Raw genomic sequence first — 72,089 nt, forward strand, 5'->3', positions numbered from 1 at the left:
GGGATTGTCACTGGGGCCAGAGAACAATAGACTCAAGGGAAACAGTAGGACAGAGGCAGGACATCCTAACTGCTACTTCATCTTCCTCTCTGTGTCACGTTCTGACCTTAGTTCCTTTTTTATGTCTTTGTGTTAGGTTGGTGAGTTGGGGTGGGTAGTCTATGTTCTTTTTTCTATGTTATATTTCTATGTGTTTGGCCTAGTATGGTTCTCAATCAGAGGCAGGTGTCGTTCGTTGTCTCTGATTGAGAATCATACTTAGGTAGCCTATTTTCCCCATTTTGGTTGTGGGTGTTTCATTTTCTGTTTTTCTGCACCATACAGGACTGTTTCGTTTTGTTTCCGTTTATTCACGTTGTTGTTTTTGTATTCCAGTGTTCAGCTAAATAAATCATGAACACGTACCACGCTGCGCTTTGGTCCACACCTTCTTCCACCTCCAACAGCCGTTACACTCTGTCTTTCTCAGCTGGCCCCCACAAAGTAACACATTACCCCCTGCCCCCAGGCCTGGAGGAACTGTCACTCTGACCCCGTGGCTAACTCCTGTACTTTATTTCTGCACCCACATATTGAATTGTTGTAAGGCTCGAATAGTGTTCAACTGAGCAGCATACAGTATTGTCCCACTCCCTTTAGACTTGGCCTCACAACCTTTCCCCCTGTCCTGTTGTCCCTCCCCCAGCTTCTCACCAGACCTCCCAGCCTTGTGGTGTGTTTGTCTGGGCACAGCCAACTACACGTACCCCAGGCTCTGACGTAGCTAATGAGGCCCAGAAGGGTAAGTCACAGACACCTGGTGCTCAAGCAATACACACACATACACATATAGGCATGCAACACACACACACACACACGCCAAGCAGAGGAAACATCTGGCCAGGATGCTAAGACAACACATACAAACATACACATATACATACCCACAAATACACGTGTGTGTGTGTGTGTGTGTGTGTGTGTGTGGTGTGTGTGTTTGGTGTGTGTGTGTGTGTGTGTGCGTGCATACTTCACTAATGTAATTTCCATACAGACAAGAGCTGCTTGTGTGTCATATAAATGGAATGTTGTTTGTCAGCATGTTGACATCCCCTAATGAACAAATATCTAGTGCACCTGCAAATGTTGCTCTAATCCATAAATTACTTTTCTTATAAAACCCTTTCATCATACATCAAGTGAACATCATTAAGAAAATCAGACTGAGTTTAAAGTATTTGTTAATTGTTCCTGTTTTTGTAGATCCATTGAATCAGTGAGTTATAACATGGTTCTGGCAACACCAGTTGTGTTTTATTCCCGCATGGGTCATATATTAATGTTTGCCTGAGTTATTAACCCTGTAAATCGCTTTGGATAAATCCACAACACTATTGATCGTTTTTTTATATATATATAAGTAAGTTGGTTATAAGGAACTTTATAAACCAAATCTATTATTCTCGTAGATTCTCATGCAGGCAGGCAGTTCAGGCAGTGCCATAAGACCTACAAAACATCCACAACAAAACACAAACATCATGTCTTGTTTTGTCATTCTCTCTCCTGTTTAAGACAGAGTTGTTATCTGTGAGCCCTGGGCTTCCCTCCTCCATCCCTGTCTGCCTGTGTGTCTGTGTGTGTGTTTATCAGCCATGGTGCCACTGACTGAGAAATATGCCTCTAAAATAGATTAGCCCCACAGCTCACTTTTACAAGAATGCACAAGGCATTAGTGTGGTTAAGAGTATTTAGTTTTGCCACAGGTTAATTTAGTAATTAGGCATTGTCCACATAGTTATCAACACACATCACTTCTCTCTGCAGTAAACGCTGTAGAGTTCACAGTGACCCTCACACACACACACACACACACACAAAAACACACACACAATGCTGAGCTTGCATCTTCTTACAATGTGTAAGAAGAAACACGAACAGAGTAAATCAGTCTGATTGTTACTTAGACTAAATGGTCACTTAAGTCTAGTGTGACCAGACACTAATAAGAGAGCGTTGAGAGAACGCTTCATCAACCCTGTCGGAACACAATAGTGAGGACCAACAGAGCCCTATGGAGAGTATCCTGTCTGCCTCTGTTTGTCTGGCCTGTCAGACTGATATGAGTGACAACCTCCATTAGTTCAGTAACATTTCTCTACTAAGTCAACAGTTAACTTGCCTCCATGCAGACCAGATATCCAGATATCACAGATTCAAAACTCTTGGAATCTCTCCATTGTCTTGCTGAAGTTAACATTCCTTCTTATCATCTTTCTTTCACCATCCCTCCAACAGTCCATTCTCTCCCACCTCTCCCCAGTGGTGTAAAGTACTTAAGTAAAAATTTGTTGAAGTACTACTTAAGTAGTTTTTTGTGGTATCTGTACTTTACTTTTGATATTTTTAACAAAGTTTACTTTTACTTCACTACATTCCTTAAAAGAAAATAATGTACTTTTTACTCCAAACATTTTTCTTGACACCCAAAAGTACTCGTTACATTTTGAATGCTGAGCAGGACAGGAAAATGGTCCAATTCACGCACTTATCAACAGAACATCCCAGGTCATCTCTACTGCCTCTGATCTGGCGGACTCACGAAACACACATGCTTAGTTTGTAAATGATGTCTGATTGTTGGAGTGTGCCTCTGGCTATCCGTAAATAAAATAAAAACAAGAAAATGGTCCCGTTTGGTTTGCTTAATATAAGACATTTTAAATTATTTATACTTTTACTTTCATATATTTTAGCAATTACATGTACTTTTGATACTTAAGTATATTTGAAACCAAATACTTTTAGACTTTTACTCAAGTAGAATTTTACTCTGTATCTTTTACTTTTACTTTAGTCATTTTATATGAAGGTATATTTACTCCTACTCAAGTATGACAATTGGATATTTTTCCACCACTGCCTCTCCCTCCCTCTCCATCACTCTTTCCATCCCTCATTCTCCGCGCTGCTGTGTCCAGTGCTAGGGCAGAGAATGACACAGTGGACAACACTTCCTGTCTATGCATTTGCCAGATGTCTCCAGACAGACGAAGTGGACACAAGCAGGGAAAGGAGCTAGAAACAGACTTGGTCCGACATTGACTTGGGGAACACACAAACACCATAGTTTACAAATATAACAACAAATTAAATCTGTTTTCCCCTATTCAAAACAATATCAGACAGCATAAATAGCTGACCATGTTTGTTTCTGCGCTGACATCACATCACTGTTTTTTTTTCTTTCCTCCTCAGAATTTGTATTTTATTTAACCTTTATTTTATCAGAGTCATAATGAGACCAAGGTCATGTTTACAAATGAGCCCTGAAATTACAGAAAATCCACACATCAAAATAGAAATACAACATGCAAGAAGAACGAAAACACGGTAATATAAAAACATTCATCAGTAACAGGATCCTCAATCAGCTTTCTGAATGACCCTAGAGGCACCAGGACTAACAACATAAAAACATTCATCAGTAACAGGGTTCTCAATCAGCTTTCTGAATTGTTCCACAAATAAGGTGCAAGAAAACTAAAAGCTGATTTACCTAACTCAGTAAAGACCAAAAGGGATTTCCAGAGTTAGCTATCTCTAAGACCGGGTGTGGTAACTCATAAGTCTTTAGTTTAATAATAATAATGATGTTAGGTACAGTTGGAGATTTTGTAAAAGGACTTTATAAATTAACATATAGAAATGTATCAACCTATGTGACATCAAAGAGGGCCAACCAACTTTCTGGTAGAGAATGCAGTGATGAGTACCCGATAGTTGCCCGATAGGATCGATAGGAACGTTGACTGAATAATCAACTTTCTACTATTTAGCGAGAGGCACGACCTATTTCTATAGAAGAAGCCCATGTTCACTCTCAGCTTAATAAACTCATCAATATGCATTTTAAAATACAGCTTTTCATTTATCCAGATGCCCAGATATTTGTAAGCAGGGACAAGATCAATATAGGCACCACCCAAAGTACATACAGTGCCTTCGGAAAGTATTCAGACCCCTTGACTTTTCATACATTCTGTTATGTTACAGGCTTATTCTAAAATCAATTCATAAAAATAAATCCTCTGCAATTTACACACAATAACCCATAATGACAAAGCGAAAAGTTTTTTAGTTTTTAAAATACCAACAAAACAAAAAAACCTTATCTACATAATCATTCAGACCCTTTTGCCAGATTCCAGTGATCATGCTTGAGATGTTTCTACAACTTGATTGGAGTCCACTTGTGGTAAATTCAATTTATTGGAAATTATTTGGAAAGGCACACGCCTGTCTAAATAAATTCCCACAGTTGACAGTGCATGTCAGAGCAAAAATCAAGCCATGAGGTCGAAGGAATTGTCTGTAGATTTCCGAGACAGGATTGTGTCGAGGCACAGATCTGAGGAAGGCTACCTGAGCAACAGGCAGTTTACTTTGGGCATGTCAGTCAGGCGGAAATTGAGAAAAAAGGACCCTAGGCTGAAGAAGTTTTAAAAAAGTTATCCTTTTTAGATAAAACTATACTAAATATATTCACCTCACCAAATAATTGACTAAAACACTGTTTTGCAATGAAGGTCTACAGTAGCCTCAACAGCACTCTGTAGGGTAGCACCATGGTGTAGCCAGAGAACAACTAGTTCAGTCCTCCTCTGGGTACATTGACTTAAATACAAAACCTAGGAGGCTTGTGGTTCTCACCCCCTTCCGTAGACTGACACAGTAATTATCTAGGGCTGTGGCATTCACAAAATCTTGTCAGTGGGTGATTGTCAAGCAAATAACTGTCGGTCTCACTGTAATTGACTGTTATTTAACATAAACACATTTAGCATCTCCTGGCTTCCACACATAGCATACAAGCCACTGATGCAGACCTTTGGAACATCTTCATTTAAAAAGTCTAATAAATCCATGTAATATAGCCTACACCTTCACACTAAACCCATTATTTATTTTAGACAGGTCTAAAGAAGCATGATATTAAGAAAATGTCATATTTCAGAAGAACAGAACAGCATACTCTGAGTTGTCCTTATGTTTGTAATGAATACTCAGGGAGAAAAAGGTGTAGATTCACACACAGAGCATGGCAGATGTTTATTACGCCTTCGCAGAAGGCAGGAATCATGGTCACAGGCAATGGTCAAACACAGGTAGGTAGTCAAAAACAAACAATACCTCACAACCATACAAACAGAAATAACTGAACTAAATAGGGAGCTGATGAGACCAGGTGAGAAACGAACACAGGTGAAATCAATGAACAAAAATGAAAGACAGACGTTCCAGAACACAAAGAAACAGAGCTACGTTCCAGAACACAAAGAAACAGGGCTACGTTCCAGAACACAAAGAAACAGAGCTACGTTCCAGAACACAAAGAAACAGGGCTACGTTCCAGAACATGAAGAAAAAGAACAAAAGGTTGACTAAGAAAATTAAAGCAGAACCTTACAATGGTAGATCCTGATCTGGCTATGCCAAATGGCTGTGTGCTACACTAGTTCATTTAGCAGTCAAGATTTTCTTAGAATTCCTTGGCATTATTTTATAGTATGAAGAATACAATTGAACAAAGCTGATTAAAATAGAAAGGATATTTTCTTAAAAACAATTTGAGGGAGTGCGGTTTAACAAAGAAACAGGTCCTCCTATATGCTTCATTTAGAGTTATTAATGCAACTTTAGTTGTTCTACAAACGTCTGGCTATATGTTTTGATTTTTAATACATGTTAAGTTGCATGATGTGACTAATGATGATTTGAAAAAAGTTGCTTGAACGGCATGAGCTCTGATTTTTGTGCAGGCTGTACACACTACATCAGTCACTCATTCACAATTTGACAAGCACTTGATAATGCCTAGAATTACACAGCGGCATCCCCTTTGTTTGGCCGTAATGCCCCCTAAAAATATCCATGCCTTTTGCCGCCAGTGGCAGTTGTGGCCTTCTCCCTTAATGCTGCTCGCTCCATCACGTGATCAGGGCCCTCATTTATCAATGTTGCGTAGAATGCTTCTAAATTAACTCGTACAAAGAAAACGTTTACAAGTACAAAAAATGTGGTATTTATCAATTGCTCGTACACCTGATTATGTCACGTGTGTTCCCTCTCCGGCCTCTAGGTCACCAGGCTGCTCGTTATGGCGCACACCTGTCACCATCCTTACGCGCAGCAGCGCATTATGACACTCACCTGTTCCGTTTATTTATTAAAACACTCACTCCCTGAATTTGCTTCCCGACTCTCAGCACCCATCGTTCACAGATTTACACACACCTGTAAGTATTTTGCCTTGATAAATCAGACACGCGCTAAAACACTGTGCTAGTGCACGTGAAGTCTCATTTACATAAATAACCGCCCTAAATTACCATTTATGGTCACAAACCTTCCCTTTAAAGCTGCAAGAAATGTTGCTAATTTCTGTCCGCCAACATGAGGAAATCAAAGAAGACAAAGAAAAACTTTTTATCATTGAAGTGGAAGCAAAACAAGCCATACTTTTTGGAGCCCTCAGCAATGGCTTGACAAATAACAGACAAAATCTTGCTTGGGAGCAGGCTTGAGCTGTAGTAAATTCTGAGTGCAGAACAGTTAATGAAATTTAACTTGTCATGCTTTATTTTCACAACCATATTCAGACATAGACCACATCTAAATACTTTTTGTTGACAAATATAAGAAATATATATAACAATAAATGTAACAAAATGAATATTACAAAAATAACAAAACATGACATCTTGACAGATGTGGGTGATTTGCCTGACACCTCATCCCCAGGCCTACCAGAAGGGTGTCCTCTGACCCCTCAGTCCCAGGCCTACCAGAAGGGTGTCCTCTGACCCCTCAGTCCCAGGCCTACCAGAAGGGTGTCCTCTGACCCCTCAGTCCCAGGCCTACCAGAAGGGTGTCCTCTGACCCCTCAGTCCCAGGCCTACCAGAAGGGTGTCCTCTGACACCTCAGTCCCAGGCCTACCAGAAGGGTGTCCTCTGACCCCTCAGTCCCAGGCCTACAAGAAGTGTGTCCTCTGACCCCTCAGTCCCAGGCCTACCAGAAGGGTGTCCTCTGATCCCTCAGTCCCAGGCCTACCAGAAGGGTGTCCTCTGACCCCTCAGTCCCAGGCCTACCAGAAGGGTGTCCTCTGACCCCTCAGTCCCAGGCCTACCAAAAGGGTGTCCTCTGACCCCTCAGTCCCAGGCCTACCAGAAGGGTGTCCTCTGACCCCTCAGTCCCAGGCCTACCAGAAGGGTGTCCTCTGACCCCTCAGTCCCAGGCCTACCAAAAGGGTGTCCTCTGACACCTCAGTCCCAGGCCTACCAGAAGGGTGTCCTCTGACACCTCAGTCCCAGGCCTACCAGAAGGGTGTCCTCTGACACCTCAGTCCCAGGCCTACCAGAAGGGTGTCCTCTGACACCTCAGTCCCAGGCCTACCAGAAGTGTGTCCTCTGACCCCTCAGTCCCAGGCCTACCAGAAGGGTGTCCTCTGACCCCTCAGTCCCAGGCCTACCAGAAGTGTGTCCTCTGACCCCTCAGTCCCAGGCCTACCAGAAGGGTGTCCTCTGACCCCTCAGTCCCAGGCCTACCAGAAGGGTGTCCTCTGACCCCTCAGTCCCAGGCCTACCAGAAGGGTGTCCTCTGACACCTCAGTCCCAGGCCTACCAGAAGTGTGTCCTCTGACCCCTCAGTCCCAGGCCTACCAGAAGGGTGTTCTCTGACCCCTCAGTCCCAGGCCTACCATTAGGGTGTCCTCTGACCCCTCAGTCCCAGGCCTACCAGAAGGATGTCCTCTGACCCCTCAGTCCCAGGCCTACCAGAAGGGTGTCCTCTTTGTGGAGCGATTCAGCTGCGCCGCATGTTTTGACTGACGCAGTCCTGAAACAAGAGATCAACACATAAATTCTTGGACTCAAACAGCAGCTGGAAGACGTATGCAGCTGGAGGACGTATGCAGCTGGAGGACGTATGCTGCTGGAGGACATATGCAGCTGGAGGACGTATGCAACGGCCTGAGAGAGAAATCAATCATTGAAATAACTTGTTGATTGTGTCAAACATGTGAGACAATAAATTCTGGTGCAATGTAAATGTGTTTTCCTTGTTGATTTGATTACAATATATGGAAGAACAGATATCTAAAAGCGTTGTATGATATTGACTCTTGTCCTCAGTGCCAGAGCTATGGGTGGTGGGAAAAACTCCCTGTCAGGCATGGGCTCATCGGGTCTGGGTAGATCATTCAGTGGAATGCCATTTTTGATTGCAATGTTGTGGAGCACACTGCAAGCCTTGACAATGTAACAAACCTAAAAAGGAATTTGCACATTGTATTACATTCACGTAATGGGATTTGAAGGAATGTCATTTCAGAGGCAAACCTTGCTAGGCTAGTATTGCAGTGTGCCTCCTGTCCCAGACAAGCACAATGCCCTTCTAGAAGGCCTATGGTGCGCTCCACTGTTGTTCTTGTGTGTGCGTGGGCTTGGTTGTACCTTGACTCTTGTTGGTTTGAGGGGTTTGTGAGGGGAGTCAACAGCCATGTTTTTAATGGGTAGCCCTGGTCTCCTGCAGTTATGAAACACACCATTCAGATATTGTTTCCCAGTAGAGGTCTAACATGGCAAATAAAACCTTGAAAATAAAAACATAAGTCACTTACCAATAAGCCATCCATCCTCAACAGCTCCTTCCTGGAGGCCAACTGAACTGTTCCGCACAATGAATGAATCGTGTCCCACCTGGCCATTTGGCCACTACATTCAACAAAGCCAAATGTGAATCACAGATGACCTGCACATTGACAGAATGGAAACCTTATCTTTTGACGAAGTTGAATTAATTCATTGATGGTGCTTTTATTGAGATGTGGGTGCAGTCAACTGCTGAAATGACATTAGGAAATCCAGCTATGGTATGGAAATCCCTTTTCACTCTGGCCTGTTGCACAGCAGTGTACGGAAACTGCAAGTATTATGGGGGTCAATGAAATAATGCCATGAAGGACTGCAGGCAATATTCGACTCATGGTTGGTTGTGAAATGCCAGACCGATCCGCAATCTCCCGTTGGAATGTTCCAGTGGCCAAAAATCCCAGGGTGGAGCAGACTTGGGTATGCACTGGAATGGTATTGGTGCATTTCATCTCCCTTTCTAATACTGGAGAGAGTTGGTTGCAGAGATACAATAAAATATGCCTTGGAAAACAAAATCTACTAATAAGCCAAGCGTCGCTCTCAGCAAAAACATCTGCACGCTCATTGAAAACACGCTCCCTGCGTAATGCAGCTTGTGCCAGATCCTCCAGTAATGCAAGATTTGCTATTTTGGACAAGTCACAATGCCTCAGTATTGCCTTTTATATTATTTAACTGGTTTAACTAAATTGCCTCCAACCTTACATTCCACTCTATTTCTAATTGATTTTATTATTAAATTATTATTCAATTCGACTTAAATGGTTTCATGTTTATGAATTCGATAGCACCCTGAGAAAAATATTAGTAGCTTACGTGTCTATAAAAGAAATACGAAATAAACGATTAATGTATTGTCTTTTTTCTTCATATTTTTATGATTTGGTCCAGTATGTCAACCCTTTCTCCATTTGGTGGATGGTATTTCATTAGGGTGCTGTGGGTGCAAGGTGATGTGGGTACGCATGGTTAGAGGTGTGCTTCAATTTACAAACAATCTCAAGTATAAGTACAAATTGATCAATTCCACACATTCTCAAGTATGAGTAAGAATTGATCAATCCCACACATTCTCAAGTATAAGTACAAATTGATAAATCCCATACATTGCTTAGAAATGATTGCACACATGGTTTACGAACCTTTCTGTTCATTTGCAACATTGATAAATGAGGGCCCAGGTCTTTCTCACAGGCTACAAGTGAAGACAGACACATCAGGGACGCAACTGCATGCATCCTTATCCAATTCCGAGGTGCATATTGCAGATATTGGAAGAACTGTCCACACTTACTTTTTATCAGCCAACAAGATGAGTAGGCCTAACGAACAGCAAAAGCACTAGCCTATGTAAATCTACTATGCCCCATAGTACAAAAGTCTAACTATTCAGTTCTGTGCGAGAAATAAATATTCCAAACATAGTCTGGGACAGTGGTGTGATGCAATAGATCCCTATGTGGCTGACACAACAGATCAGAACGTTTAGCTTAAAATGTTGATCAACTATTAGGCTATTCACATTATAAGTGCAACAATGCGCACATGGTAGAAGCATTAAGAGCAAATGTTCCATGAGCAGAAAACACCATTATCAAAAGTTATCGCAAATGCAATTATTCATGTAATGCTTTATTATAAAGGTGCATTTTTATGGTGAAAATGATCTTCCCCAAACTTGAAACTCACACGCTGCTTATGTATGCCAGTTAGACTCTACACCCCTTGTAAAGCAGATAGTTGTGATACAAACCTTATTAAAACATATAGGCCTATGGGTGTGCAACTATGATTAGAAAAAGTCGCACAAAACGCATTGTTTCTTATGTTGGGCATCATTCACAAGTGATAATATATAATTCACAAGTGATAGGCTATTATTGTTACCCATCAAACAGTTCTTGATTTAATCTTGTCTTTACATACACTAAATAATATATGTGTGAAATTTGTTTTGATATAGAATGGACCATTATCATGCACCTGTATTGAAACAGGAGCAGTGGGGGAAAAAATATGTCATCTATGCACTTAGAAATAGCAAATGGAGGATGCTTTTCCCCGTGGTTTATTTTCATGCCAGCCAGATAGGTTATACTCCTGTTGTATATACAGTGGGGCAAAAAAGTATTTAGTCAGCCACCAATTGTGCAAGTTCTCCCACTTAAAAAGATGAGAGAGGCCTGTAAATTTCATCATAGGTACACTTCAACTATGACAGACAAAATGAGAAAAAAAAATCCAGAAAATCACATTGTAGGATTTTTAATGAATTTATTTGCAAATGATGGTGGAAAATAAGTATTTGGTCAATAACAAAAGTTTATCTCAATACTTTGTTATATACCCTTTGTTGGCAATGACAGAGGTCAAACATATTCTGTAAGTCTTCACAAGACTTACACAAGACACACTGTTGCTGGTATTTTGGCCCATTCCTCCATGCAGATTTCCTCTAGAGCAGTGATGTTTTGGGGCTGTTACTGGGCAACACGGACTTTCAACTCCCTTCAAAGATTTTCCATGGGGTTGAGATCTGGAGACTGGCTAGGCCACTCCAGGACCTTGAAATGCTTCTTACGAAGCAACTCCTTCGTTGCCCGGGCGGTGTGTTTGGGATCATTGTCATGCTGAAAGACCCAGCCACGTTTCATCTTCAATGCCCTTGCTGATGGAAGGAGGTTTTCACTCAAAATCTCACAATACATGGCCCTATTCATTCTTTCCTTTACACGGATCAGTCGTCCTGGTCCCTTTGCAGAAAAACAGCCCCAAAGCATGATGTTTCCACCCCCATGCTTCACAGTAGGTATGGTGTTCTTTGGATGCAACTCAGCATTCTTTGTCCTCCAAACACGACGAGTTGAGTTTTTACCAAAAAGTTATATTTTGGTTTCATCTGACCATATGACATTCTCCCAATCTTCTTCTGGATCATCCAAATGCTCTCTAGCAAACTTCAGACGGGTCTGGACATGTACTGGCTTAAGCAGGGGGACACGTCTGGCACTGCAGGATTTGAGTCCATGGCGGCGTAGTGTGTTACTTATGGTAGGCTTTGTTACTTTGGTCCCAGCTCCCTGCAGGTCATTCACTAGGTCCCCCAGTGTGGTTCTGGGATTTTTGCTCACCGTTCTTGTAATCATTTTGACCCCACGGGGTGAGATCTTGCGTGGAGCCCCAGATCGCGGGAGATTATTAGTGGTCTTGTATGTCTTCCATTTCCTAATAATTGCTCCCACAGTTGATTTCTTCAAACCAAGCTGCTTACCTATTGCAGATTCAGTCTTCCCAGCCTGATGCAGGTCTACAATTTTGTTTCTGGTGTCCTTTGACAGCTCTTTGGTCTTGGCCATAGTGGAGTTTGGAGTGTGACTGTTTGAGGTTGTGGACAGGTGTCTTTTATACTGATAACAAGTTCAAACAGGAGCCATTAATACAGGTAGCGAGTGGAGGACAGAGGAGTCTCTTAAAGAAGAAGTTACAGGTCTGTGAGAGCCAGAAATCTTGCTTGTTTGTAGGTGACCAAATACTTATTTTCCACCATAATTTGCAAATAAATTCATTAAAAATCCTACAATGTGATTTTCTGGATTTTTTTTCTCTCATTTTGTCTGTCATAGTTGAAGTGTACCTATGATGAAAATTACAGGCCTCTCTCATCTTTTTAAGTGGGAGAACTTTCACAATTGGTGGCGGACTAAATACTTTTTTTGCCCCACTGTATAAGCAATGTGCTTAATATTAGGAAAGTTGAGAAATAAATATTGTAGGCCTAATCTATAGAAAGCTGATCCTCATCTTTTTAGTAGAGGCCATCACTCTTTTTTTAATTGTTCAATTGCATAGCCTATATAAATATTGTGCAACATCTCATGGGCTCTCATGAAATGTTTGAATAGATTTTTGGATACATTTGCATTGATGTCAGAAGGTTAGAGGGACAATAGATTGCTGATTACCAGGCAGTTAGTAAATTTGTTAGGCTACCAATGAACAGCAGCAGCATCAGTGCTTGGAGAAGCCTAATTACTGTGGTTAAACAGTCACATGGAATTTGACTGCCTTCATGACTCTTGACCGCCGGTGTGGCAATAATATCGTCACACCTTGGCCAAGGACGTGAGGGTTTATGCTTCCTCCTGCTTGGTGTGCGCCCAGTGCAAGGCTCCCAGGCACCTGCCCAAAGGGAAATTACAACCCCTACCCGTAACGCAACGGCCGTGGTCGCACCTGTCGATGGACTTCCTGACAGATCTTCCTCCGTCACAAGGGAACCACGATCCTGGTTGTTGTGGATCGGTTTTCTAAGTCCTGCCGTCTCCTCCCTTCGCCCTGTGGCTCTATGGCTCTACAGACTGCGGAGGCCCTGTTCACACACTTCTTCCGGCACTACGGGGTGCCTGAGGACATAGTTTCTGATCGGGGTCCTCAGTTCACGTCCAGGGTCTGGAGAGCGTTCGTGGAATGTCTGGGGGTCTCGGTCAGCCTCACCTCAGGTTTTCACCCCGAGAGTAACGGGCAGGTGGAGAGAGTAAACCAGGATGTAGGTAGGTTTCTGCGGTCATATTGTCAGGACCGGCCAGGGGAGTGGGCGGCGTTCATCCCCTGGGCAGAGATGGCCCAAAACTCACTCCGCCACTAACCTCTCTCCTTACCAGTGTGTACTGGGGTATGAGCCGGTTCTGGCACCTTGGCATCAGAGCCAGATCGAAGCTCCTGCGGTGGACGAATGGTTTAAGCGCTCGGAGGAGACCTGCCCATGTGCACCTACAATGGGACGTGAGGTGGCAAAAGGCTAGCGCCGACCGCCGCCTGAACAAGGAGAGGCGCGTCAAGGGGGGGGTACTGTAACGACTTCCACCAAAGTAGGTGCCTCTCCTTGTTCAGGCGGCGCTCGGCGGTCGGTGTCGCCGGTCTACTAGCCATTGCCGATCCACTTTTTTTCCCCCTTTGGTTTTGTCTTTGTTTTCGCACACCTGTTTTCCATTTCACAATAATTTGTTCCTGTATTTAAACCCTCTGTTTCCCCCATGGTTTTGTGCGGGATTATCACATGTTCAGTTAGGTTTATTTTGATGGCTGGTTTTTGACAGGTGCTGTGTTCACCCATGCTTTATCTTTACCGTCTTGTTTTGGTCAAATGTAATTGTTACCTTGTGCCTTGTTGAGTAAAGTACGTTGCTCACTCATTCTGCTCTCCAGCGCCTGACTTCATGCACCAGCTACACTCACCTTCTGACACAGGGGTGTATTCATTCCGCCGATTCTGTTGAAAAACATTTCTAAACAGAACGAAACGGGGATAAATATACCTTAATTTGTCCAAAAGAAACTATTTTTTGCAACTGTTGGACTAATGATTGTACCCTAGATCAGCTAGATGCGGGCACAAGTGTGCAAGGCGGTATTGAATGTGTCAGTGTCTGTCAACATGATTACTCAAATTTCTCTCAACCTGTGCACCTACGTTGTAAATAATAATTCTTAGGGTAGGTTGTAGCAACCTCATGATAGGTGTAGGGAACATTTGAGTATCATGTAGTAGCCTAAACTTACCGATGTTACATTGAGCTGGGTGAATGGATGATGAATGACAGTCATCCAATATGCTGTAATAGAAATAAGGCCATGCTCAACTAAATGTCACTGTCTGCCACTGCACAATAAACATAAAGTTTAAATGCAGAGACTCCGAAATCATTGAGTGCTTTTGAAATCTATAGCCTATCTCTGCTGCACTCTATCAGCACAATGGACAGCGCCCTTCAACAAGGCCATTTGGTAAAGAATATAGGCTACTAGATAGATTAGATTAGATTAGATTAGATTAGGTAGATAGATAGATAGATAGATAGATAGATAGATAGATAGATAGATAGATAGATAGATAGATAGATAGATAGATAGATAGATAGATAGATAGATAGATAGATAGATAGATAGATAGATAGATAGATAGATAGATAGATAGATAGATAGATAGATAGATAGATAGATAGATAGATAGATAGATAGATAGATAGATAGATAGATAGATAGAGCAAATCCCCTATTACAAACAGCCTAAGTGAATGCAGCCGTACACACAGCTTTCTTACCAAAATAATTTAAACTAAATGCTGAAAGTAGTAGCGTAGTTATTCATGCATGCAAACAAAAATACTGAATACCAGTTTGGCTTAGAATAGCCACAATTTGAACAAATGAATGTGACTAGAACAAAACAGAGATACAAGGTAGTAGGCCTCGTAAAACAAAAGGTGATTGGATTCGGGTTTGGCCGGGGTAGGCAGTCATTGTAAATAATAATTTATTCTTAACTAACTTGCCTTGTTAAATAAAGGTTAAATAAAAAAAGTTAATATTTAATAAAAAATTCAAAAGTGGTCCGAAACCTGAATACCGACACGAGGGTCAAACAAATTCCCCTCTAAGACAATCACTGGTACAGCTGATTAGCTGTCTTGAGTCAAATATCTAGAAAAACAAATCTAAGTGAGACTGTCCTACTACGCTCATCATCAATGGGAACCATCGAGATAGCTGGCTAGCTATCTTCCAGAAAAAAAACAACAGTAGAAGATGGGAAAGGGGAGACCGCTTTTGGACAATCAGAGCCATACAAGCTTGCCACTGAAAGGCCAACAACCTTCCTAAGGAGGGCTGGTTCCTTAGGCATTCACACGTAAATACATTCATGATTTTTTATTCCAAACGGGCAGCGGTTCATGTGTAAACTATATGATTACTTTGAGAATAGTTCTGAAATGTATCGAAGATAAGTGTATTTTTTTTATCTCTCTTTCTCCATGTGGTTGAGTAAGAGCACCATATTGTGTCAGTCCGCTAGGGACCTTTGTCTCATGTATTATGGGTGTATGTTTATTCTGTGTAATTATTTAGTTAGCTAGTAAAAAAATAATTAAACCAATTTGTGTACTACTGAATCACGAGTAAGGCTGGGTTTTTTGCAGATGGATGAGGTTACAACTGTTCAGAATGATATGATAAGAGGTAATGATTAATAAGATGACAGTTTATAAGGTCTATATCTATTATATCGATAGAGTTTAATTTGGGAGATGGTGAATATTTAAACAACCTCTTCCGTGGAGCCCCAAATTCCTAATGAGTTAATTGTTACATGATTAATTTAATCGGGTAACAGTTAAACATAGTTAGTGGATTAAATAAATAACAGTCATCAGATCAATAAAAGTAAAGTCACAACACTAGCTAACCAACAACTGTAATGATGTATTTGAGAGACAACAAGTGCTCATTGTGCAAATGTATTTATGTTTTCAATAAACATTGGAAATTAAATATAGCTTCTGTCAACAATCTAAGCCAACCCCGTTTGTTTTGCCTTATAGTTGCACACCTGTCGGATTTGTTGCAAAACAACCAACCTGTCTATGGCATGAAATATCCACTGCGCCCTATCAGCACCATGGACAGCGTCCCACATATTAAAGCAGGATTTTTGATAAAACAAGCAGCTAGATTGTTTCAATCTTACCTTTTCAAAAGACTTGCAGCCACATTGATGCTCTGTGGAACTTCCTGAGTAATCAATCAATCCATTCTCCCCTAAATCTTATTGTAAGAGCCCTCTCAAATGTCAGTTGGATTAGTTGAGCTTTCCTCGAGTGTAGCATGCTTTTTCTGTGCTGACTGAAAAAGTTTGTCAAAGTGGAAAATGAGTTCTCGCATGTAGCTGTGGACGCCCCAAAAGTCAGTTCATGTTTCAGTGCAGTAAACATTGTCGGCATAGCAGAGAGCGGCCCAGAGAATCGTTGCAGGATATCAAGTAGGGTCCATTTGTCCACATTGGAGCCAGAGCGGGCGATTTCAGCGAAAACTGGCGAGTGACACTAAACTCAGCTTTCACCAAATCTGTTTTGCTTTGATCAGCAGTGGTTTCACCTTTTTCACATCTAGAAAGTGGCTCTCTGGGTCAAGGGCACACAGGGCCTCCTCAGCTGGCTGTTGCGTTTGCTGAATTGTTCTGACATTTCACCAACGACAGCATCCAACATGCTGAAGAACAGTCTTTTACACTCAGTCTCTTCTCCTCTGTCCTGCTGGCCTACTGTACTGTCCACCATGTATTGCTGGAGATTTGTACTTATATAATGTCATAATTTGATTGGAGCTGGTGGTGGTGTGTAAGTAGCACTGCACTGTGCCCCAATGGCTTCAAAGGAACTCGCTGTCGCACCTCAGTTTCTCAACGTACTCCAATGCACAGCTGGCCACTTTGACTCCAGTGTAAAGATCCATTGCTTTTGCCTGGAGTAGTTTGTTTGGAGGATGGAGAAGACTGAAAATGTTGTGCACCATGGTGGTTGTAAACTTAAAGCTGGGATCCGTCACCACCTTCAGCAGCCCTGTAGCCTCGAGTCTTACTTCTGTGTTGTAGGAACACATACATTCGATGTCAGAGAGGAACTTCACACTGCCATCACAACTTTTAACAACTTTTAACAACAACACAGTAGCCAGGATTCCAGTCCACCTTTGATCCAGTAGTCTTTTCGAGGTTTCTCTAGTGTACAGGGTAGCGATTGTTGGTTTATTTAAGAACCTGTAGAGTGAGTCACAGACATTATAAAAGTCCTCCAGTGCTATTTCAGATTACATGGTGTAATCGACCACTAAGTGAAGCTGGTGGTTTTAACAATGAACATATGGCACTTCTCTGTTTACTTTGTCCTGCAATATTCTCTGCATACCCCCCTTTTTACCTGACATCACACTCACGCCGTCATAACATTGACTAAGTATGTTTTCTGTGTCAATGCCTACCTTTGTTAGCTCGGTAAGAACAAGGTTTGTAAGTGATAAAGCATCACAGTATTTTGAAGTTGCCATTCATTTTCATTAGATTATAGTCATTTAGCAGACGCTCTTGTCCAGAATGACTTACAGTACAGTCGGAAAGTATTCACACCCCTTGACTTTTTCCACATTTTACTATGTTACAGCCTTATTCTAAAATGGATTGAATAAAACAATCTATCCTCATCAATCTACACACCACAATACCCCATAATGACAAAGCAAAAACAAAATATTGGAAATCTTTGCTAATTTATTAGAAATAAAAAACATAAATACCTTATTTACATAAGCATTCAGACCCTTTTCTCTGAGACTTGAGCTCAGATGCATCCTGTTTCCATTGATCATCCTTGAGATGTTTCGACAACTTGATTGGAGTCCACCTGTGGTAAATTCAATTGATTGGAAATGATTTGGAAAGGCCCACACCTGTCTATATAAGGTCCCACAGTTGACAGAGCATGTCAGAGCAGAAACAAAGCCATGAGGTTGAAGGAATTCTCCGTATAGCTCCGAGACAGAATTGTGTTGAGGCACAGATCTGGGGAGGGGTACCAAAACATGATCAATGGAAACGTGATGCACCTGAGCTCAATTTCGAGTCTTATAGTAAACGGTCTGAATCGTTATGTAAGTAAGGTATTTCTGTTTTTTGTTTTTTTAATAAATTAGCAAACATTTCTAAAAACCTGTTTTCGCGTTGTCATTATGGGGTATTATGTGTAGATTGATGAGGGATTTTTTTTAATATACATTTTAGAATAAGGCTATAACATAACAAAATGTGGAAAAAGTCAAGCGGTCTGAATACTTTCCGAATGCACGTGGGGATATTTGTGTTGACACCGATGTTTCCATAGCACTTTGAACTAGTTTGTCTTTCCACAGTGCAGTGCATTTCAAATGCTTTTTGTATGATAACTGCCTAGCAAATCCAAAATCTTTGGTACAATCAATAGCATTCATCCAGTTCAAATACTCAGCTTGAGCGAAGATCTTGTCTGTGTTAGCATTGGATCCAACAGAGAACTTTCGACATGGGAAACAAAATGCTGCATCTGCATCAAGCAAGTATTCCGGGCACTCTCTTCCTATGAACCAGTTGCTATTAAATTAATGTTTTTGGACAGAAAACCTGCGGCAAGGGTAGGATTTTAGGATTTTAGGCTAACCTGGGCTGGCTCCTCCAATACTGCTGGGCTTGGCCATCACCTCGGTGGTATGATGCTGCTGCTACTGCTCATCACTCTCCTTCTCCATTGTTTGGGTACTTTGACAAAGCCAATTTCTGATATACATCGTGGCAGATTAGCTGGTTTGAGCTAGCTAAATAGGCTAAAGCTAACTCTTACACTTTGTACAGCTAGCTAAGAAGCAAACTAACTTGGTAATGGTGTGGTGTGAGGCAGAGTTGAGTGAACCAGCATCAACAGTAAACTTATAAATCGTAATCAAATATTACATGAGGAAGCGTATCATGTTTATCCCCCAATTTTCATGGAAACCCAAAGGAGTCATAGCTAACCGCCCAGTGGCTGTCCATACCCCTGCTACACACACACTGTGGTGCAATCTGTCCATTGTGATGTCGCATTGGAGATTAAGATTTTAATCTTAAAAAATAAAAAAAATAAAAATGTGCGTGTGAATTTTACCCCTTTTTCTCCCCAATTTCGTAGTATCCAATCGTTTAGTAGCTACTATCTTGTCTCATCGCTACAACTCCCATACGGGCTCGGGAGAGACGAAGGTTGAAAGTCATGCGTCCTCCGATACACAACCCAACCAAGCCGCACTGCTTCTTAACACAGCGCCATCCAACCCGGAAGCCAGCCGCACCAATGTGTCGGAGGAAACACCGTGCACCTGGCAACCTTGGTTAGCGCGCACTAGAGATGAACGTACTTTGGTGCGAAAAGTGCAAATACATCCCAGAACAACAGCAAAGGACCTTGTGAAGATGCTGGAGAAAACAGGTACAAAATAATCTATATCCACAGTAAAATGCGTCCAATATCGACATAACCTGAAAGGCTGCTCAGCAAGGAAGAAGCCACTGCTCCAAAACCGCCACAAAAAAGCCAGACTACAGTTTGCAACTGCACATGGGGACAAAGACTGTACTTTTTGGAGAAATGTCCTCTGGTCTGATGAAACAATAATAGAACTGTTTGGCCATAATGACCATTATTATGTTTGGAAGAAAAAGGGGGAGGCTTGCAAGCCGAAGAACACCATCCCAACCGTGAAGCATGGGGGTGGCAGCATTATGTTGTGGGGGTGCTTTCCTGCAGGAGGGACTGGTGCACTTCATAAAATAGATGGCACCATGAGGAAGAAAATGATGTGGATATATTGAAGCAACATCTCAAGACATCAGCCAGGAAGTTAAAGCTTGGTCACAAATGGGTCTTCCAAATGGACAATGACCCCAAGCATACTTCCAAAGTTGTGGCAAAATGGCTTAAGGACAACAAAGTCAAGGTATTGGAGTGGCCATCACAAAGCCCTGCCCTCAATCCCATAGAAAATGTGTTGGCAGAACTGAAAAAGCGTGTGCGAGCAAGGAGGCCTACAAACTTAACAAAATTCACCCAACTTATTGTGGAAAGCTTGTGGAAGGATACCCGAAACGTTTGACCCAAGTTAAACATTTTAAAGGTAATGCTACCAAATACTAATTGAGTGTATGTAAACTTCTGACTCATTGGGAATGTGATGAAAGAAAGAAAAGCTTAAATAAATCCTTCTCTCTACTATTATTCGGACATTTAACATTCTTAAAATAAAGTGGTGGTCCTAACTGACCTAAGACGAGGAACTCTTACTAGGATTAAATGTCAAGAATTGTGAAACACTGAGTTTAAATGTATTTGGCTAAGGTGTATGTAAACTTCCGACTTCAACTGTACTTAGTTTTACCTGCATTCAATACTAATTGCAATACTAATTTCTGTAATACAATGAAGGTAGACTGTAGTTCATATAGAGCCTGGTCAATCATGGGGCAACCTGCACATCTGTTGTTGTTTTTCTTCTGTTACTGCCACACACACACCACCTCTCCTCACGAAACTCTCGTCTCCCTGGATGCAACTTCTGCCTGCTCATTGGCTGAAGCGGAGAATGCCCTTGCCGCCGGTTGGCTCAAAGTCTGTCCACTTTGTTTTGACATATAAGTGTAACTGTTGATCTGAACTGTGGCGTACGAATAGCCGTCCCACAAATGACAAACCCCGCACCCCATCCTGCACAGAGTGGATTCAGACAGCGATGTACATAGATCCTGTCCTGCTAGAGACCCTATATACCTTACTAAACAGGTTAATATCCTAACATATCTTAGTTCATATATTATAAGCCTAACATTTCTACAGCGAATAGGAGAAGATATTTTTCTGATATTCTAGTGGATATTAAATGACATTTTTGTTCAATCTCCTCTTTGTATTTGAAGAAGAAAAAGGCTCACCATGCTCTCTGCTTGTCTGGAGTTCCTGGGGATGGGGTTGTGCCTACTGGGCTCGCTCCTGGTCATGATCGCGTGCGGGCTGCCCATGTGGAAGGTGACGGCGTTCATCGATATGAATATCGTGGTCGCGCAGACCAACTGGGACGGGCTCTGGATGTCATGCGTGGTGCAGAGCACCGGCCAGATGCAGTGCAAGATGCACGACTCGGTGCTGGCGCTCAGCCATGACCTGCAGACAGCGCGCGCCCTCACGGTGATCGCGGCGGTTCTTGGGGTGGCGGGGCTGGTGGTGACTATTGCTGGGGCGCAGTGCACTAACTGTATCAAGACCGAATTGGTGAAAGCAAAAGTGGTGCACGCCGGCGGGGTGGTCTACATAATCAGCGGTCTATTGGTATTGGTTCCCCTCTGTTGGATGGCCAATAACATCATAGTAGACTTTTACAACCCAGATGTGTCCTCGTCCAAGAAGAGGGAGATAGGAGCGGCCATCTATATCGGCTGGGCCGCCACAGCCCTGCTCCTTCTGGGGGGAACCATGCTGTGCTGCTCCTGTCCCCAGCGAGGCAAGAGTGCCTATCCCACCAAGACCATCTCCGCCAACGGAGACTTCGACAAGAGACATTATGTGTAGGTGATGAAAAGAGAGTTTTGCGCACATCCAAACTTGCCACAGGAGCCGGACAGACAAGTTAATGTCTACCCTTCCTGTTTGATGCCCATCACATACGTTATCTTTATTGTGGTCACCTAGAACGGAGGCTTTGATAAGGGAAATTATGTGTAGGCTAGACGATATCAGGATACTTTTTTTCATTTGGTTTGATTGTCTGTTATGCATGCCGACTTCACCAAACTTTAACTTCCTCAGTTTGAAATCAGTGTATATTTTTTCCGAACATATATTTCTGTGTGTTGTAGGCTACACCGTTGTATAGGGGTCTGGCGACCAGAAAATAAAAACAAAAATGTTGCCAATGAAGCCATACACACCTAGAGCGCAGCTAACGACCAAAACATTGAAACAGTGATCAATCAACTAAGGGAATTTCGTATTTTTCACCCAACTTGTAACCCAAATCCAATGACAAGGTTACATTTTTGGTTCATCTCAAGTTAAATTCACGTTAGTTGACAAATCAACCACATGTAAATGAAAACGAGACATTGAACGATGTCTGTGCCCAGTGGGACCTACTTGTTATAAACTCTTGTATTTGCATATGACTATTTCATCAGTATTATATAGGCTAAAGGTAAAGATGTTTTAAATGTTGATGTTATCATTTGACACTAGGCTATTGTCTGGCCAGAGTGGTCTGTTAAGTCTGTGTGCTCTGTGAATAAAGCCTATTGTTCTCAACTGGCTTTAGTGTCTGCATGTAAGTTATAAATAGCTACATACATAGAAGCAGGGACTGGTTTTCAACATAGTTAATAACTTTAGGTTCCCACATTGCACGTGTCCTTTGTAAGCAGTGAATGCTACTCAGAACAATGTGCCCTCATATGATGATCAAATGAGCTTATTTGCATTTGAATGCTGTTGTATTGTACTGTATAACTAGCTGATTGTGGACCTATCTGTTTTCCTGGCCCTCTTTAAACTATTGGGCAATTGAAGTTTTATAATAAAAATGAAATCACAAACCCACTTGTGTTTCTGTGTAGTATTATTGTCTGTTACATGTGCATTAGGCTATTGTTATTCTAATAGTATGTACTATTGACTGTTTATTAAGCACAGTTCACAATACAGTTTCAGTTGCATTACTGAGGTTTCTCTACATTGACCTTCTACCACACACACAAACATACAATATATAGTGCATTCAGAAAGTATTCAGACCCTTTCACTTTTTCCACATGTTGTTACATTACAGCCTTATTCTGAAATTGATTAAATAAAAAATGATCCTCATCAAACTACACACGATACCCCATAATGATGAAGTGAAAAACGTTTTTAAGAACTTCTTGCACATTTATTGAAAACAAAAAACACAAATTCCTTATTTACATAAGTATTCAGTCTCTTTGCAAAGACTCAAAATTGAGCTTAGGTGCATCCTGTTTCCATTGATCATCCTTGAGATGTTTCTACAGCTGTGGTAAATCAATTGATTGGACATAATTTGGAAAGGCACACACCTGTCTATATAATGTCCCACAGTTGACAGTGCATGTCAGAGCAAAAAACAAGCCATGAGGTCGAAGGAATTGCCCGTAGAGCTCCGAGACAGGATTGTATTGAGGCACAGATCAGAGATGTTCGATCGGGTTCAAGTCCATTCTCTGGCTGGGCCACTCAAGGACATTCAGAGACTTGTCCCAAAGCCACTCTTGCAGTGTCTTGGCTGTGTGCTCAGGGTCATTGTCCTGTTGGAAGGTGAACCTTTGCCCCAGTCTGAGGTCCTGAGCGCTCTGGAGCAGGTTTTCATCAAGGATCTCTCTGTACTTTGTGCCATTCATCTTTCCCTTCATCCTGGCTCCACATCCAACCTGACAGAGCTTGAGAGGATCTGCAGAGAAGAATGGGAGAAATTCCCCAAATACAGGTGTGCCAAGCTTGTAGCGTCATACCCAAGAAGATTTGAGGCTGTAATTGCTGCCAAAGGTGCTTCAACAAAGTACTGAATAAAAGATCTGAATACTTATGTAAATATGATATTTCAGATTTTTATATTTAATACATTTGCAAAAATGTCTAAAAAACAGTTTTTGTTTTGTCATTGTGGGGTATTGTGTGTAGATTGATAAGGGGGGGAAATAATTTAATACATTTTAGAATAAGTCTAACAAAATGTGGAAAAAGTGAAGGGGTCTGAATATTTTCCGAATGCACCGTGAATACATAAACGTAGGGCTGTGTGTAATCGTAGCCTCTGCTAACTCAGCACACCCCAACTTTCACCTTCTGGTTTAGAATGATATAAACAAGGACTGATGAATGTATTACTGGTTGTTAAACTTGAATCAAAGTGACTGAAAAACACAAACTAATAACACAGTGGTCCACAAACATTTATTACCCTGTGGCCTAAACGTTTGGCAAATGTTATTTGGAAAGCAGCAAATGTGAGTCTAACAGAAAGGGAGAACTACAGGACTGTTCTCTGAACACAGTACAGCACATCTCAAATAGCAATGTATAATTAAAGGAGGAAATGGAAAAGCAAACAAAACAAACAACCTGACATAAAATGGTTCATATTTTAGCTGTTCTTTAAACCAGATATTTACTAGAGGGCAGGGGCTAGCTAGAGAGTAGGAGCTAGAGGTTTGGAGCTAAGTGTATGAGCTCGGGGTAGAGGGTATAGGGCAGGGATGTCAACTCAATATCTGGTGGGTCGAGTGTCTGCCGGTTGTCGCTTCTCCCTTGAACTTGATTAGGAACTCCCCTCACCTGGTTGTCTAGGTGTTAATTGGACACAAATGTAAAGGAAATAATAAAAACCACTAGACCCTCCAGGAATGAGTTTGCCACCCCCTGGTATAGGGGCTAGGAGGTAGGAGCTAGGAGGGTAGTGGCTGAGGGTGGATTTGGGACTGGTGTGCCTCTCCTGAAGCCTGTCTGTGCCTGCTGTCCTCTTCAGGTCAGAGGTCAGGGTGGTGTCTTATCTGGTGTCGTTTCCGGTCGCCATCTTGGGAGAACCTCTTCCCACACTCAGAACAAATGTATGGTTTCTCTCCAGTGTGAATCCTCATATGTATGATCAGAGCACTCCGTCGGAAGCAGCGTTTCCCACAGCAGGGACACTCATGAGGTCTCTCTCCTGTGTGAACCATCTGGTGTCTCCTCACACTGTTAGAGCGAGAGAAAGTCTTCCCACAGACAGGGCAGGAGTAGCTGGCCCTCTCCCCAGCGTGCCACTGGAGGTGGATCCGGAGTGTGGTGGACTGGACAAAACTCTTCCCACACTCTGAGCAGCTGTATGGTTTTTCTCCTGTGTGAGATCTCTGGTGCACCTTAAATGTGCTTGGCTTGTTGAAAGTCATTCCACAGTCACTGCAAAGGTAAGACCTCTTTTTTACAGTTTTTCGCTGATGTCTTTTCTGGTGGATCTCAAATTGTCTTTTGTCTGAGAACGCCTTTCCACAGTCAGAGCAATGGTGAGGTAGCTCTCCAACATGTACCTGCAGGTGACTATTTAACATTGCCTGTGTAGAGAACTTCTCCTCACACATAGAGCAGTGGTAACGTGTCTTTTCCTTGTGTTTCCGCTGGTGTCTTTTTAGATGTTCCAATCGAGTGAAGCTCTTACCACAATCAGAGCAGTAATTAGACTTCTCTTTATGTGTATTCTGGTGTCTTCTCAAGTGATAGGCTCTGGTAAAAACTTTACCACAGTCTGAGCATTGGTGAAGAATCTTTCCAGCATGTTTCTGCTGGTGTCTTTCAAACGCGTGTAACGACTGGAATAGTTTCCCACAATCGGTGCAGAGGTGAGGCTTTTCCCCGGCATGCACTTTCATGTGACTTCTTAGTTGTGCTGCTTTAGAGAAACACTCATCACAGTTAGTGCAATGGTATGATTTGTCAGTCATATGGCTTCGCTGGTGTTTTTTCAAATGTTCCGGTCGAGTGAAGCTTTTACCACAATCAGAGCATTGGTGAAATTTTTCTTTGTTATGTGTTTGCTTGTGTCTTTTTAAATGATAGACTCGGGTAAAACTCTTACCACAGTCTAAGCAGTGGTAGGGCTTGTCTCTGGTTTTAGAACTGTTGTCACAGGCATCATCATCACCATCTTTATCACTACTGTCACCAGCATCATAATGATCATTAACATTATTATCATCATCACCATTATCATCGTTATAATCATAATCGTCATCAACACCATCATAATCATCATCACCACCATCATCATCAGAGATTGTGGCCATTTCCTTTCCTTTCTCCAACGTTCTCTGACGCAATTGTCTATCTGTATGTGAACTGATGTCCTTGCTCTCAAACATTGTGTCCTTTAGTGCCACCCCCTCTACCTCAGGTGTCACACAGATTATTTTGCTATCTGTCTCTTTAAGAGAGAAAAGTTCAAGACATGACATGTCTTCTTCATCAGAGTCATTTGAATCAGTTTCAGTAACCTGATGCACTTCTCCTTCTCTCTTTCCTGTTTTGGGTGACTTTTTATCACTCTGCTTCGATTTGCACATTTTCTGTATGTGTCCTCTTTTGTTACATTGTCTACAGTCTTTGTCTTTAAACCAGCAATCGATAGGGTCATGTGACTTTTTACCACATCGAAAGCATGCCTGTGATTTCTCTTTACCTCGGGTGTTCAACTTGTTCACTGTGCATTCCACTGTATTTTTCCTCTGTAACTCTCCTGCATCTTTTTCGGCAGTTTCCATTGATATGGCTATGTCCAGTGCGCGCGCCAATGTCAGATCTATTTCTGATAGGAGCAGTTTCTGTGTGCTCTCGTTGTGTAACCCGAATACCAGCCTGTCTCTGAGCGCATCCGACCATCCCTGTCCGAACTGACAATACTGCGAGAGCTGGCGGAGCTCCGCAATGTACTCCGGTATTGACTCTGTCTTTTGCTGATTCCGCTTGTGAAATCGGAAACGTTCGGCTATGACCAGCGGCTTTGGATTTAGATGGGTCTGTAACGCGTTTACAATCTCTTTGAAAGTCTTCTCTTCTGGCTTTGTCGGTGCTGTAAGGGTACATAGCAAGTTATATGTTTTAGCTCCCATTACACCCAGAAGTACCCCCACTTTCCTTTCAGCTTCTACATCGTTAGCAAAGCAATACTGCTCAAGTCTCTCGATATATGTAGCCCAATCCTCTATGGTGCTATCGAAATTGTCCATTTGCAGCAGCAGGTCCATTTTTGGGGTAGAGCTATCAACGAGATATCCTCAATATCAAGCAAATAAAGTATGTTTTAGTCTATTTTTCTCCCCGATGTTGGTGTTCATTACACGGTAGGAATTGTACTTCAAGCAGAGATAACGTTTACATGACTTCTTTCTTCTTATGAGTTTCCGGTAGACTAAGACGCTGTGTTGCGTATTGCTGCCTTTCACAGGTCGGAGTGTGAATTGCACATTTTGTCACAAAAAAAAGGCGAGTTTACATAACTTCATCTTGTACGATCTTTTGGCTCATTCGACAGTGCAGACGATTTTAAAGGCGAGTCGAGACGGACTAATCTACAAATCACCTTGAATCATAAATAACTACTCAATGTTATTTGTAGATCAGTCAGTCGTTCACAATGTACCCATGATACATAGCGGTGTTGGTGCTCCTGAACATGGCCTATGACCTAATTGTTCAAATTCAAGCACAGAATGCGCAGTACTTGAATACGTATCACTGCTCTAGTAGCAACATACATTAGTGCCTAGGATACATGCTATATAATGGTATCACATTATTTCATACATAACACATTGTCTATGGAGATGCCTTTTATTCTGTATCCATTGGACGCTTTTGATTTAGGAGGATTTATCCTTCAGTTAAGTAAAGATAGTCCAATAAAGGACTAAAGGAGTCTAACGTTACTCTTTAAAGTCCAAGAACCTACATGTTCTGTTCGAAGGCGAAATGGATTGGAAGCCAAAACATGTGACCAGATTCTCAATTGATGTATGGTTCTCGAAACATAAATCCCTCTACTTTCATTTCACATCAAAATTATTCCATAAATGCAAAATACAGATTTACTGTACACCAGTGGAGGCTGTTGAGGGGAGGATGATGCATAATAATGTCTGGAACAGAGCAAATTGAATGGAATCAAACAATGCGTTTGATGTACTGGATACCATTCCACTGATTCCTCTCCAGACATTACCACGAGCCTGTCCTCCCCAATTTAAGGTACCACAATGAAAGTAGAGGGATTTATGTTTCGAGAACCTCCTGTGCTGTACTCTGGTTTAACCGGTTTTGGCACAGTTGCAACCAACAGTATTTTTCAGTGATAACACTTGAGGAGTATGTCTTCTGTTTACACACAGGTGTTAGGAGACACATATAGCTAATTAGCACAGGTAGTCAACTCTGTCTTCCGTCTGTTTTCCGTAAACTCTCGCTGTAACATGGAGATATGGCCATGTGGGAACACTAACCTTATAAAGGTGTGTATAAATTTAACCTTTTGTTTTTAGAAAATAATTTATTGCTGATATGATATAAGGTATTTATACTTCCAAACCCGTACCGCAATTAATGCGTATTAATATTCAAACCGAGATTCGTGGCTCTTAACAAAACTCTCCCATACAGAAGCCTTCATCCAATGTTTCTTATCTGTAATGTAATGGAACTGAGAGTCATGATCAAGCTGGGCTAGGAGAATCCCAGCTAGCTAGTTAGCTGTCCCGCTACTGCTGTGTTGCCTTTTAACTGGTGATTAAATCTAAACTTTTCTCAATTAGTCGATCTAAGATTCGGACCGGGAAAGGAAAACTTGTAGTTAGCTTACAAAAAAAATATTGTTATCAAAAATAGCTAGGGAACTATCTACACTTTAAAAACATGCTAGCTAGCTACGGAGGTAAGATGTAAACAGAGCAACGTCATCAGCTTCTTCTTGTGCATTTTCGGCAGCCTGTACGCTTTTGAGCATATGAACATCATCAGCTTTGCCTCTCTCACGGTTTTCTATTGGTCGTCACTAGTTACTACAGTCACAAAGTCAGAGGGCCCGCCTAGTCGACCAATTAGATGAGGGAGTGTGATGATGCGTATGCCAGTTTACGCCTCGATCACACCGAGAGTTTGGGGCATTTTGGTACACCAGAAGTACATTCATTTCCAATGGAACGCTGTGTTTGCCTTGCAGCATTGCGTTGCAGTGAGTTCTGTGTGGTGCATACGTTGGACTTATCGAATGTATGTGTCAAACTGCATGAGTAGACGGCTTGACAGAAATGGTAGCAGAATGTGAATGTTGATCTTTTGTTGCACACATATCCAGATGATGCTGCGTGCCAATTTGCGCCTCACTGTAGGTGTGATCGAGGCGTTATGGTTCGTGGGAAATGCTGCATTTTCTAAACATCACATCTGAGCAGCATGGTGATGAAGAAGATTTCTGTCCATACTGAGGTCCATCTGGAAGAGGACAGAAGAGGACCTCTAAGAAGGTGTTGTGGGTCAATGTACAGGCCATCATAAAGAGATCACAGACCTCACTTATCATCTTCAAAATGAGCAGTGCATGATGGACCTGTCTTCACATCTGCAAAGCCTATTGTTGGATACACTTCCGGCGCCGACAGAGATGGCCGCCTCGCTTCGCGTTCCTAGGAAACTATGCAGTTTTTTGTTTTTTACGTGTTATTTCTTACACTAGTACCCCAGGTCATCTTAGGTTTCTTTACATACAGCCGACAAGAACTACTGAATATAAGATCAGCGTCAACTCACCATCAGTACGACCAAGAATATGTTTTTCGCGATGCGGATCCTGAGTTCTGCCTTACAACCAGTGTAACCGAGTGGATCACATGCAGCGACAAAAAAAAAAAAAACGACTCAGAAAAAGAGGGAAACGAAGCGGTCTTCTGGTCAGACTCCGGAGACGGGCACATCGTGCACCACTCCCCAGCATTCTTCTTGCCAATGTCCAGTCTCTTGACAACAAGGTTGATGAAATCCGAGCAAGGGTAGCATTCCAGAGGGACATCAGAGACTGTAACGTTCTTTGCTTCACGGAAACATGGCTCACTGGAGAGACGCAATCCGAAGCGGTGCAGCCAGCGGGTTTCTCCACGCATCGCGCCGACAGAAACAAACATCTCTCTGGTAAGAAGACGGGCGGGGGCGTATGCCTTATGGCCAACGTGACATGGTGTGATGAAGGAAACATACAGGAACTCAAATCCTTCTGTTCACCTGATTTAGAATTCCTCACAATCAAATGTAGACCGCATTATCTACCAAGAGAATTCTCTTCGATTATAATCACAGCCGTATATATCCCCCCCAAGCAGACACATCGATGGCTCTGAACGAACTTTATTTAACTCTCTGCAAACTGGAAACGATTTATCCGGAGGCTGCATTCATTGTAGCTGGGGATTTTAACAAGGCTAATCTGAAAACAAGACTCCCTAAATTTTATCAGCATATTGATTGCGCAACCAGGGGTGGAAAGACCCTGGATCATTGTTACTCTAACTTCCGCAACGCATATAAGGCCCTGCCCCGCCCCCTTTCGGAAAAGCTGACCACGACTCCATTTTGTTGATCCCTGCCTACAGACAGAAACTAAAACAAGAAGCTCCCACGCTGAGGTCTGTCCAACGCTGGTCCGACCAAGCTGACTCCACACTCCAAGACTGCTTCCATCACGTGGACTGGGAGATGTTTCGTATTGCGTCAGACAACAACATTGACGAATACGCTGATTCGGTGTGCGAGTTCATTAGAACGTGCGTTGAAGATGTCGTTCCCATAGCAACGATTAAAACATTCCCTAACCAGAAACCATGGATTGATGGCAGCATTCGTGTGAAACTGAAGGCACGAACCACTGCTTTTAATCAGGGCAAGGTGTCTGGTAACATGACTGAATACAAACAGTGCAGCTATTCCCTCCGCAAGGCTATCAAACAAGCTAAGCGCCAGTACAGAGACAAAGTAGAATCTCAATTCAACGGCTCAGACACAAGAGGTATGTGGCAGGGTCTACAGTCAATCACGGACTACAGGAAGAAACCCAGCCCAGTCACGGACCAGGATGTCTTGCTCCCAGGCAGACTAAATAACTTTTTGCCCGCTTTGAGGACAATACAGTGCCACTGACACGGCCTGCAACGGAACCATGCGGTCTCTCCTTCACTGCAGCCGAAGTGAGTAAGACATTTAAACGTGTTAACCCTCGCAAGGCTGCAGGCCCAGACGGCATCCCCAGCCGCGCCCTCAGAGCATGCGCAGACCAGCTGGCCGGTGTGTTTACGGACATATTCAACCAATCCCTATACCAGTCTGCTGTTCCCATATGCTTCAAGAGGGCCACCATTGTTCCTGTTCCCAAGAAAGCTAAGGTAACTGAGCTAAACGACTACCGCCCGTAGCACTCACATCCGTCATCATGAAGTGCTTTGAGAGACTAGTCAAGGACCATATCACCTCCACCCTACCTGACACCCTTGACCCACTCCAATTTGCTTACCGCCCAAATAGGTCCACAGACGATGCAATCTCAACCACACTGCACACTGCCCTAACCCATCTGGACAAGAGGAATACCTATGTGAGAATGCTGTTCATCGACTACAGCTCGGCATTCAACACCATAGTACCCTCCAAGCTCGTCATCAAGCTCGAGACCCTGGGTCTCGACCCCGCCCTGTGCAACTGGGTACTGGACTTCCTGACGGGCCGCCCCCAGGTGGTGAGGGTAGGCAACAACATCTCCTCCCCGCTGATCCTCAACACTGGGGCCCCACAAGGGTGCGTTCTGAGCCCCCTCCTGTACTCCCTGTTCACCCACGACTGCGTGGCCATGCACGCCTCCAACTCAATCATCAAGTTTGCGGACGACACAACAGTGGTAGGCTTGATTACCAACAACGACGAGACGGCCTACAGGGAGGAGGTGAGGGCCCTCGGAGTGTGGTGTCAGGAAAATAACCTCACACTCAACGTCAACAAAACTAAGGAGATGATTGTGGACTTCAGGAAACAGCAGAGGGAACACCCCCATCCACATCGATGGAACAGTAGTGGAGAGGGTAGCAAGTTTTAAGTTCCTCGGCATACACATCACAGACAAACTGAATTGGTCCACTCACACAGACAGCATCGTGAGGAAGGCGCAGCAGCGCCTCTTCAACCTCAGGAGGCTGAAGAAATTCGGCTTGTCACCAAAAGCACTCACAAACTTCTACAGATGCACAATCGAGAGCATCCTGGCGGGCTGTATCACCGCCTGGTATGGCAACTGCACCGCCCTCAACCGTAAGGCTCTCCAGAGGGTAGTGAGGTCTGCACAACGCATCACCGGGGGCAAACTACCTGCCCTCCAGGACACCTACACCACCCGATGCTACAGGAAGGCCATAAAGATCATCAAGGACATCAACCACCCGAGCCACTGCCTGTTCACCCCGCTGTCATCCAGAAGGCGAGGTCAGTACAGGTGCATCAAAGCTGGGACCGAGAGACTGAAAAACAGCTTCTATCTCAAGGCCATCAGACTGTTAAACAGCCACCACTAACATTGAGTGGCTACTGCCAACACACTGTCAATGACACTGACTCTACTCCAGCCACTTTAATCATGGGAATTGATGGGAAATTATGTAAATATATCACTAGCCACTTTAAACAATGCTACCTTATATAATGTTACTTACCCTACATTGTTCATCTCATATGCATACGTTGATACTGTACTCTATATCATCGACTGCATCCTTATGTAATACATGTATCACTAGCCACTTTAACTATGCCACTTGGTTTACATACTTATCTCATATGTATATACTGTACTCGATATCATCTACTGTATCTTGCCTATGCTGCTCTGTACCATCACTCATTCATATATCCTTATGTACATATTCTTTATCCCCTTACACTGTGTATAAGACAGTAGTTTTTTTTTTTGGAATTGTTAGTTAGATTACTTGCTCGTTATTACTGCATTGTCGGAACTAGAAGCACAAGCATTTCGCTACACTCGCATTAACATCTGCTAACCATGTGTATGTGACAAATAAAATTTGATTTGATTTGATTTTGATTTGATATGAAGGCTCATGTTCCACAGCATAAATACATTTGCCTTTGGTTTAAATGTTTCACACCGGACATCTAAAAACTGGTAGGACAGAGTGAGTGGAACATTCTACCAATTGAGTACATTTTGAATAGGGCAACTTTTATTTCAACTAATTTTAACATTCTATCAAAAAGTGGTAAACTTAATTTTAAAAAATTCTCATATCAAGATGTTAAATAAATGACCATAGTGAGTGCCCAAGTGCCAAATAATGTAACAGGATTGAAGCTTATCTTAAATCAGCCAATTTAACTGTGTACGTTTTACTTGAGGATTACTTGTGGATTTTGGGGAAAAAAATTAAAATCAAAGTGTACATTTTTGTCTACATGCAATTTTAAAAACAATACAGATATTGGAGTAAATAGAGATATATATATAGATAGATAGATCTACATTTTTAAGTCCTCAATTTTTCTTCTTCCAACAGGGGTGGGGAGACATTTTTTCAGTTTCAAAGTTAAGTTCCTGCAATTCTACACATTTTTCCATTACTTATGCCATGTTAATATGATATCTGGTGAGCGTGACAAACAAAATCAGTAGGGCCCTCTCGGGGTCCGGTTGGCAATTCAGATAGCTGGCTAGACTAACTAGACTAAATTACCAATCTTAATTTTTTTACTGACATGGAATAATTGAGTGACTTTCAATGAGTGACATATAACAAGAGGAACATTTCTGATGCACAACTAAGTTTTGAAACTGCCCCTTTTGTAATTCTACTATTCTAACTCAACCGTAATTTGACACGCATACTTAGTAACAAAATGTAAAAAATATCAAATGAACTGCTGTCTTCAATCAACTCAGTGTCCAGTTCAATTGAAGTGCATATTAAGTTCAACTAGTTATACTGCAGTAGGACTGTAGCATGCAGTTTATATTGTAGTTTATTTGCATTATAACTGTGCCGCTACTGTTTTTTTTAATTTTTTTTTTTTAATTTGAGGTCCGGACCTTGGTGTCCTCATATGTAGGGTTAAGACAAGTAACTATGAGTAAGGGCAAACATCATGATAAAGCCTGCAAGCGGAGTTTGAATAAGACTTCCGATTTGCATTTAGAAATGTTGGTTTTTATTATGGATAATAAATAACCAAATCATTGATGGATCACTAGACAAAACAAATGCATGTCTCTCGTCTGCCCCTGCATGCCGGTCGGCATACGGTCATCACACTCCCTCATCTGATTGGTCGTTGCCTGCAAACTGTAAGCCAGCATACACGTTCAACATTCATCTGATTGGTCAAGTAGGCAGACCTTACTTTGTGGCTAACTAGTGACCTTTTCGGTGATCAGAAGCCTATCACGTGGTTTCTGTGCATAATGTAGGCTACTGGGATAAATAACTATAGTTGTAGCTAGTATCCTGCTTTGCTAAATCATTTTTTGTTGTTTTCCATCTATTGAATGCACCATGAATACTGTACACAATGATGAATGGATAGAAATATAGTTACAAAAACAATTATGAATGTGGTTCCTCTGTAGGTTTCTTCCTAGGTTCCTGCCTTTCTAGGGAGTTTTTCCAAGCAACGGTGCTTCAACATCTGCATAGAGGGGTTGGTTGTTTAGCAACAAAACAGATGCGTGCGCAACTATGGGGCAAAACAAATGGAGTTTGCTTAGATTGTTGACAACATGTAAGCTATATTTCATCTCCAATGTTGATTGAAAACAAATACATTTGTACAATGAGCACTTGTCTCTCAAATACATCATTACAATTCTTGGTTAGCTAGCTAGCAGATTTTAGCCATAATATGGGAAATAGTAAAAACCACTAGACCCCCCAGGAATGACTTTGCGACCCCCTGGTATAGGGGCTAAGGGGTATGAGCTAGTAGGGTAGGGGCTGAGGGTGGATTTGGGTGCCTGTCTGCCTGTACTGAAGCCTGCCTGTGCCTGCTGTCCTCTTCAGGTCAGAGGTCAGGGTGGTGTCTTATTTGGTGTCGTTTCTGGTCACCGTCTTGGGAGAACCTCTTCCCGCACTCAGAACAAACATATGGTTTCTCTCCAGTGTGACTCCTCATATGTATGATCAGAGCACTCCGTCGGAAGCAGCGTTTCCCACAGCAGTGGCACTCATGAGGTCTCTCTCCTGTGTGAACCATCTGGTGTCTCCTCACACTGTCAGCTCGAGAGAAAGTCTTCCCACAGACAGGGCAGGAGTAGCTGGCCCTCTCCCCAGCGTGCCACTGGAGGTGGATCCGGAGTGTGGTGGACTGGACAAAACTCTTCCCACACTCTGAGCAGCTGTATGGTTTTTCTCCTGTGTGAGATCTCTGGTGCACCTTAAATGTGCTTGGCTTGTTGAAAGTCATTCCACAGTCACTGCAAAGGTAAGACCTCTTTTTTACAGTTTTTCGCTGATGTCTTTTCTGGTGGATCTCAAATTGTCTTTTGTCTGAGAACGCCTTTCCACAGTCAGAGCAATGGTGAGGTAGCTCTCCAACATGTACCTGCAGGTGACTATTTAACATTGCCTGTGTAGAGAACTTCTCCTCACACATAGAGCAGTGGTAACGTGTCTTTTCCTTGTGTTTCCGCTGGTGTCGTTTTAGATTTTCCGGACGAGTGAAGCTCTTACCACAATCAGAGCAGTAATTAGACTTCTCTTTATGTGTATTCTGGTGTCTTCTCAAGTGATAGGCTCTGGTAAAACCTTTACCACAGTCTGAGCATTGGTGAAGCATCTTTCCAGCATGTTTCTGTTGGTGTCTTTCAAACGCGTGTAACGACTGGAATAGTTTCCCACAATCGGTGCAGAGGTGAGGCTTTTCCCCGGCATGCACTTTCATGTGACTTCTTAGTTGTGCTGCTTTAGAGAAACACTCATCACAGTTAGTGCAATGGTATGATTTGTCAGTCATATGGCTTCGCTGGTGTTTTTTCAAATGTTCCGGTCGAGTGAAGCTTTTACCACAATCAGAGCATTGGTGAAATTTTTCTTTGTTATGTGTTTGCTTGTGTCTTTTTAAATGATAGACTCGGGTAAAACTCTTACCACAGTCTAAGCAGTGGTAGGGCTTGTCTCTGGTTTTAGAACTGTTGTCACAGGCATCATCATCATCACCATCTTTATCACTACTGTCACCAGCATCATAATGATCATTACCATTATTATCATCATAATCGTCGTCACCATTATCATCATTATAATCATAATCATCATCATCAATACCATCATAACCATCATCACCATCATCAGAGATTGTGGCCATTTCCTTCCCTTTCTCCAACGTTCTCTGACGCAATTGTCTATCTGTATGTGAACTGATGTCCTTGCTGTCAAACATTGTGTCCTTTAGTGCCACCCCCTCTACCTCAGGTGTCACACAGATTATTTTGCGATCTGTCTCTTTAAGAGAGAAAAGTTCAAGACATGACATGTCTTCTTCATCAGAGTCATTTGAATCAGTTTCAGTAACCTGATGCACTTCTCCTTCTCTCTTTCCTGTTTTGGGTGACTTTTTATCACTCTGCTTCGATTTGCACATTTTCTGTATGTGTCCTCTTTTGTTACATTGTCTACAGTCTTTGTCTTTAAACCAGCAATCGACAGGGTCATGTGACTTTTTACCACACCGAAAGCATGCCTGTGATTTCTCTTTACCTCGGGTGTTCAACTTGTTCACTGTGCATTCCACTGTATTTTTCCTCTGTAACTCTCCTGTATCTTTTTCGGCAGTTTCCATTGATATGGCTATGTCCAATGCGCGCGCCAATGTCAGATCTATTTCTGATAAGAGCCGTTTCTGTGTGCTCTCGTTGTGTAACCCGAATACCAGCCTGTCTCTGAGCGCATCCGACCATCCCTGTCCGAACTGACAATACTGCGAGAGCTGGCGGAGCTCCGCAATGTACTCCGGTATTGACTCTGTCTTTTGCTGATTCCGCTTGTGAAATCGGAAACGTTCGGCTATGACCAGCGGCTTTGGATTTAGATGGGTCTGTAACGCGTTTACAATCTCTTTGAAAGTCTTCTCTTCTGGCTTTGTCGGTGCTGTAAGGGTACATAGCAAGTTATATGTTTTAGCTCCCATTACACCCAGAAGTACCCCCACTTTCCTTTCAGCTTCTACATCGTTAGCAAAGCAATACTGCTCAAGTCTCTCGATATATGTAGCCCAATCCTCTATGGTGCTATCGAAATTGTCCATTTGCAGCAGCAGGTCCATTTTGGGGTAGAGCTATCAACGAGATATCCTCAATATCAAGCAAATAAAGTCGATGTTTCACCCAAATTGCGGTGCCCATTGCATGGTAGGAATTATACTTCAAGCAGAGAACATTTACATTACTTCTTCTTGGTAGTTTCCGGCAGCAATACGCTGTGTTGCGTATTGCTGCCTTTCACAGGTCGGAGTGCGAATTTCACATTTTGTCACAACTTCTTCTTGTACGGTCTTTGGGCGCATTCGACATTGATTTTAAATGCGAGTCTAAATAACAAATGTTATTTGTAGGTCAGTCAGTCATTCAAAGGTTAAATAGTATTTTATTTTTTAAAATTATAAATACCGGTTTTGATGCCCTCGAACACAGCCTTTGAATTTGTTATTCAAACTCAAGCGCAGTGCATTGTTGCGCATGCGCGGTACTTGAATACGTATAACTGCTCTCGTAGCAACATACATTAGTACCTAGGATACATGCTATATAATGGTATCACATTATTTCATACATAACACATTGTCTATGGAGATGCCTTTTATTCTGTATCCATTGGACGCTTTGGATTTGGGAGGATTTAGCCTTCAGTTAAGTAAAGATACAGTAGGAGAGTCCTAGCCCAAAAAATCCACTAAAGGAGCCTAACGTTACTCCTTACAGTCCAAGGGCCTACATGTTCTGTTTAAAGGTGAATTGGCTTTGGAAGCCTAAACAGCCAAATACTCCATCTAAATGTGAACAGAATCTCAATTGCTGTATGGTTCTGGAAACATAAATCCCTCTACTTTCATTGTCAGGTCGCAATTGTAAATGAGAACTTGTTCTCAACTTGCCTACCTGGTTAAATAAAGGTAAAATAAATTAAAATGAAATAAAATTTCACATCAAAATTATCCCATAAATGCAAAATACAGACTTTTCTGTACATTGGTTTAATCGATTTTCTCAGTTGCAGCAGACAGTATTTTTCAGTGCCAACATTTTTGTCTTCCGTTTACACACAGGTGTTAGGAGACACATATAGCTAATTAGCACAAGTCGTCAACACTGTCTTCCATTTGTTTTCTGTAAACATGCGCTGTAACATAGAGAAATGGCCGTGTGGGAACACTAACCCTATAAAAGGTGTGTATCAATTTACCCTTTTTGTTTTTAGAAAATGATTTCTTACTGATATAAAGGTCCCTTCACTTCCAAACCCATACCGCAAGTGATGGAGCTCTTAACTCCCTCATACAGAAAACTCCCACCCAATGTTCCCTCAAAAACTTTTGGGCGCTGAGCAAATTTCAGGTCTGCTGAGGGCAAACTGTCAAGCAAAGACACACTGAGTTTGAAGGTAGGCCTTGAAATCCATCCACAGGTACATCTCAAATTATGTCAATTAGCCTATCAGAAGCTTCTAAAGCCATGACATAATATTCTGGAATTTTACCAAGCTGTTTAAAGGTAAGGTCAATTTAGTGTATATAAACTTCTGACCCACTGGAATTGTAATACAGTGAATTATAAGTGAAATAATCTGTCTGCAAACAATTGTGTCATGCACAAAGTAGACGTCCTAACAGACTTGCCAAAACTATAGCTTGTTAACAAGAAATTTGTGGAGTGATTGAAACACTTAGGTTGGAGTCATTAAAACTTGTTTATGTAAACTTCCGACTTCAACTGTATATGTCCGTTACGTTTATGGGGGGTCAATTAAGGGATAAATCCTCTTCTGCAAACCACTGGAAACTAGGACAACATGAGAGGATATTTTTAAAGTACTGGACAGCTTTGTGACATCAAATGGACTTTGGTGGTCAAGATGTTTTTATATCTATAAAAGCCATGACAGCAGTTGCTCCCGACGTCACTTGGGTACACTGCAGCATCCACCGAGAGGCTCTTGCTGCCAAGGGAATGCCTGACAGCTTGAAAGATGTTTTGGACACTACAGTGAAAATGGTTAACTTTGTTAAAGCAAGGCCCCTGAACTTGTGTATTTTCTGCATTATGCAATGATATGGGTAGCGACCATGTAACGCTTTTACAACATACAAAAGTGCGCTGGTTATCAAGGGGCAAAATATTGACGTTTTTTTGATTGGGAGATGAGATTAAAGTTCTTTTTACTGACCATAATTTTCACTTGTCTGACCGCTCACACGACTGGCCTATCTGGGTGATGTTTTTTCTCGCTGAACAGCACACAGGTCTTTCCATCATTGTATGATTCTTTTGTGTGCAAATGAACTCAAGCGTAAGGACAATGTCAACTATGATATAGCAAAGCACCTGAGTGAGTTGAGTCTGCAATTACTTTCCCGAAACAGATGACACAAACAACTGGATTCGTTATCCCTTTCATGCCCTGCCTCCAGTCTACTTACCGATATCTTTGCAACAAGCGGTTCTGTGAAAATTGAATTGAATCAGAAGTCACTGCCAGATTTCGGGATAGGGTTGCGTTCAGAGTTTCTTGCCTTGGCAAATTGCTCTGTTATGACACTGATGCCCTTTGTAACCACCTATCTATGTGAGAGTGGATTCTCGGCCCTCACTAACATTAAAACTAATTACAGGCACAGACTGTGTGTGGAAAATTATTTAAGACTGAGACTTTCTCCAATACAACCCAACACTGCAGAGTTATGTGCATCCTTTCAAGCACACCCTTTTCATTAACCTGTGTGAGTTTTTCACAATTTTTGATGTACAAATAAGGTTGTATATGTAAGATGGATAAATAAAGAACAAAATGGTTTATTATTATTATTATTTGTGCCCTGGTACTATAAGAGCTCTTTGTCACAACCCGGCTCATGGGAAGTGACACACTCACTCATTCTTAAGCGACTCCCAAACCCGCATGCGGGAGCGTAATCATCGCCTGAAACTAATTAGCATAACGCAGCGGACATAAATATCCCTAGAAAATATTCCTATTCATGAAAATCACAAATGAAATATATTGAGAGACAGCTTAGCGTTTTGTTAATCACCCTGTCATCTCAGATTTTCAAAATATGCTTTACAGCCAACACTAGACAAGCATTTGTGTAAGTTTATCATAGCATTATGCCTTGCTAGCAGCAGGCAACCTTGTCACGGAAATCAGAAAAGCAATGAAATTTAATCGTTTACCTTTGATGAACTTCGGATGTTTTCACTCACGAGACTCCCAGGTAGATAGCCAAAGTTAATTTTTTCCCAAAATATTATTTTTGTAGGCAAAACAGCTCCGTTTGTTCTTCACGTTTGGCTGAGAAATCACAGTCACTACAACTGCCAAAAAATATTCCAAATTAGCTCCATAATATCGACAGAAACATGGCAAACGTTGTTTAGAATCCACCCTCAAGGTGTTTTTCTAATATCTATTCGATAATATATCCGTCGGGACAATTCCTTTTCTCTAGGACCGATTGGAGGAATGGCTACCTCTGTACTTTACACGAGAATCTCTCTCGGAGCCACCTTGTGACCACTTACGCAATGTGTCCGCATACGGCTATTCTTAAACAGAAATGCGTAAAACTACCTCACAATGCTGCAGACACCTTGGGGAATACGTAGAAAGCGTAAGCTTGTTGATGGTACATTCACAGCCAAATAGGGAGTCATTGGAACGCAGCGCTTTCAAAACCTGGGGTACTTCCGGATTGGATCTTTCTCAGGCTTTCGCTTGCAACATCAGTTCTGTTATACTCACAGACAATATCTTTACAGTTTTGGAAACGTTAGTGTTTTCTATCGAAAGCTGTCAATTATATGCATATTCTAGCATCTTTTCCTGACAAAATATCCTGTTTAAAACGGGAACGTTTTTTTCCCAAAAATGAAAATACTGCCCCTAGAGTTCCAAAAAATGTATTGTATGTGTGTGTGTGTGGCAGGCTTACAATGATGGCAAAAAAACATTTGAGAGTGCGCTGACCCTGGTGCACATTGCTGGAGGTTTAATGTTTGAAGGGGTACAGGACTATAAAAAGTTTGGGAACCACTGAATTAGAAAAACCAAAAGCTTACCTTGATGTGGAAGAGTTCCAGTGTTGGAAGCCATAGCCAGCTAGCTAACATAGCAGCCCTCTGTTTGAGCCGGGTGTTTAAGTAGGCTAAACTAGCTAGCTGCATTTGCTAGCTGTGAAAGTGAAACAAAAATACACTAAATATAGCTAGCTCCCGCTTGAGTCCTTCGTTTTTAAAGAAATTAATTTAACTGTTCAACTTTTGTATTTCTCGCTCTTTGAGTCAACTACTCACCACATTTTATGCACTGCAGTGCTAGCTAGCTGTAGCTTATGTTTTCAGCACTAGATTCATTCTCTGATCCTTTAATTTGGTGGACAACATGTCAGTTCATGCTGCAAGAGCTCTGATAGGTTAGAGGACGTCCTCCGGAAGTTGTCATAATCACTGAGTAAGTAATTGGAAGGGAAATATGAACCTCCTAGATTTTATATTGAAGTCAATGTACCCAGAGGAGGACTGAAACTAGTTGTTCTCTGGCTACACCATGGTGCTACCCTACAGAGTGCAGTTGAGGCTACTGTAGACCTTCATTGCAAAACCGTGTGTTTTAATCATGTTTTTGGTGACAGGAATATATTTAGTATAGTTTTATCTCAAAAGGATCACTTAATTAAAAAAATGTTTCACTATTAACCTTTTTATGAAGGGAGCCTCCACTGACCCCTATGTTCTACCACAGCGACCATCTTATTTTGGGGAAGCCTACTTGATTCGGAATTCGGACATATAACGTTTGTATGTGAAAATTATGCATACTTTAAGCTTTTCCGAACTTACTTCACTCGTGCATAAGCATATGGAGAAGCTTACGCTGCTGTTTCTGGCACATGCGCAGATCAAATAAACAGCTACAGTTAATGTAGTTTGTCGGCTGACGTAGACTCAAGCCAATCGCAGAATGTGACGACAGAACTGAATTAATGTTATTGGTTCAGAGTGTGTTTTGATATTTTAACTTGCATGTCCCGATCGCATTTGGTGTGGGGGGCAAAATAAATGTATGCATGATGGCGCATGCGAGCAGCCGGTTTGGGTTTCGTGTCAGGATCAAACTAAACTCTTCACACTGCTAAAGCGTCTGGCGCCGGAAGATGAGGATGATTCCCGAGCTGTTCAATGCCCTCGTGCTGATGGCTGGGTTGGGCTAGACGGGCAAGATATCAAACAACATCATAGCCCTATACAACCACTTCAGGTATCGTATTTAAATACACGTGCACAAACACACACAGTGTTAGGTCTGGATTATTTGAAGTGTTGAGTGACAAAGTGCTGACAAAAGTTCGACACAGATAATATTGGGTTGATAGATTGAGGGATGGATTGTTTCTCTGCTCCCTGCTCCAGTCACCTCCACCTCAGACCTGCATGGTCTGTTGTTTACAGTGTCGTATGGCGGAAGGACTCACCATGTACACAAATCAGATCTCTCCCCCACTCCTACCCATCTTCCTCTTCCACCACCTATAGTTGAAGTCAGAAGTTTACATACACTTACGTGGAGTCATTAAAACTAGTTTGTCAATCACTCAACAAATTTCTTGTTAACAAACTATAGTTTTGGCACTTCCTTTAGGACATCTACTTTGTGCATGACAAGTAATTTTTCCAACAATTGTTTACAGACAGATTATTTCACCTATAATTCACTGTATCACAATTCCAGTGGGTCAGAAGCCTCCTATCCCTACACCAGCTCCTCTCCCTACACCCAGCTCCTCTCCCTATACCTCCTATCCCTACACCCAGCTCCTCTCCCTATCCCGCCTATCCCTACACCAGCTCCTCTCCCTATCCCTCCTCTCCCTACACCAGCTCCTCTCCCTACACCAGCTCCTCTCCCTATCCCGCCTATCCCTACACCAGCTCCTCTCCCTACACCAGCTCCTCTCCCTACACCAGCTCCTCTCCCTACACCAGCTCCTCTCCCTACACCAGCTCCTCTCCCTACACCAGCTCCTCTCCCTATCCCTATACCAGCTCCTCTCCCTACACCAGCTCCTCTCCCTATCCCTACACCAGCTCCTCTCCCTATCCCAGCTCCTCTCCCTATACCTCCTATCCCTACACCAGCTCCTCTCGCAGCACGGCCAGGTGGACTGGGAAAAGCAAGGAGTCATCATGTCAGGTAGTCCTGGGGCATGGTCCTAGGGCTCAGGTCCTCCGAGAGAGAGAAAGAAAGAGAGAAGGAGAGAATTAGAGAACGCACACTTAGATTCACACAGGACACCGAATAGGACAGGAGAAGTACACCAGATATAACAAACTGACCCTAGCCCCCCGACACAAACTACTGCAGCATAAATACTGGAGGATGAGACAGGAGGGGTCAGGAGACACCAGCTCCTCTCCCTATACCACCTATCCCTGCACCAGCTCCTCTCCCTATACCTCCTATCCCTGCACCAGCTCCTCTCCCTATACCTCCTATCCCTGCACCAGCTCCTCTCCCTATACCACCTATCCCTGCACCAGCTCCTCTCCCTATACCTCCTATCCCTGCACCAGCTCCTCTCCCTATACCTCCTATCCCTGCACCAGCTCCTCTCCCTATAACACCTATCCCTGCACCAGCTCCTCTCCCTATACCACCTATCCCTGCACCAGCTCCTCTCCCTATACCACCTATCCCTGCACCAGCTCCTCTCCCTGACCCTACACCAGCTCCTCTCCCTATACCTCCTATCCCTGCACCTTCTCCTCTCCCTATACCTCCTATCCCTACACCAGCTCCTCTCCCTGACCCTACACCAGCTCCTCTCCCTATACCACCTATCCCTGCACCAGCTCCTATACCTCCTATCCCTACACCAACTCCTCTCCCTATACCTCCTATCCCTACACCATCTCCTCTCCCTATACCTCCTATCCCTACACCATCTCCTCTCCCTATACCACCTATCCCTGCACCAGCTCCTCTCCCTATACATCCTATCCCTACACCATCTCCTCTCCCTATACCTCCTATCCCTGCACCAGCTCCTCTCCCTGTAACACCTATCCCTGCACCAGCTCCTCTCCCTATACCACCTATCCCTGCACCAGCTCCTCTCCCTATACCACCTATCCCTGCACCAGCTCCTCTCCCTGACCCTACACCAGCTCCTCTCCCTATACCTCCTATCCCTGCACCAGCTCCTCTCCCTATACCTCCTATCCCTGCACCAGCTCCTCTCCCTATACCTCCTATCCCTGCACCTTCTCCTCTCCCTATACCTCCTATCCCTACACCAGCTCCTCTCCCTGACCCTACACCAGCTCCTCTCCCTATACCACCTATCCCTGCACCAGCTCCTATACCTCCTATCCCTACACCAACTCCTCTCCCTATACCTCCTATCCCTACACCAGCTCCTCTCCCTATACCTCCTATCCCTACACCAGCTCCTCTCCCTATACCTCCTATCCCTACACCAGCTCCTCTCCCTATCCCTCCTATCCCTACACCAGCTCCTCTCCCTATCCCTCCTATCCCTACACCAGCTCCTCTCCCTATCCCTCCTATCCCTACACCAGCTCCTCTCCCTATCCCTACACCAGCTCCTCTCCCTATCCCTACACCAGCTCCTCTCCCTATCCCTACACCAGCTCCTCTCCCTATCCCTACACCAGCTCCTCTCCCTATCCCTACACCAGCTCCTCTCCCTATCCCTACACCAGCTCCTCTCCCTATCCATCCTATCCCTACACCAGCTCCTCTCCCTATCCCTACACCAGCTCCTCTCCCTATACCACCTATCCCTGCACCAGCTCCTATACCTCATATCCCTACACCAACTCCTCTCCCTATACCTCCTATCCCTACACCAGCTCCTCTCCCTATACCTCCTATCCCTACACCAGCTCCTCTCCCTATACCTCCTATCCCTACACCAGCTCCTCTCCCTATACCTCCTATCCCTACACCAGCTCCTCTCCCTATCCCTCCTATCCCTACACCAGCTCCTCTCCCTATCCCTACACCAGCTCCTCTCCCTATCCCTACACCAGCTCCTCTCCCTATCCATCCTATCCCTACACCAGCTCCTCTCCCTATCCCTACACCAGCTCCTCTCCCTATCCCTGCACCAGCTCCTCTCCCTATACCACCTATCCCTGCACCAGCTCCTCTCCCTGACCCTACACCAGCTCCTCTCCCTATACCTCCTATCCCTGCACCAGCTCCTCTCCCTATACCTCCTATCCCTGCACCAGCTCCTCTCCCTATACCTCCTATCCCTGCACCTTCTCCTCTCCCTATACCTCCTATCCCTACACCAGCTCCTCTCCCTGACCCTACACCAGCTCCTCTCCCTATACCACCTATCCCTGCACCAGCTCCTATACCTCCTATCCCTACACCAACTCCTCTCCCTATACCTCCTATCCCTACACCAGCTCCTCTCCCTATACCTCCTATCCCTACACCAGCTCCTCTCCCTATACCTCCTATCCCTACACCAGCTCCTCTCCCTATCCCTCCTATCCCTACACCAGCTCCTCTCCCTATCCCTCCTATCCCTACACCAGCTCCTCTCCCTATCCCTCCTATCCCTACACCAGCTCCTCTCCTATCCCTACACCAGCTCCTCTCCCTATCCCTACACCAGCTCCTCTCCCTATCCCTACACCAGCTCCTCTCCCTATCCCTACACCAGCTCCTCTCCCTATCCCTACACCAGCTCCTCTCCCTATCCCTACACCAGCTCCTCTCCCTATCCCTACACCAGCTCCTCTCCCTATCCCTACACCAGCTCCTCTCCCTATCCATCCTATCCCTACACCAGCTCCTCTCCCTATCCCTACACCAGCTCCTCTCCCTATACCACCTATCCCTGCACCAGCTCCTATACCTCATATCCCTACACCAACTCCTCTCCCTATACCTCCTATCCCTACACCAGCTCCTCTCCCTATACCTCCTATCCCTACACCAGCTCCTCTCCCTATACCTCCTATCCCTACACCAGCTCCTCTCCCTATCCCTCCTATCCCTACACCAGCTCCTCTCCCTATCCCTACACCAGCTCCTCTCCCTATCCCTACACCAGCTCCTCTCCCTATCCCTACACCAGCTCCTCTCCCTATCCCTACACCAGCTCCTCTCCCTATCCATCCTATCCCTACACCAGCTCCTCTCCCTATACCACCTATCTCTACACCAGCTCCTCTCCCTCTGCTCTGAATGTGTTTGCGTTACATAGCCGAGGAGAGAAATGCTTTCTTGGAACCTATTACTGGACAGATATGATGGGAAGGACCGCCACTCCATCGATCTTTCAGCACCACCCCTGGGCCAGCATGTGTGAGAGGTGGGACCATCAGGGTCAGGAAGAGGGTGTTTGGCCAGGTAAGAGGAGATGGGCCTAATCCCAAATGTTTGCCAAAACCCTATCCACTGGTAGAGATCTGAGAAGATTTAATTGGTACAAGTAATAGGGTTAAACTTCCACTCAGCCTATTACCAAATCTTCTCAGGTCTCATTTGGGATTGGGACTGAGAGTGGGGGCAACAGATGAAGAGGGAGAGACTGGGGCGAGGAAGAGGGAGAGACTGGGGCGAGGAAGAGGGGGAGACCGGGGAGAGGATAGTGGGGGAGCAGGGGGACAATTGGTGAGAGAGAGGGCAACATAAGTGCAGCTTGAGGTAGTTGTGTAACGCAGAAGACAAATGTCAATATCTCTCAAAAAGGACAAAACAATGCAGCATAACATTGCTAATGAGTGTATATTTACTATAGGTGTACAGTTATGTATTATGATTATACAAAGTATTTGTCTTTGTGTGTGTGTGCGCGTAAGTGTTTGTAGGAGACCAGTGGGCCACCTGTCTTTTCAGTCTAAATCCAGAACAAATTCAAGAAAGCATACAGTATTATATAGAGCCATTATTGCATGGAACTCGCCTCCATTTCATATTGTGCAAATTAACAGCAAACCTGGTTTAAAAAAACAGATAAAGCAACATCATTGCACAATGCATCTCTCCTATTTGACCTATATATTGTATGTATTGATATGTAGGCTGTATGACATTTAAATGTTCTGTTCTTGTCTATTAATGTTCTGTATTATGTCATGTTTTGTATGGACTCCAGGAAGAGTAGCTGCTGCTTTCGCAACAGCTAATGGGGATCCTAATATAATAACCAATACCAAAGTGTATCAGTTTGAAGGCCTGGTAACTGATGTGGTGTAGGACCGAGTCCTCTCCCCAACCTCAAAACTTAACTACAGTTGAAGTCGGAAATTTACTCCAACTTAGGTTGGAGTCATTAACTCGTTTTTCAACCACTCCACACATTTCTTGTTAACAAACTATAGTTTTGGCAAGTCGGTTAGGACATCTACTTTGCATGACACAAGTCATTTTTCCAACAATTGTTTACAGATTTTTTCACTCACACTTCCAGTGGGTCAGAAGTTTACATACACTAAGTTGACGGTGCCTTTAAACAGCTTGGAAAATTCCAGAAAATTACGTCATGGCTTGAGAAGCTTCTGATAGGCTAATTGATGTCATTTGAGTCAATTGGAGGTGTACCTGTGGATGTATTTCAAGACCTACCTTCAACCTCAGTGCCTCTTTGCTTGACATCATGGGAAAATCAAAAGAAATCCCATTATTAAAATGTTTACATACCCTACATTATCCATTTCATATGTATATGTATATACTGTACTCTATATCATCTACTGCATCTTTATGTAATACATGTATCACTAGCCACTAACTATGCCACTTTGTTTACATACTCATCTCATATGTATATACTGCACTCAATACCATCTACTGTATCTTGCCTATGCCGCTCTGTACCATCATTCATTCATATATCTTTATGTACATATTCTTTATCCCCTTACACTTGTGTCTATAAGGTAATAGTTTTGGAATTGTTAGTTAGATTACTCGTTGGTTATTACTGCATTGTCGGAACTAGAAGCACAAGCATTTCGCTACACTCGCATTAACATCTGCTAACCATGTGTATGTGACAAATAAAATTTGATTTGATTTGAAGATGCTGGAGGAAACAGGTACAAAAGTATATGTATCCACAGTAATACTAGTCCTATATCTATTTGGAAGGACTGCCACTCCATCGATCCCAGTCCTTCAGCACTACCCCTGGAACAGCACGTCCATAGCCATGAAGTGCTTTGAAATGCTGGTCATGGTTCACATCAACACCATTATCCCAGAAACCCTAGACCCACTCCAAATTTGCATACCGCCCAAACAGATACACAGAGGATGCAATCTCCATTGCACTCCACACTGCCCTTTCCTACCTGGACAAAAGGAACACCTATGTGGGAATGCTATTCGTTGACTACAGCTCAGCGTTCAACAACATAGTACCCTCAAAGCTCATCACTAAGCTAAGGAACCTGGTACTAAACACCTCCCTCTGCAACTGGATCCTGGACTTCCTGACGGGCCTCCCCCAGGTGGTGAGGGTAGGTAGCAACACATCTGCCTCGCTGATCCTCAACACTGGAGCTCCCCAGGGGTGCTCAGTCCCCTCCTATACTCCCTGTTCACCCACGACTGCATGGCCAGGCACAACTCCAACACCAAGTTTGCTGACGACACAACAGTGGTAGGCCTGATCACCGACAACGACGAGACAGCCTATAGGGAGGAGGTCAGAGACCTGGCCGGGTGGTGCCAGAATAACAACCTATCCCTCAACGTAACCAAGACTAAGGAGATTATTGTGAACTACAGGAAAAGGAGTTCTCATCGACGGGGCTGTAGTGGATTAGGTTGAGAGCTTCAAATTCCTTGGTGTCCACATCACCAACAAACTGGAATGATCCAAACACACCAAGACAGTCGTGAAGAGGGCACGACAAAGCCTATTCCCCCCCAGGAAACTAAAAAGATTAGGCATGGGTCCTGAGATCCTCAAAAGATTGCATCACAGCCTGGTACGGCAATTGCTCAGCCTCCAACCGCAAGGCACTACAGAGGGTAGTGTGTACGGCCCAGTACATCACTGGGGCAAAGCTGCCTGCCATCCAGGACCTCTACACCAGGCGGTGTCAGAGGAAGGCCCTGAAAATGGTCAAAGACCCCAGCCACAGACTGTTCTCTCTACTACCGCATGGCAAGTGGTACCGGAGTGCCAAGTCTAGGACAAAAAGGGTTCAACAGTTTTTACCCCCAAGCCATAAGACTCCTGAACAGGTAACCAAATGGTTACCTGGACTATTTGTATTATGCCCCCCCCAACCCCTCTTCTACTCCCTGTTTATCTTATATGCATAGTCACTTTAACTATACATTCATGTACATACTACCTCAATTGGCCCGATCAACCAGTGCCCAAGCACATTGGCTAACCAGGCTTTCTGCATTGTGTCCCACCACCCGCCAACCCCTCTTTTACGCTACTGCTACTCTGTTCATCATATGCATAGTCATTTTAACCATACCCATGTGTACATACTACCTCAATAAGCCTGACTAACCGGTGTCTGTATATAGCCTTGCTACTGTTATTTTCAAATGTATTTTTACTGTTGTTTTATTTCTTTACTTACCTGCACACACACACACTTTTCTTTCGCACTATTGGTTAGCGCCTGTAAGTAAGCATTTCACTATAAGGTCTACACCTGTTGTATTCCGCGCACGAGACAAACTTTGATTTGATTTATATCGACAGGATAAGAAAGGCCGCTCAGCAAGGAAGAAGCCACTGCTCCAAAACCGCCATAAAAAAGCCAGACTATGGTTTGCAACTGCACATGGGGAAGAAGACCATACTTTTTGGAGAAATGTCCTCTGGCCTGATGAAAGAAAAATAGAACTGTTTGGCCATAATGACCATCATTATGTTTGGAGGAAAAAGGGGGAGGCTTGCAAGCTGAAGAACACCATCCCAACCGTGAAGCGCAGGGGTGGCAGCATCATGTTGTGGGGGTGCTCTGCTGCAGGAGGGACTGGTGCACTTCACAAAATAGATGGCTTCATGAGGAAGGAAAATTGTGGATATATTGAAGCAACATCAAGACATCAGTCAGGAAGATAAAACTTGGTCGCAAATGGGTCTTCCAAATGGACAATGACCCCAAGCATACTTCCAAAGTTGTGGCAAAATGGCTTAAGGACAACAAAGTCAAGGTATTGGAGTGGCCATCACAAACCCTGACCTCAATCCCATAGAACATTTGTGGGCAGAACTGAAAAATCGTGTGTAAGCAAGGAGGCCTACAAACCTGTCTCCGTTACACCAGTACTTTCAGGAGGAATGGGCCAAAATTCACCCAACTTATTGTGGCAGGCTACCTGAAACATTTGACCCAATTTAAACAATTTAAAGGCAATGCTACCAAATACTAATTGAGTGTATGTAAACTTCTGACCCTCTGGGAATCTGATGAAAGAAATAAAAGTTGAAATAAATCACTCTACTATTATTCTGACATTTCACATTCTTAAAATAAGGTGGTGATCCTAACTGACCTAAGGCAGGGAATTTTTACTGGGATTAAATGTCAGGAATTGTGAAACTGAGTTTAAATGTATTTGGTTATGGTGTACGTAAACGTCCGACTTCAGCTGTACATGTCTGGGTTGCAATACCCTGGCCCAGGCTACTACAACAATACCCCTCATAATGTGCTGACCTGGTCCAAGGCCATCTACTCCACCCTGGAGATGTCCTCCTGGAGGAAAACACCTTGAACTCCTCCAATGCCTATCAGAGGCCATTACCAATGAGAGGAAAGAGGAAGTATTTGAAAGGAGGGCGCAGAGAGAGGGTGTGGCTATAGGGAAGAGTAGTGAATGAGGGGGTTTGTTTATCTGGGTCGAGTTACCCCGGTGGTTGTTTGAAAAGGGTGAAAAGTAATTGCATTTGTTTTGGATCCATGCCATCTCCTGGGTGTGAACCTTGTGCCCCACTCTGGCTGACGGCGAAGTCAGCTAAGAACAAAAGTGACGTAGATTAAGCACGTGAAGCGATAAGTAGGATTCCTTGTTCACATGAAGAAGTGATTGCTTTTGATAAAAACGCTTTCTGCCTGTTGTATGTTTCTGGATGATGCACCTAGCTGCCTTTTTGACAACATGACCGAGCAGCGCAGATTGAGTTGAGAAGGGCGCTCCTCCCTCCCCGCTTTCGCCCGATGATGTGACGTTCCTCGGTTCAACCCGGGCCAGCGTAATAGAACTCCCTCATTGCTACTAAACCTTACTTTAGATTAGAAGGCGTATGTCCTAGCGATGCTCCTTGAATGAATTTACTTCTGAGTCACTGGACCAATTGACTAAGTTCTGATTCTAATAGTTTTCCTGTTTCCTGATGGGTCCCAAATCAAATGAAGTTGTACTCTGGATGATGATTTTGATACATGAACTTGGCATATTAAAAGCAATTGCTGAGAAAAAAAGAGTGATTTTTCTATGAGTAGGCTTAACCTAGGTCTGTGAAACCAGCCCTTTGGGCAAGATTAATACTGAAATGTTGCCATGTCACTAAACAGCCACAGAGCATAACTATTTAACATTAAAAGACTCAAGGGAATAATCATGTGATCTTGTGTTTTTAATTTCATTATGTACCATAAAATTACAATAAAACATGTACAACAGCAGTTTGAGGCACAAGCTTGATGGGCTTTGTAGCGAATCCTCATAAAAAATTGCTACACAACCCATCATTTAGACTTCTGAAACCCAAGAGCTCCTGTATAGCTGCGTCATTCAGTTTCATCTGAACAGATCACACAACTGATATTAAACATTCAATGCAACAGTCCTAATAACTAACAGCCATAGAGACAAACATGTTAAACCACTTCCCAGTTCCATAACAGTCTCAAAATATCATATTGTCAATGTACAGCCTAGAGAGCAGGATCAGAACAGGCACAGCAGGAAGGTTCTGTGGTGTGTGTCTGTGTTTAAAAACTCAAATGCATTTCTCCCCCCTGCTTGAAGTAATCATTGATTATTTTCCAACATGGTGATAACTAACTACTAGTCTCACCCACCAGCCTAGCCTGAGGATGAGGTTAGACCACAGCAGTAGAATCCTTGTTTAAAACTACCCAATTTGGTGAATAAATATTTCCAAGAAAGAGAACAGGGAGGAATGCACGTTACAAGTGTTCAAAGGGCCATTGATTTCCCTCATAGCAGGTGAAGGCAAGACAGTCCAGACACTGCACTGCCCTCGTGTGGCTTGAATTAGCACTGCACCTCACACAGACAACAGGGTCACTCACGCTCAGGAGGACGCAACCGCATACTGGACATTGTAGATAGAAATGGCATGAACGGAACTGAAATGATTCCTCACTATGCATGTCTAAGAGACATGTCAGTTCTACGCAATACATTTCTATCTGATCACCACCCAGGAGAGCACCTTTCTTTTTGTCTGATTTGGACAGAGCTAGTCATCTTCACCCTGGTTATCCATAATGAGGACATGAGTCCACTAACTTCTATTATGTTACCAGATAACATCAGTTTAAGGCAGATACATGTTTTAAGGCAGGAAGGAAGATGCATATCTTCATGTTGATTTCAAAAGTAACAAATTGCTTGGATTGGGACACCAGTAATTGTTGCAGTAATATGAGTCAGAGGTGGGGTGCAAGTTGTCCTGAACCCTGGCCTGATGGTGTCCCATTGGAGTGGTAGGTAGGTGTCACTCCCCATTGGCCCAGGGAAAGATGTTCTCTCCATAACAGTTGAAGTTAGAATTTGGGCATTGGGCAATCTGGTCCAAGATCTGTGGTTAAGGGCAACTTCTACCCAGAGCTGTGTGAGCCTGTCTCCATGCCTGGCATTCCTTCCAGTTCAGTAGCTGACCGGCGCTGATGAGACTGTGCAACACTACACTGCAGTCCTGAACACAGCCCTGGGTGTAGTAGCTGTTATGAGCCAATCTGAAATGGCACCCTATTCCCTATATAGTATACCATTTTTGGCCACTGGACTCTATCCAGAAGTAGTGCACTATGTAGGGAATATATACGGCCACCATTTGGGTCTAAATCACAAGTCTCTATGACGCGTACTCCTTCAGCAGCTGGCCGGCTATCACCAGTCTCTGGATCTCACTGGTGCCTTCATAGATCTCAGTGATTCGCGCGTCACGGTAGTGCCTCTCCGCTGGCATGTCTGTCACGTAACCCATTCCCCCAAGAACCTGGATTGACTTTTAGTTCCACAGATAGAGAAAAAGGGGTAAATATTTTTAAGGGTTTAGCATCTGAGAAATGTCAATGAATTCCATATTGATTATTGATTGATTCAGTCACTAGTTGTAGAAATAAGGACATGACAGGTTCTCTGATGCGTACCTGGTGGCCGCAGAAGGTAGCAGCCTCAGACGCTGCTAGTTTGGCCATCGCTGCTTCCTGTGGGGACAGGAAGGACAAAGTACAACGTTATGTAATATGACAGAGAGGATGGTGTGTGTGGTGTGGTGTGGTGGGATGTGTACCTTGGTGAAGGGTTTCTTGGCATCTTTTAGCATTGCAGCCTTCCAGGTGAGGAGACGAGCACTTTCAACAGCTACAGCCATGTCTGCCAGCTTGAACTGAAGCATAGAGATACACACCCTTCAAGTGGAGCTGACAGTATTTTAGCATATACACCCCCAGTAAGAACATGACACTGAACTGTGCGTTTCCAGGCAGTAGCAACAGAGACTTTAGACCATTAGAACACATTCGCCAAAAGCCACCTGAATGGATTTCTGCTAATATGTAAATACCACAGGAGTCCTCTTACATTAGTGACCTTTACAGTCCTTGATCAAACAACCATGAAAAGGTAGGCTCTCTCCTTCAGTTATGCACATCAACAAGATCAACAACTAATGCTAGCCAGAGCAAGATGTTATGACTGACTTGTGATCATTGACCTTGCTAGTTTGATTGTATTGACATTCCCAGCCTTCGTTACATTAAATGTGTTTTTGTCCAAAATATTGAGTCATTGAAACTGAAACAGTGCTTCCCGAACGGAGGCAGCAAACAATGTATCAAGCCCACTGGGATTTACAATCTGATAGCAATATTTTTTGGACTACCAAGAACTATTGGTGAATTATATGAATCATGCATTGACCTACATCCAACTATTCTACCAACAGTGCCTTAGTGTACGTCATGGAATGTTGAGTCAAATAGAAACTATTTTGAAACGTCTTATAAAGTTGGTTTTGTAGCATAAACTGAGAATTAGATTTTTTTGACTGATATGATTTGTTTGTTTGTCTGTTTCATATCTGAAAAGTAGTACAAACGTGGTCAGTTCCACTTTAATATAAGACACCTTAACATTTAAACAAACTTTTACATACACACACACACCTGTACAGCCTGCAGCTTGCCAATGGGCGCGCCGAAGGCGGTGCGTTTGTGAGCGTAGTCCGCAGCACAGTCCAGAGCAGCCTGAGCAATACCCAGGGCCTGGGAAGCTATACCTATACGCCCACTGTCCAGGGTTTGCTGTGGGACAAGCACATAATCACTCACATCGACTATGCACACACACAACCAACACCCCACCCCCACCTATAAACCGACCATGGCTATCTTGAAGCCTGATCCTCGTGACCCCAGCATGTTGCCCAGGGGTATCTTACAGTCCTCCAGGATGAGGTTGGCTGTGGAGGTTGCTCTGATGCCCAGCTTGTCCTCCTTCTTCCCCAGGGACAGGCCAGGATGGGGCATGGGCACCAGGAATGCACTGATACCCTATGGGGGGGGGGGCAACACACTGAAATGCATGTATAAGTTACATTTATTATAATATCAAAATACTGAGAAACAGAGAGAGTGAGCGAGTGAGAGAAGAAGAAGGAATATAGGGGGTTTCACTATGATTCGACTCCAACAACGGTGTATCTAACCTTGTGTTTGAGTGACTTGTCAGTGGTAGCGAATATAACAGTAGCCGAAGCATCCCAGCTGTTGGTAATCCAGGCTTTAGTCCCGTTCAACACCCACTCCTCTCCCTCCTGTCTGGCTAACGTAGACGCTGCCCCTGCATCACTACCATTACCTACACAGATGGGGGAGAGAAAGAGAGAGAATCAACAACCACTCATCTTCCCTAGTTGGAGTGTAGAAGTAAATGGAGGGCCCTGGGGCACAGTGTGTGTTGTGTGCGTCTGTGGTGTACCTGGTTCACTCAGAGCGAAGCAGCCAACTTTCTCTCCAGTCGTGAAGGGAGTGATCCACTGTTCCTTCTGCTTCTGTGTTCCAAACTTCAATATTGGCCCTATGTACAAAGACTACACACACATACCCTTTAGTATCAGTGTTAGATACAGCGACAACATAAAACACACACACCCTTACGTACGTTGTTGACCGAGACCACACATCCAGTGCTGCCGCAGCCCCTACTGATCTCCTCCACGGCCAGAGAGTAGGCCAGGTAGTCCATTCCTGCTCCTCCCAGCGCCTCAGGAACCTCTACAGCCATCACCCCCATAGCACCCAGCTCTCGCACCTGTAGAAACACACATGGATGCATTAGAGAAACATGCAGCTTCTCATCTGTCATTACTGCCCTAGAAGACTAAATAAGCCTTTGCTTACCAGAATGTAGAAAGTAAATATAATATAAATACATAATATAACCTTTGTCAAGATAAACCATCCACCTGACAGGTATATCAAGAAGCCGCTTAAACAGCATGATCATTACACAGGTGCACCTTGTGCTGGAGACAATAGGCCACTCTAAAATGTGTTGTTTTGTCACGCAACACAATGCCACAGATGTCTCATATTTTGAGGGAACGTGCAATTGACATGCTTAGTGCAGGAATGTCCACCAGAGCGGTTTCCAGAGAATTTGTCAATTTCTCTACCATAAGCTGCCTCAGAAAGGGGTGCTCAGGAGTATTTCTGTCTGTAATCAAGCCTATTCTGATTGGCCGGGCATGGCTCCCAAGTGGGTGGGCCTGTGCCCTCCCAGGCCCACCTATGTCTGCGCCCCTGCCGAGTCATGTGAATAGGGCCTAATGAATTTATTTCAATTGACTGATTTCCTTATTTAACTAGGCAAGTCAGTTAAGAACAAATTCTTATTTACAATGACGGCCTACCAAAAGGCTTCTTGCGGGGACGGTGGCTTCGATTAAAATTTTAAAATAAATAAAATAGGACAAAAACACACATCACAACAAGAGAGACAACACTACATAAAGAGACTTAGGACAACATAGCAAGGCAGCAACACATACAACACAGCATGGTACAAACATTATTGGGCACAGACAACAGCACAAAGGGCAAGAAGGTCAAGACAACAATATATCACACAAAGCAGCCACAACTGTCAGTAAGTGTCCATGATTGAGTCTTTGAATGAAGAGATGGAGATAAAACTGTCCAGTTTGAGTGTTTGTTGCAGCTCGTTCCAGTCGCTAGCTGCAGCAAACTGAAAAGAGTGTGTGACTTGGGGACCTTTAACAGAATGTGACTGGCAGAATGGGTGTTGTATGTGGAGGATGAGGGCTGCAGTAAATATCTCAGATAGGGGGGAGTGAGGCCTAAGAGGGTTTTATAAATAAGCATCAACCAGTGGGTCTTGCGACAGGTATACAGAGATGACCAGTTTACAGAGGAGTATAGAGTGCAGTGATGTGTCCTATAAGGAGCATTGGTGGCAAATCTGATGGCAGAATGGTAAAGAACATCTAGCAACTCGAGAGAACCCTTACCTGCCGGTCTATGAATTATGTCTCAGTAATCTAGCATGGGTAGGATGGTAATCTGAATCAGGGGTAGTTTGGCAGCTGGGGTGAAAGAGGAGCGATTACAATAGAGGAAACCATGTCTAGATTTAACTTTAGCCTGCAGCTTTGATATGTGCTGAGAGAAGAACAGTGAACCATCTAGCCATACTTCCAAGTACTGGAATGAGGTTACTACCTCAGGATTTAGAGCTTAAGGTAGTCATCCCACCTGTGGGAAGAGGGGCATTCTTCTTACCAAACCACATGACCTTTGTTTTGGAGGTGTTCAGAACAAGGTTAAGGGCAGAGAAAGCTTGTTGGATACTAAGAAAGCTTTGCTATAGAGCATTTAACACAAAATCCAGGGAGGGGCCAGCTGAGTATAAGTCTATCATCTGCATATACAGTGGGGCAAAAAAGTATTTAGTCAGCCACCAATTGTGCAAGATCTCCCACTTAAAAAGATGAGAGAGACCTGTAATTTTCATCATAGGTACACTTCAACTATGACAGACAAAATTAGAAGAAAAAAAAATCCAGAAAATCACATTGTAGGATTTTTAATGAATTTATTTGCAAATTATGGTGGAAAATAAGTATGTGGTCACCTACAAACAAGCAAGATTTCTGGCTCTCACAGACCTATAACTTCTTCTTTAATAGGCTCCTCTGTCCTCCACTCATTACCTGTAATAATGGCACCTGTTTGAACTTGTTATCAGTATAAAACACACCTGTCCACTACCTCAAACAGTCACACTCCAAACTCCACTATGACCAAGACCAAAGAGCTGTCAAAATTTTAGACCTGCACCAGGCTGGGAAGACTGAATCTGCAATAGGTAAGCAGCTTGGTTTGAAGAAATCAACTGTGGGAACAATTATTAGGAAATGGAAGACATACAAGACCACTGATAATCTCCCTCGATCTGGGGCTCCACGCAAGATCTCACGCCGTGGGGTCAAAATGATCACAAGAACGGTGAGCAAAAATCCCAGAACCACACGGGGGGACCTAGTGAATGACCTGCATCTGTAACACACTACGCTGCCAGGGACTCAAATCCTGCAGTGCCAGACGTGTCCCCCTGCTTAAGCCAGTGCATGTCCAGGCCCGTCTGAAGTTTGCTAGAGAGCATTTGGATGATCCAGAAGAAGATTGGGAGAATGTCATATGGTCAGATGAAACCAAAATATAACTTTTTGGTAAAAACTCAACTCGTCGTGTTTGGAGGACAAAGAATGCTGAGTTGCATCCAAAGAACACCATACCTACTGTGAAGCATGGGGGTGGAAACATCAAGCTTTGGGGCTGTTTTTCTGCAAAGGGACCAAGACGACTGATCCGTGTAAAGGAAAGAATCAATTGGGCCATGTATCGTGAGATTTTGAATGAAAACCTCCTTCCATCAGCAAGGGCATTGAAGATGAAACGTGGCTGGGTCTTTCAGCATGACAATGATCCCAAACACACCGCCCGGGCAACGAAGGAGTGGCTTCGTAAGAAGCATTTCAAGGTCCTGGAGTGGCCTAGCCAGTCTCCAGATCTCAACCCCATAGAAAATCTTTGAAGGGAGCTGAAAGTCCGTGTTGCCGAGCAACAGCCCCAAAACATCACTGCTCCAGAGGAGATCTGCATGGAGGAATGGGCCAAAATACCAGCAACAGTGTGTGAAAACCTTTGCTAACAAAGGGTATATAACAAAGTATTGAGAAACCTTTGTTATTGACCAAATACGTATTTTCCAAATAAATGAATTAAAAATCCTACAATGTGATTTTCTGGATTTTTTTTCTCATTTTGTCTGTCATAGTTGAAGTGTACCTATGATGAAAATTACAGGCCTCTCATCTTTTTAAGTGGGAGAACTTGCACAATTGGTGGCTGACTAAATACTTTTTTACCCCACTGTAAATGGATGAGAGAGCCTCCTACTGCCTGAGCTATGTTGTTGATGTAAATTGAGAAGAGCGTGGGGCCTAGGACCGAGCCTTGGGGTACTCCCTTGGTGACAGGCAGTGGCTGAGACAGCAGATTGTCTGACTTTATACACTGCACTCTTTGAGGTAGTTAGCAAACTAGGCCAAAGACCCCTCAGAGACACTAATACTCCTTAGCCGGCCTACAAGAATGGAATGGTCTTCTGTATCAAAAGTTTTGGCCAAGTCAATGACCAGACTGACCACCTCCCTATAGGCTGAGTCCTGGCCGTGTGGTGTCAACCTATCCCTCAACGTAACCAAGACTAAGGTGATGATTGTGGACTACAGGAAAAGGAGGACCAAGCACGCCCCCAATCTCATCGACAGAGCTGTAGTGGAGCAGGTTGAGAGCTTCAAGTTCCTCGGTGTCCACATCAACAAAACTAGAATGGTCCAAACACACAAAGACAGTCATGAAGAGGGCACGACAAAGCCTATTCCCCCTCAGGAAACTAAAAAGATTTGGCATGAGTCCTGAGATCCTCAAAAGGTTATTTAGCTGCAACATTGAGAGCATCCTGCCTGACTGGTTGCATCATTACTGGTACGGCAATTGCTCGGCCTCTGACCGGTCATTTCACTGAGTAGCCATTACAAACACAGGCTGTAAAACAGTGTATTTCATATACCTTTGACGATTGGATGTTCTTATTGGCACTATAGTATTGCCAGTGTAACAGTATAGCTTCCGTCCCTCTCCTCGCTCCTACCTGGGCTCGAACCAGGAACACAGACAACAGCCACGCTCGAAGCAGCGTTACCCATCGCTCCACTAAAGCCGCAGCCCTTGCAGAGCAAGGGGAACAACCACTCCAAGTCTCAGAGCGAGTGACGTTTGAAACGCTATTAGTGCGCACCCCGCTAACTAGCTAGCCATTTCACATCGGTTACACCAGCCTAATCTCGGGAGTTGATAGGCTTGACGTCATAAACAGCGCAATGCTTGAAGCACAACGAAGAGCTGCTGGCAAAACGCACGAAAGTGCTGTTTGAATGAATGCTTACGAGCCTGCTGCTGCCTACCACCGCTCAGACTGCTCTATCAAATCATAGACTTAGTTATAAGCTTCGAGTGTTATCATGCAGAAAACCCAGGCTTTTACGAGAGCAGAAATCAGTGAATCAGATATCAGAGCACAAGTCAAAATTGGGGCTAGCAACTGTAGATGGGCCAATGTGTACATGCACATTTCCAGATAACATCAGCAGTAATACAATCAGGGCACGGCAGAGGGCAGGGAGAGCTCTGCAGTGCTGATTTTATACATCTGAATGTGCATCAGATGGCAACAAGACCATATTGTACAGCAATTTCATTAGGTAACATGAATACAAAGCCAGCGAGAGGTTGTTAGAATAGGATGGGAAGCCAAAAGTCTGTGAAACCAATACAAAGTCAGAGTCCCGAGTGTGGGAACAAACAGTCTTTCCCACGGTTGGGTAAAGAAACATTGTAGTCAACAAAGCACAGGAGTCATGAGGCAAATAGCAAAATGCACAAGAAAAAAATGACTTGGGGCTAGCAATTTTAAATTCAGAGTCACTCGCCCCAACAGTGCGTGTGTGCTGGAGGCGAGCGAAAGCTCGGGAGATGTGGGTACCTGTGCCAGACGGGGAGGGGGTACCTGTACCAGACAGGGGGAGACAGGCCAGGGAAGACGGTGAACAGATCGCCAGGTGGAATCCAAGCAGCAGTGCAGCAGGCAACAGGAGTAGGTATCACTCCCACTTGGGAGAAATGTTGATTTCTGGAGGCAGATTTCTTGTAGAAAATGCCAGTGAATGGTCTTTGAACAGCAGGAGGGAGCTTCAGAGGACACTTCAAAGACTCCTGCCACTTGTTGGGTCCTAAGGCTTCAACACCTTTTACTTCACACCTCAGTGCTAATTGAAGTTGTATCTGGTCTGTCCTTGCAAGCCTGGCAGCCTTAACTCAGCATTCAGTCCCATAAAGTTAAATATATCAGTGTAATGTACTTTATATTTAATTTTCTTCTTGGCTTTCAAAATAGCATCAGACCTTATATGAACTGTAATGCAGCAAAATCTTAAATTGTTGCATGGAGCTTTTATATTTTTGTTAAGTATAGTTGACATCGGTAAAGTTCTAGGAACACAATTTTATTCGATTTTTATCATCTATGCTTCTCTCCCACAGCAGACGTTTAGGCATTGGGGAGGAAATGCAACAACCCCCAAAAACAGGAAAGATTTACTGTGCAAAATTACCAAATGACATCGGTTTTACCAGTTTTAAGGAAATTAAAAGCTGTGAAAACGACCCAACATGTTTCTGATAAGATTTCAGTTTGGCTTGGATGCATGCATACTATGTGGTTTAAATACTAATACTAATATCACCCATATTTTTTTTAAAAACTTTTTAACTTAAAAAAAAAAAAAACTTTCTTCCATGGCTAACTACCAGGAAGTTTGAAAAGACAGGCTGAGTGGGCAGGAAGCTTATATCTATTAGCTTGCCTTGACTGACAGATGTTTGAAAGGCCTATGTCAAGAAACTTGGATGAAATGAGCAATGTGGCAACAAAATTATCTTAAGTAAATTTGGTGATACACAAAGCAACTCGAACAACATTGAAATTGCATCAATTGCGTCACTTTTTCTTTTATACATCTCCCATTTGGCATGTCACTTATGATACAGTTCACAGGAGCACTGACGGATGTGTTGACATGACAACTGTGTCAGTTTTGAACGACCCTTCCCCCCTTTATTCAATGCTGGCTGAAGACCTAGCGAGCCAGTAACTAGCTAAAACCAGACACAGATGAAAGAAGACAAGTGTCTCTGCCATAGATAAATAGTGTAAACCTTTAATTATATTTGCTGGCACCCTACAGTCAAATTTTGGCATCTGTAGAGTAGCTACCTAGCTATATAAACCATGGCACTCGTCAAATACACCTTCTCCAGTGTTGGTTACAAGGCGGTACTACTTATTTAAATTAGGTAAGAGAATATGATCTTACCATAGGTGTATTAAAATGAGTTAGGGTGATGTCACCCTATCCCCTTAATAATCCGCCTCAGTAACTTTATGATCAATGTAAAAGCAACTGTCATTTTTCATACTTTGGTCAGCATATTTTTATCTGGTTTCATCCAAATATTACCCAAACATAATTGACTGTCATGACTTTTAAGATCCTGAAATAAATTATTCATTTTTCTCCACTCCTGTTGTAGATTTCTCTATGTAGATTTGGTGTATCAGTAATGCAATAGTGTTTCATTCTGCAGGAGTTAATAAACAACAAAAATATAAATGCAACAATTAAGATTTTACTGAGTTACAGTATATAAGGAAATCAGTCAATCGGAATAAATTCATTAGGCCCTAATCTATGGATTTCAAATGACTGGGAAATGGTCACAGATACCTTAAAAAAACGTAGGGGAGTGAATCAGTCAGTATCTGGTGTGATCACCATTTGCCTCATGCAGCACGACACATCTCCTTCGCATCTAGTTGATCAGCCTGTTGATTGTGGTCTGTAGAATGTTGACCGTCTCCTCTTCAATGGATGTTTGAAGTTGCTGGATATTGGCAGGAACTGGAACATGCTTTCGTACATGTTGATCCAGAGCATCCCAAACATGCTCAATGGGTGACATGTCTGGTGAGTATGCAATTGTGTTTGTTGCCCGTAGTTTATGCCTGCCTGCCTATACCATAACCCCACCATGGGGCACTCTGTTCACAACATTAACATCAGCAAACCGCTTGCCCACAAACGATGTCTGCCATCTGTCCGGTACAGTTGAAACCAGCTGTCAATCGTGAAGAGCACACTTCTCCAGCGTCCCAGTGGCCATCGAAGGTGAGCATTTGCCCACTGAAGCCTGTTACGACGCCAAACTGCAGTCAGGTCAAGACCCTGGATATGATGAGCACGCAGATGAGCTTCCCTGCGCAAGTTTCAAAAAGCATTTGGCGAATGGCATGTATTTGGCGCTCGTACAGTCAGGCTCTGAAGCTTAGGCTTACGCACTAATGACATACGAATAATGAAAAACTTCAATTTAGCCTATAGATATGAACTGCACAAGAATTATGCATTTGTAACGCATTTTTCCCATTTTTCAACCTGCCTGCCACCCACACAATATTTCATGACCCTAAACCCACCATTCCGGCGGATATAACCAAGAGTAGCGATGGGCTTTTGACATTTGACTGTTCGAGTACTAGCATAACAATTCCTCATTGAACACTGCATGGTGATGAATTGTGGCGATGACATCTATTTGGTGAGTAGGCGTAATGATTCTGATGAAAATACGCTCCGTTTTAATCAAACAAATATTTGTACATATTTTCAGTGTGGAACCTGTCTATGTTTATGGAGGTTATAGCCTGGGCTAATTGGCACTAGCAGTTCACAAGATAGCCAAAGCAGAAAATAGACGGGATGCAATTATTCCAAAACTGCAGCTTGTTGTTGGAACACATATTTACCTACTTCAAATCAACCAGTCCATTGTGAATTTGTGATAAAACTGTCTTCATTTGGCAAGGAGTGTAGATTGTGTATCCCTTCAGAGCCATTTATGCCCACTGTTTGTATAGGCATTTCTGTAGGCCTAACAGGAGAATGTGTGCAAATTCGCAGGTGTGTGTAGAGGGAGTGGTCGGAACACAAATGAGTGAAAGAGATATGGAGGGGAAAGGGAATTTAGGGAGAAGAACTGTGTTGGGGGGGGCAATTACTCATACCTAAAACCCCCGGGACTGTAGGTTATGAGTCTACCCGAGCATCACTAGTGTGTACCTGTTGCGCTGGGAAGAGGTGTTCCTTATCAAGTTTGCCAGCTATAGGACCCAGCTCTCTGTCTGCGTAGTCTCTACAGGTTTGTCTCATCATCTGGTGCATCTCTGGTAGCTCAGCTAGAGAGGACAGAGACCTACAGCCACTGACACACAGGCCCAGGGCTGGAAAGGGGGAGAAAGACAGAGAGAGAGAGAGAGAGAGGCTTTAGTATTGTAAGAGCTGCTCATGTCTAGCATGAATTCACAACATCATAACTCGACTGTTAGACAGTGTTACATGAATACAACTGCCCAGGTCGACCCTGAGTGACAACCAATCATTGTAAATAGACCCAACACACCCGCACCAGGGCCGTCACCAGAGTTTCATACCATTCAGGGATCAGTCCCAAAGACCAGGGGCTAAGGGGTTTGCAGGTCAGAGAAAAATGTTTGCCTTTTCTAAAATAATTTATTGTTTCGCTAGATCATTTTACATGACTTAAGACAATACAATAATATTTTATATACCACACAAATTACCTAAATGACAAGTTACTGACATTGACATAGAGATCAATAAAATGAATGACCCAAATCATAAATGAAACCAATAGCATTAGGCCAATGAAAAAGGTCCCACAGTTAACAGTGCATGTCAGAGGAAAAACCAAGCCATGAAGTCAAAATAATTGTCCGTAGAGCTCAGAGACAGGATTGAGTCGAGGCACAGATCTGGGGTAGGGTACCAAAACATGTCTACAGGCATTGAAGGTATCCAAGAACACAGTGGCTTCCATCATTCTTAAATGGAAGAAGTTTGGAACCACCAAGACTCTTCCTAGAGCTGTCCACCCAGCCAAACTGAGCAATCAGGGGATTAGGGCCTGGGAGGTGGATCAGGGTAAGGGAGTTGGCCAAGAACCCGATGGTCCCTGACAGAGCTCCAGAATTCCTCTGTGGGGATGGGAGAAACTTCCAGAAGGACAACCATCTCTGCAGCATTCCGTCAATCAGGACTTTATGGTAGAGTGGCCAGATGGAAGCCACTCCTCAGTAAAAGGCACGACAGCCCACTTGGAGTTTGCCAAAAGGCACCAAAAGGACTGTCAGACCATGAGAAACAAGATTCTCTGTTCTGATGAAACCAAGACTGGACTCTTTGGCCTGAATGCTAAGCGTCATGTCCGGAGGAAACCTGGCACCATCCCTACGGTGAAGCATGGTGATGGCAGCATCATGCTGTGGGGATGTTTTTCAGCCACATGGACTGGGAGAAAAGCAGCCAACAAGTGCTCAGCATGTGGGAACTCCTTTGACACTGTTGGAAAAGCATTCCAGGTGAAGCTGGTTGAGAGAATGTCAAGAGAGTGCAAAGCTGTCATCCAGACAAAGGGTGGCTTTTTGAAGAATCTCAAATATATTTTGATTTGTTTAACACTTTTTTGGTTAGATTCTATATGTGTTATTTCATAGTTTCGATGTCTTCACTATTATTCTACAATGTAGAAAATGGTAAAAATAAAGAAAAACCTTGAATGAGTAGGTGTTCAAAATGTACACTACCGGTCAAAAGTTTTAGATCTTGAATGATGTAGGCTAAGTAGCCTAACTATTGTTTAACAGAATTTTAGCACAGATAGAGTTAAACACAGCAACTTGTATTTAGTTTAAATCAAATAATATTTTAGCATATAGCGTGTGCTGTTGAGTTGTGTTTGAGGAAAAAACTTTTTTTCTACATTTCAGCACAATCATCCTAAAATTGTCATAAGAAAAGATGGTGTTTTTGGTATAAGAGTAGCCTGACATTATCTATGCTATTATATTAGGTTTGTTATGTACAATATTAATCAATCATGAAGTGATCTTGCGAAAAAGTACCATTCTGAGAAGTGGCGAAGCATCACTCCACTGCACACTGGCAGCACGACACCCTTGATTCTAACGGTTGGATGACTTTGTGAGTGTCACGTAACCATAGCTCTATTAACTAAAATGTACACCATCGCAAAAGATTCAGGGCTGACCCAAAATCATTCAGGGCCCCAAAAGCAAGGTCCTGGTGACGTCCCTGGCACGCACACACACAGTACCATCCACAATACATAACGGTCTAGCTAAATCTCGCCACACTGACAACCCCCTGCCTGTGGGATAAAGGTTGGAGACTGGACATGAAGATTATCAACATGCATCATCATTAGGTAAAGTTAATTTCAGCAGCATACCACCCTGCATCCCACTGCTGGCTTGCTTCTGAAGCTAAGCAGGGTTGGTCCTGGTTGGGAGACCAGATGCTGCTGGAAGTGGTGTTGGAGGGCCAGTAGGAGGCACTCTTTCCTCTGGTCTAAAAAACTATCCCAATACCCCAGGGGAGTGATTGGGGACATTTTCCTGTGTAGGCTGCTGTCTATGGGATGTTAAATTGGGTGTCCTGACTCTGTGGTCACTTAAGATCCCATGGCACTTATTGTAAGAGTAGGGTGTTATCCCCAGTGTCCTGGCTAAATTCACAATCTGCCCCTCAAACCATCAGTCACCTAATTATCCCCAGTTTACAATTGGCTCATTCATCTCCTCTCCCCTGTAACTATTCCCCAGGTCATTGCTGAAAATGAGAATATGTTCAGTCAAATTACCTAGTAAAATAAAATAAAGAGAGGCCCTGGATGAAAGTAGGCTGTGACTTGTAAACTAAAAAGATTATTCAGTAGCAAATGACTAGTCATTTAACTTTGCAAATTCCCTCAAGAAGTAAATAATAGCGATAATAATCGCTTATATCAATTTATATTGGTTGGCTGTTAAAATGATCCACCCCTTTAAAAACATTTTTAGCCTAAAGTGACATACCCAAATCTAACTGCCTGTAGCTCGGGACCTGAAGCAAGGATATGCATATTCTTGGTACCATTTGAAAGGAAACACTTTGAACTTTGTGGAAATGTGAAAGGAATGTAGGAGAATATAACACAATATATATCTGGTAAAAGCTACCATCATCTTTGAAATGCAAGAGAAAGGGCATAATGTATTATTCCAGCCCAGGTGTAATTTAGATTTTGGCCACTAGATGGCAGCAGTGTATGTGCAACGTTTTAGACTGATCCAATGAACCATTGTATTTCTGGTCAAAAAGTTGTATCAAGACTGCCCAAATGTGCCTAATTTATTTATTAAATAACTTTTATTTTCAAAATTGTGCACGCTCCTCAAACAATAGCATGGTATTTTTTCACTGTAATAGCTACTGTAAATTGGACAGTTAGATAAATTCTTGTTAAAGCTTTCTGCCAATATTAGATATGTCCTGGGAAATCTTCTTGCTACTTACTAATGCTAATCGCATTAGCCTACATTAGCGCAACTGTCCCATGGACGGGACACCGATCCCGAAGAAGTTCACTATACTGAACAAAAATAAAACGCAACATTCAACAATGTCTAAGAGTTACAGTTCATATAAAAGGAAATCAGTCAATTAAAATAAATTCATTAGGCCCTAACCTATGGATTTTAGATGACTGGGAATACAGATATGCTTCTGTTGGTCACAGATACCTTTAAAACAAGGTAGGGGTGTCACCACCATGTCTTATGCAGCGCGACACATCTCCTTTGCATAGAGTTGAATAGTCTGTTGATTGTGGCCTGTGGAATGTTGTTCCACTCCTCTTCAATGGCTGTGCGAAGTTGCTGGATATTGTCGGGAACTGGAACACACTGTCATAAACGTCCATCCGGAGCATCCCAAACATGCTCAACGGGTATCATATCTGGTGAGTATGCAGGCCATGGAAGAACTGGGACATTTTCAGATTCCAGGAATTGTGTACAGATCCTTTTGACATGGAGCTGCGCAATATCATGCTGAAACATGAGGTGATGGCTGAATGGCACGACAATGGGCCTCAGGATCTCATCACGTTATCTCTGTGCATTAAAATTTCTGTCGATAAAATGCTAATGTGTTTGTTGTCCATAGCTCATGCCTGCCCATACCATAAGTCCACCTTGTTCACAACATTGACATCAGCAAACTGCTCACCCACACAACACCATAAACATGGTCTGTGGTTGTGAAGTGGTTGGATGTCGGCTTATGGTAGAGAAATTAACATTCAGTTCTCTGGCAACAGCTTTGGTGAACATTCCTGCAGTCAGCATGGCAATTGCACACTTCGAGACATCTGTGGCATTGGGTTGTGTGACAAAACTACACATTTTAGAGTGGCCTTTTATTGTCCCCAGCACAAGGTGCATCTGTGTAATGATCGTGCTGTTAATTCAGTTTCCTGATATGCCACACCAGTCAGGTTGATGGATTATCTTGGCAAAGGAGAAATGCTCACTAACAAGTATGTAAACACATTTGTACACAACATTTAAGAGAAATAAGATTTTTGTTCATATGGAAAATGTGTGGGATATTTTATTTCAAGTCATGAAACATGGGACCAACACTTTACATGTTGAGTTTATATTCTTGTTCAGTGTAGGTGAAAGGTCACCTCTGTCCTCTCGCTTTTAACCTTTATCCCAGTGCGAGCGCTTGCCCGAGAAAACACTTGGGTGGACAACGAAACCGATACATTGAAATGCGAATAGATTAATTACAATCTGTGTATTACATAGCTAACCACCCAACAAAAGTCAGCGCAAACAATGGTTACTTAACGTTAACTGGTTGCAGTCCTTACTTAACCCCATTCAAGTTCAAATGCCTCGAAAGCTATTACTAGCTCAACTAAAGCCAGACTAATTTACTGCCATTGCAAATGCAGCATTCTAGTAATGCATAAAAGCTGTGAATCGTTTTTGGGGGTGGTTAGCTAGCTAAGAAGCCAACTAAACGCTCGATATGCAATTAGCTGTCGTTACTTAGCATTGGTCTTTAGCTAGCTAGCTCATTACCAAATACTAGCATAAGCTACTAGCCGAGTAATGTAGCTAGCACCCCGGCACATGACTGTCAGTCTATTCATTGTCGAAGGATCAACAAACAAAATAAGTACAATATCCCTTTGTATTCGAGAGACAAATTAGTATTTTTCAATAGTTTGTGTATTGATTGTATACTGACCTTTTCCAGCTTTGAAGAGTGCTGCCATGTTGTTTATGCTTGACTTGCTGCTTGAAACCAGACAGCTGGAGTCGCTATCAACCCACGTGACATAGTTCGAGTGACGTCTGTACTTTTGTTATGGTTATGTAGCCTGAATTTCTTTATATAATATATATTTTTATTGCAGATTAACCAGTATACAACCAGACAATGATAACATTTGCTAGGGGGCACAACAAATGACAGATTTTACAAAGACCTTAAAAGATACACACATATTGATTGCTGTCACAGCTTTCGTATTAGAAGAATGTAGAATGGTCTTAATGTACTGCTCGAATTCCTTATAGAAAACACGGAAGAGTGTTTTTTTATTAGTGAATTTACATTTATGAAATTACATTTTTCCATTAGCACAATTACATTTATGAGGTAAAATTGTTTTTCTTTATATTTATTATGGTTAAGGAAACCGAGTAGCACCTTCTCCCATAACAAACAAAAGCCATCAAGAATATTAACAATTATAAAACTGTGAATATCTTTCCATAATTTCTTTACATGTAGATAATGCAAAACTGTTTCTGGATGCTCAACACAAAATGTACAGTTTATGCTAATGTATTTTTTGAGTTTCTTCAGGTAATGATTTGCAGGGTAATACTTAAGGATCATTCTGAACGAGACCTCTGACCTTGTAAACAAGCAGGTATTTGTGTGGTAATAACCAGACCTTTTTCCAACAGATATTATTGACAAATGTATTCCAGTAAGTTGTGACATAAGGAATAGATACAATATCCCTTTGAAATAAAGAACGTATAGATCTGTTGTTCTGAGGGAGCAAGGAGAAACATATTTTCCTATTGGAGAGTCAACTGGATTAAGTTAGGGTAGGTCAAGAAGGTGAGGTAGCCTATATTTCTTATCAGAATGATTTGGATACATGTTTACATCAGTATAGCTGCAGCTTTTTGTTGCAGAACTGGATGTTAGAACAACCGGATGCTCTGTTGTAACCTAAAATGAGCTCATTTCATAATTTTCCTATTTTAATGATGATTTATCAAGTCTACATCTTTTTCTTTGGTCAGTTTATGGGACCATTGGCCAAAACTCAAAGGTGAACATTTTAAATCCCTCATATTTGTCAAATCTTGTGTTTTGTCATAAACTGACCATAACTCCTACGTCATAGTTCTAGATAGGAAACACATTTCAAGGTCCCATTGAATAATCTTATACAAGCTTTATCTACATTCATCCTCATGGTTAGGTAATAATAATTTAAACTGTTCAATCTATAGCTTAGAGACAGGGGGACTGTGCTGTCTGTCAGTGGTGAGAGGGGCAGTGTTCAACCTTTAACCCCTCGCTAAATCAGATGGTCCTTTCTCAGTCTAACAGGACAGATGGAGAGGTGAGGGACAGAAGGAAGAGAGAGAGAGATGGACACAGTGAAGGAGGGAGAGACCGAGAAAGACAAAACATTGGGAGAAAGCAGTCAGACAGACATAAGGGAAGAGAGAGAAATAAACAGTGAATAAGAAACAGAGAAAGACAGTGAAGCACAAAATGCTGTGGTAAAAATGTTGCCACAGGCTCTGAATAAAAGTAGTCCAGGCAAAAGGAGTTCAAGTTTTTCAAAACATGTTTATTATTTGGCATCATAAAAAGTCATTTAGGTTGTTCCAGTTGGTACGATGCTGTCATTCTATCCCTTTAGGATGGAGGGATGAGGGTGGGTGAATGGAAGGAAAGGAGGGATAGGATTGGAGAAATAAAAAGCGCCTGTTGAGCGGGTTGAGTGAGGGAGGGCTGGCTGCAGTTACAGCGTCCGTCCACCAGAGTTCACTCACTTGGTGGCGGAAGTGAGGTTGAAGCAACCACGCTGATGGAACTGCATGTCCCTGACGCGACGCATGGACTGGATCTGGGGCTGGAAGGCACAGAACTCGTTGTAGTGTCTGTAGTCACCACACTCAAACAGGTACTGGTAGCCTCTGTATCCGGGGTACTGGTAACCCACCCACCTGGAGAGAGGAGGAGATAGAGAGGATCAGTTTACCGTATATTACCGTATATTTAGATTTATACTATTTATAGGCTGTTTTTAGATTAAAATGAAGTCATATAATGGAGTTCTACAGTCATAAATGTACCTTTGATATTTTATGACACACAAACATGACACAGTCCTCCCCATGACTGACTGAATACTTCCCTTGTTGTAGGCACAAGGCAAGGGACCTGCAGCTCTGCCTTAGTCTCTGGGCCATATGTCACTATACTGCTGCTAATGTATTACTACTCTATTTCTAGCTTCTCCTGCAGATATGAGCTTTATCACTGATATAGCTGATGATTTGTCAGTTTATTTAACCAGGTTCTCAGCAGCAGAGTAGCCCTACTGCTGTGATACATATACATATAGATGTGGTGTGCGTGTATAAGGATGAGTGCATGTGTGTCTGTATGTGTGTGTACTCACACTCCGCCAGGCACCCTCACGCTGCCCACCCTGTCAGTGAAGCCGTGCGCCCAGAGGGTGGGCACGTCATCCTCCTGGATCTCCATCTTATTGCCCTTAAAGTCAGAGAGCTCAAACAGACAGATCTTGTGCTCCATGCTGTCCTGATGAGGAAAGGAGGGAGAGAGGGAAGGAAGGGTACAGTGTTGGAGGTTAATTCCACTAGCTACTGTATTAGCCCTGGTCACCAGATGTTTTTGCTTTAGCAAACTCATTTGTCATTGTCATGTTGGGAATGTGTGTGTGAAAATGTGAGAATGTGTTTGTGTGTGTGTTTGGCATGAGTCTATGTGTGTATGCGAACGTGTGTGTGTGTGTGTGTTCCTCACCATGCGGATGGGTCTGAGGGACATGAGGCAGTCGCTACGGTAAGAGTTGCTCCAGGTATCCCAGCGAGGGTACTCTCCCTTCTCCAAGATGAACATCTCCCCACGGAAGTTAGTCTGCTCAAAGGCAACAAAGCTGGAGAGGGGGGGCCATCAGGGACAGGGGGGGCACAAGGGGGAGATAGGGGAGAGAGGGATTAGAAGACGGGATGAAATGAGTGTGAAGAACTGTGAAAGAGTACAGGATCAGTGTTTGATCTCAGATATTAAAGTGTTCCTGTGTTTTGGACTAGAATATAGTGGAGCTTACTGATTGTGTAATCATACCCTATAGGTGTGTGTGTGTGTGTGATCTTTCCCTGTAGGTGTGTGTGTGTGTGTGTGTGTGTGTGTGTGTGTGTGTGTGTGTGTGTGTGTGTGTGTGTGTGTGTGTGTGTGTGTGTGTGTGTGTGTGATCTTTCCCTGTAGGTGTATGTGTCCACTTACGGGCCGCACTCAACGATGATACTGCGCACTCTCTCCATGCCGCGGTCACACACGTTCATGCACTCATTCTGGATCTCCATCATTCTGCCCTGGAAGTTCTCCTGGTCGAACAGCATGATCTGCAGGGGTCCGAGTTTAGATGACATCATCAACAGGAGAGGTCAAGGGTGAGACACTGTCCTTATTCCAGAAATATTGTATTCTATATTTGCCATTTTACCATAGAATTAGAAT

At 43.2% G+C, this 72,089-nt stretch overlaps 4 protein-coding genes across 4 annotated transcripts in view; 1 reads left to right on the forward strand and 3 right to left on the reverse strand.

Annotated features, from left to right (window-relative positions):
* Positions 1-20,757: 20,757 nt before the first annotated feature.
* LOC112220234 (claudin-4) lies at positions 20,758-22,670 on the forward strand. The gene is made up of 2 exons (XM_024381965.2): positions 20,758-20,867; positions 21,002-22,670. The coding sequence occupies exons 1-2, from the start codon at positions 20,818-20,820 to the stop codon at positions 21,648-21,650; spliced, it is 699 nt and encodes a 232-aa protein (XP_024237733.1). The 5' UTR covers positions 20,758-20,817; the 3' UTR covers positions 21,651-22,670.
* Positions 22,671-32,796: 10,126 nt separating this feature from the next.
* Positions 32,797-37,161, reverse strand: LOC112220231 (zinc finger and SCAN domain-containing protein 2). The gene has a single exon (XM_024381963.2). It carries the CDS (start codon positions 36,969-36,971, stop codon positions 34,713-34,715), a length of 2,259 nt encoding a protein of 752 aa, XP_024237731.1. The 5' UTR covers positions 36,972-37,161; the 3' UTR covers positions 32,797-34,712.
* A 14,345-nt stretch (positions 37,162-51,506) lies between these two features.
* On the reverse strand, positions 51,507-68,655 carry LOC112220230 (short-chain specific acyl-CoA dehydrogenase, mitochondrial). Its single transcript, XM_024381962.2, has 10 exons — positions 68,532-68,655; positions 63,468-63,628; positions 55,307-55,456; positions 55,124-55,235; positions 54,852-55,003; positions 54,526-54,696; positions 54,310-54,447; positions 53,436-53,531; positions 53,293-53,349; positions 51,507-53,147 (listed from the first exon to the last, which is right to left on the reverse strand). Exons 1-10 carry the CDS (start codon positions 68,557-68,559, stop codon positions 52,995-52,997), a joined length of 1,218 nt encoding a protein of 405 aa, XP_024237730.1. The 5' UTR covers positions 68,560-68,655; the 3' UTR covers positions 51,507-52,994.
* Positions 68,656-70,146: 1,491 nt separating this feature from the next.
* LOC112220229 (beta-crystallin B1-like) overlaps positions 70,147-72,089 on the reverse strand; it is a 3,298-nt gene continuing 1,355 nt past the window's right edge. Inside the window, exons 3-6 of the mRNA XM_024381961.2 lie at positions 71,856-71,974; positions 71,373-71,505; positions 71,005-71,147; positions 70,147-70,546 (exon numbers count right to left, since the gene is read on the reverse strand). Coding sequence (XP_024237729.1) covers positions 70,369-70,546; positions 71,005-71,147; positions 71,373-71,505; positions 71,856-71,974 — 573 coding nt within the window. The 3' untranslated portion in view covers positions 70,147-70,368. The remainder of the gene's footprint in view (positions 70,547-71,004; positions 71,148-71,372; positions 71,506-71,855; positions 71,975-72,089) is intronic.

Source organism: Oncorhynchus tshawytscha, linkage group LG20 (genome assembly GCF_018296145.1).
Source record: "Oncorhynchus tshawytscha isolate Ot180627B linkage group LG20, Otsh_v2.0, whole genome shotgun sequence".
Lineage (NCBI taxonomy): Eukaryota > Metazoa > Chordata > Actinopteri > Salmoniformes > Salmonidae > Oncorhynchus > Oncorhynchus tshawytscha.

Excerpts from the sequence above, each read along its gene's own strand:
- LOC112220234 (XM_024381965.2), top strand. The coding sequence starts at position 20,818 with ATGTACATAGATCCTGTCCTGCTAGAGACCCTATATACCTTACTAAAC. Across the intron at positions 20,868-21,001 it reads CTATATACCTTACTAAACAG|AAGAAAAAGGCTCACCATGC; the intron begins GTTAATATCCTA and ends TTGTATTTGAAG.
- LOC112220231 (XM_024381963.2), bottom strand. The coding sequence starts at position 36,971 with ATGGACCTGCTGCTGCAAATGGACAATTTCGATAGCACCATAGAGGAT.
- LOC112220230 (XM_024381962.2), bottom strand. The coding sequence starts at position 68,559 with ATGGCAGCACTCTTCAAAGCTGGAAAAG. Across the intron at positions 54,448-54,525 it reads CAGGCTTCAAGATAGCCATG|CAAACCCTGGACAGTGGGCG; the intron begins GTCGGTTTATAG and ends CTTGTCCCACAG. Across the intron at positions 53,532-54,309 it reads GCAAGCTGCAGGCTGTACAG|TTCAAGCTGGCAGACATGGC; the intron begins GTGTGTGTGTGT and ends TCTATGCTTCAG.